The 72,089-nt window shown below is 37.4% G+C and overlaps 2 long non-coding RNA genes, 2 pseudogenes and 9 gene segments (V, D, J or C); 2 read left to right on the top strand and 11 right to left on the bottom strand.

The window, feature by feature from the left end:
- The window catches only part of LOC131536986 (uncharacterized), a 4,677-nt gene extending 2,056 nt beyond the window's left edge, over window positions 1–2,621 (top strand). The window contains exon 3 of the long non-coding RNA XR_009270150.1: window positions 1,685–2,621. This is a non-coding gene — a long non-coding RNA (uncharacterized LOC131536986). The remainder of the gene's footprint in view (window positions 1–1,684) is intronic.
- A 231-nt stretch (window positions 2,622–2,852) lies between these two features.
- Window positions 2,853–4,315, bottom strand: LOC131536969 (Ig heavy chain V region 914-like). The segment is given in 2 exon segments: window positions 2,853–3,540; window positions 3,625–4,315. Coding segments are annotated over 2 exon segments (378 nt in total).
- Window positions 4,316–4,673: 358 nt separating this feature from the next.
- Window positions 4,674–5,247, bottom strand: LOC131536974 (immunoglobulin heavy variable 1-46-like). The segment is given in 2 exon segments: window positions 4,674–5,046; window positions 5,144–5,247. Coding segments are annotated over 2 exon segments (375 nt in total).
- Window positions 5,248–20,272: 15,025 nt separating this feature from the next.
- On the bottom strand, window positions 20,273–20,819 carry LOC131536968 (Ig heavy chain V region 914-like). The segment is given in 2 exon segments: window positions 20,273–20,619; window positions 20,704–20,819. Coding segments are annotated over 2 exon segments (378 nt in total).
- An 838-nt stretch (window positions 20,820–21,657) lies between these two features.
- LOC131535258 (immunoglobulin heavy variable 1-46-like) lies at window positions 21,658–22,197 on the bottom strand. The segment is given in 2 exon segments: window positions 21,658–21,989; window positions 22,093–22,197. Coding segments are annotated over 2 exon segments (387 nt in total).
- Window positions 22,198–24,745: 2,548 nt separating this feature from the next.
- On the bottom strand, window positions 24,746–25,276 carry LOC131535248 (Ig heavy chain V region 914-like; annotated as a pseudogene).
- A 1,628-nt stretch (window positions 25,277–26,904) lies between these two features.
- LOC131536965 (Ig heavy chain V region 914-like) lies at window positions 26,905–27,780 on the bottom strand. The segment is given in 2 exon segments: window positions 26,905–27,406; window positions 27,490–27,780. Coding segments are annotated over 2 exon segments (372 nt in total).
- Window positions 27,781–29,304: 1,524 nt separating this feature from the next.
- On the bottom strand, window positions 29,305–29,948 carry LOC131536980 (immunoglobulin heavy variable 3-11-like). The segment is given in 2 exon segments: window positions 29,305–29,679; window positions 29,761–29,948. Coding segments are annotated over 2 exon segments (354 nt in total).
- Window positions 29,949–30,927: 979 nt separating this feature from the next.
- On the bottom strand, window positions 30,928–31,463 carry LOC131536971 (Ig heavy chain V region 914-like). The segment is given in 2 exon segments: window positions 30,928–31,271; window positions 31,349–31,463. Coding segments are annotated over 2 exon segments (375 nt in total).
- A 7,489-nt stretch (window positions 31,464–38,952) lies between these two features.
- Window positions 38,953–41,112, bottom strand: LOC131535241 (immunoglobulin heavy variable 3-74-like). The segment is given in 2 exon segments: window positions 38,953–39,275; window positions 41,109–41,112. Coding segments are annotated over 2 exon segments (327 nt in total).
- Window positions 41,113–41,948: 836 nt separating this feature from the next.
- LOC131536982 (immunoglobulin heavy variable 3-66-like) lies at window positions 41,949–42,444 on the bottom strand (annotated as a pseudogene).
- A 13,075-nt stretch (window positions 42,445–55,519) lies between these two features.
- Window positions 55,520–55,994, bottom strand: LOC131536981 (Ig heavy chain V region-like). The segment is given in 2 exon segments: window positions 55,520–55,864; window positions 55,952–55,994. Coding segments are annotated over 2 exon segments (354 nt in total).
- Window positions 55,701–60,576, top strand: LOC131536991 (uncharacterized). The gene is made up of 4 exons (XR_009270154.1): window positions 55,701–55,788; window positions 55,939–56,019; window positions 58,326–58,500; window positions 60,164–60,576. It is a non-coding gene; the product is annotated as an uncharacterized LOC131536991 (long non-coding RNA).
- Window positions 60,577–72,089: the final 11,513 nt, after the last annotated feature.

Genomic DNA, 72,089 nt, shown 5'->3' with positions numbered 1-72,089 from the left:
AGCAAACATGAAGATAAATCCCAGTTTAGACAAAATATCCATTGTCATGTTTTGAAAAGAGCAAGCCGATGCATCAAAGTCACAAACAAGTTTTGTGTCTGGAGATGAATAGAGTGGAGACTTTTGAGGAAGACAAACAGAAGTAGGTTTGCATAGGGTGCCCTCTAAAGGTACATTTGCATTTCTGTGTCCTTATTAACCTCTGTAACCATGTCTGCCTTTAAATGTATTGTTGTTAGGTATTTACTAGGCTATGATAGTTGATTACCAATTAATTGTATGTTTTTATCTACCTGTAATCCAAATCCAGTTTTCTCAAATCATACAAAACATACAAATTGTTCCTCAAAATATATAGTATTTACAGTATGTGTTCCACACACAAAGAAGTTATTTCATTCATAGTTGGAGTAACATGTTTTGGGTTTGAACCGTGATGAGATGGTTGAGTATTTCTACATGCTTTAATGTTGATATTGAAGAATGAGAGATGGGCAGGTTTTTTAGATTACCGTCTGAACTGTTTTTGATAATGTCTGGTAGGAACAGTGTATTTCTCCAAAGCACGTTAAGTTTATGTACTGCAGAGCAGCATCTTGTATTACTGTGTTTCTCGAGCAAAGTAATAAACGGCAGTGTCTTCAGCCTGCAGATTTGTCATGTGCAGATACACCTGCATTTTAGGGTCATTCTACAGAAACGTCCACTTTTGGTATGGCAAGATGTCTTAAAATGTATTTCTTTTTTTAACACTTAAACTTAGACCACATTATTAGATTACCTTTTGACTTTATGAATACACATAAATGACAGCTTAATTATTTTTTTTGTGCATTTATTTGAAGACCACATGTACTTTTTTTTTTCTTCTTTTTTTTGTCACTGGTGTTACCTTACTACTTTGGCAATTTTAAAGGTTTTTATGAAATATTATTTCTCAATTTTTTCAGCACATGTAGGCAGAGTTACAGAAAAATAATAATGCAACAAATAAGGAGATTACTTTATTTATTTTAACCAGGTTTGTTAAAAGTGTGATTGAATGATGTTGGTTCATTTGCACAACCATGTATTTGCTATAACAATGAAAATTTTTGAAAAAACAGTTATAAACAAGTAACGATGCAATCCTTTAAATCTTAACGCTTCAGTGTAGCAGAATTTAATGGATGCAAAAAATATTATCATGTCACATGTGACACATTTTATTTAATGTGACAGAAAAAAAAACGGTAACACCAGTGAAACAATGAATCACCAGTGACATACATTAGACCAGATATCCTTATTCTACAGCTATAATTAATAGATAAGACTAAATTGTTACATTTGACATACATTTGGCAATTAGTGAAAGCAGTTAGTAAAAGAACATAAACATAAACTGATCTTCGCTGGTGTAACCCATAAGGAAGGTAACAGTGACAGTAACACCAGTGACACATTTCATGAAAAAAATGCATTTTACAAAAGGTCTGCTGCAATATATCAAGCCACTTGTTGTCAGTCATGGTATACTCACTAAATTAAGTAGTTTACTACATTTGTTTTCTGGTTAAAATTCCCTGACAATAAAGTAGGTCATACCAGCGACTAAAAGCTTCATATGAAATCATGAGATAAATGAGAAAATTTCTGATAACTGATAAGAGACAGTGGAGTAAACATGGGCCTTTCTTCACAGATCTTCAGGAAACAGGAAGGAGGAAGTCAAGTGATGTCATCAGTGTGATTTTTATTTCAAAATAAATAATTTTTGTTAATCGGTAACACCAGTGACAACTCCAGGGGACCACCGCTTTTATTATATATTTTATAATATTTATTTTACATTTTGTATTTGTATGTCATTTACATCATATATTTGATAGTTATGAATACATTATTGTATTTTAAATGGAAGAAAAACCTGTTTTTGAACTCTAAATAAAGCACTTTCCCGCTGTACATGGCTGTGGGGACGAGCAGTTTTGTGGTGCTTGGAATTCTTTATAATTAATTTAAAACAAATATTGCCACATTGATGGTTTAAGAAGGTGTAATTGTTCAAATAACACATCGTTTTATTTTAAAATATAAAAATTTTATATTTTTTATAGTGTAATATTTCTGTGAAGGCTAGGGACAGAAAAATGGACATTTCCATAGAATGACCCGTTGTCTCTGGAGATGGTGAATCGTCCTTCAACAGTTTTAGAGTAACATTTGTCACGGCCACTTGGAGCAGAAATATTTGAGATCCACTCGAGCGCTTTCTGTCTCATCCATGAAATATCTGCAGCTCCAACATCAATCCCAGAGAAGGTACAGGTCAGTTTATGATTGTTCCCTGGTTTGATGACGACTGACTCAGACTCAGTCAGTGTTTGACCTTTGAACTCTGTTAAAATAAAAGTCAGACCGTTGTCTACAGTAGTCAATAATAAAGTAGTGTAAAAATGTATTCCTATATTATATTTACTGTCCATAACTACGATTATGCTTATTAAACATAATTCTGAGGACCATTTTTGCAGCAGTTTTTGTTAAAAAATCTCACTGACAGAATACTGAGGAGATAAATACGGAGGGTTTATAAGACAGAAGGTACAATTAATTTGCATTGTCCATCCCCCGGCTGATTTTACATCAGTACAAAGAAAGTCAGAACAAAAATATAAATAAAACCCCATGCAAGGCCTTATCTTGCTTATCTTGTACATAAACAATACTTGTCATTTTTGTCACTTTTATAAAAAAAAAATATATATATAATTATTATTATTGTCACTTTATTTTATGTACTGTATTTATTATATTTATTTTATGACCATGTTCACAGTAAAATAGAAAATTGGTCACACATTTAAGTGGTTAGTAATTAACTGGTAATTCTTTATAATTTGTCGTAGTTATGAATCTCATTCAGTAATTATTGCATATCTAATAATAAATTAACTCAGTCTAAAGCATAAATTTGTTATTGCTTAATGATTCATTACAGTATTCTTGTTTCCAGAGTAGTTAATAGTAGCTGAAGTGTTTCTGTACTACTACTCATTTGTCCTGCATTTCCTCCTACATAGTTACCTGATGGACCATTATTTTAAAAGGCTACCAAAGAACTGCTTAAGTGTGTTGAATAACATCTAAAACAAGTTATATTTTATATTTTGGGGATGTTTGCAGTAGAACTGCTTTTGTGATGTGATGCATCAATAGTTTTTGTTCAGTCCTGCAGTCTTTTGTGTAACTGTGAGTCTCTAGCACAGTAATAAACAGCTGTGTCTTCAGTCTTCAGGCTTTTCACCTCTAAATACAGCATGTTTTTGCTGGTGTCTTTGGTGATGGAGAACTGGCCCTGTAGAGACTGAGCATAATATGCACTTGAGCCACCGTCTATAAATCCAATCCACTCCAGTGCTTTCCCTGGTTTCTGACGGATCCAATGCATGTAGTAGCTGCTCATTGAGAATCCAGACACAGTGCAGGACAGAGTCACTGAGTCTCCAGGCTTTTTCACCACAGAATCTGAGGAGGTCAAAGACTGACCACTAACAGCTGAAAAACATGGAACAAATAATGTTAGATGATGTAGAAAAGTGGGATGTCCTCAACAATTCAGAAAAAGTAAGAGTTTCTCACATGAAATGATCAACAGCAGAACTAAACGCAGTAACACCTCCATCATCACACCGCAACTGTGAACTAAAGAGTAAAATATTTAGCTGCACACAAACACTGTCTGAGAGTTTTGTTTTATAGCACAAGTCTTTTAAAAGTTTAAGTAACATCGACCCTCCCTACTAAATCATGACATTTGCATATATTCTGCAAAACAAGGTAACTCTGGCAACACTGGAACTGAGAATCTTTTTTTTATTATTGAATTCTGATTGATATAATAAATAATACACATTTATTTTGTTTTTAGGGCAGTAGAGGTTTTTCAACATGTTATTGTACAGTATGTTTACAGTAACACATTTCAAATTGCATTAACTCATCAAATAAACTTACACATCTATACAGATATTACATAAAATAACCTTCTCTTTTGTTACTTCACAGCAATGCTTCACATTTTGACCCAGTTATTACTAATTCTGGCATACTATAGAAATCAGGCTGTTACTGTCATTGGTGTGGGTGCAGTAAATGTTAGATGTTTTTATGATTGGTGTTTTTGGTAGCAGTTATATGTCTGTTTACAGTGGTTTTGGAGGACTGGTGCTTGGATGTGGTATTTTAAGGCCTATACATTTCCTTAAAGATGTTGGAGTGGGACAGGGAAGACAGGGGAGTTTAAATTCACCTTTAAACATGCTTTCAGTCATCAAAGCAAAGCATATTTGCATATATTTAATTTGAATGAATCACTCAAATTTTTGACTTTAAAGAGAAATACACACATACATATACATTTAAAAATATAGTTCACCCAAAAATAAAAATTCAAGTTCTTCCATACAATGAAAGTATAATTTTATTTGGGTTAGAATCACATTTGCTATTTCAGAAACAAGGTTTTAAACAAGATTTTAGAAATAGAATAATAATTTAAAAAAAATAAAAATAAATAAGAAAACTATTCAAAAAGCAGAAGGCTAAAATGTACACAATTTTATTGCAATCAAGATTAAATCTGCAGTGATATAATGCACAAGTGGATTAAGGTATCAAGCTAATTGAAATCTTCTCACTTCAGTTACTTTCAGTTCTTGTAGAGCTGCTTCATCAGATGGAGTCAGTGTGTCTGTCGAGCACAGTAATAAACAGCAGTGTCCTCTTCTCTCAGACTCTTGGCTTCAAGATACTGTGTACTTTGAGACACATCCTCACTCAGTGTGAAGTGATTTTTCATTGTTTCTGCATAATCAACACTACCAGAGCCAGAGTTAACGCTCCCAATCCACTCCAGAGCTTTCCCTGGTTTCTGTCGTATCCAGTGCATGTAGTAGCTTGTCATTGTAAAACCAGATATTTTACAGGAGATCTTCACTGTTTCTCCAGGTCTCTTTATCTCAGCAGGTGACTGATCCAACCGGATTTCATCACCGCTGATACCTGTGGAATAGTAATAATAAATCAATTACATTGATGTAGAGCATTAATTAGTGTATCGAATGCGCTTGGTTAGAAAGGTGGAAAATGTCAACCTTACCTTGTTGAGTTAAAATCACTACAATAATGAACAGCCAAATGCTTTTTGACCCCATTGTTAAAAAGCCTTCTAACTACAGGGGTGTATTCTAAATTATAATGTTATGTTTGATGATTGTTGAGCTGAATTGTGTGTTAACATTATATACAGTTAAAGTGGAGAGTGAATTTGCATATGCCACATTTTTGGGCTGTATATAAAGTTCTGAAGTAACGTGGGTGGAAATGTGAGGAGGTGTTACTGAAATGGTGCTCTTGAAGAATTACACATGGACTACAGTTTAACCTCATTTACTTCAAGTGAATTTGATCTTAATGTTTTGGTTCTGTTTTTGATGACATTTTTTTTTGTGATATAATTTTTATCTCTATAATTTACTTATTTTATATATTTTTGTCTCTAAAATTTACATTTTCAGACAAAAAAAGTCAGGTTTTCACTGTAAGTTAGGTACTCCCTCGTGTGGAAGCAATGAATCATTGCTGTAATGTACTATTCAACATTTAGTAATGTATTATCATTATTACATTCTTTCTTTTTTCTTTTTTCATTCACAAGTGATTGTGTTGCTTTTCAGTTTCTCAAATTACAAATGTGGAATGACAGCTTGTGTGTGGAAACAATGTCTGATTTATTTACCGTATTGACCTGAATATAAGACGACCCTGATTATAAGACGACCTCCCTTTTCAAGATGTACCTTTTGGAAAAAGGCTTTTTGAAAACCAAATTATTTTCATATTGCATATTTTTCCTATTTAAATTTTTGTTTTGAAAGTATGGTAAATATTGTAAAATGTACCAACAATCACAGTTTTAAATATACACTTTTTGATAAACCATAAAATAACAGGTAGCCCATCTGAATTATATAACAATTAGGCTATCCATCTCATAGTAGCCAAATGTCATTAACAGTAGAAGTGAAATCTTATTGTAGTCTTCAAATCTGGGTACTGTCTTACGTTTAAAATCACTTACAGAGGAAGTTTGGTCCCATCAGGCTAACATGACAGTCACGACTCATGCCACTATCTTTTCTTTTTCTTTTGTTTTCACTCGCGATGTTCTAACATTACAATACACGTACAGTACATACGTATTTGATGGCACACTCGTTTTACGCGTATTTGGCGCCACCTATTGTTGTGGGTGTATGTCAAAGTCTAGACCCCGAAAGATGACCACGTTTTTTCAGATGCATTTCCAAGAAAAAAACATTGTCTTATATTAGGGTCAATACAGTATTCATTTATTTTAATTCTGCATACAGACTGTTTAAAAACCAGGTGTTGTGTGTTTTCAATCCATGAGATGCCATTAGCATCTGTCAAAGGTGAACAACATGCTCTGAGATCCCATCTGTTTCTGTGACTATATAAATATTTTTAACTATAGTCAGTTAGAAATAGATTCTCCTGAGATAAGACATGACCAAATGGGGGAAAAAAATAATTACTTAGTTCTTTATAAAACTGTAAGGCAGGATAGTCTAGAGATTCAGCATTCGTCTAAGGGCACTCAGGTTCAAACCTCGACCCTACTGTATTGTCAAATAGAAAAATTGCAGCTAAGCTTATTAATAATCACCTTGCTGTTGTACTGAACATTCTCAACAAAAGTAAATAATGAGAGCTTCACTAAAGGCATCAAAAAATTAGAACATATGACTCGTGCCTCCATGCAAAGTCTCCTGAAGACATTTGATAGCATTGTATAAGCAAAAATCTAATTATTTTAATGTTTAATTCATTTATTCAGCGTCCCTGAACAGACTGAGAGTAGTATATAGTACTACCAGAGGAGGTGTATGCCAGCCACTCCAGACCTCCTCCTGCAGTCTGTCTGATCCAAGCTAAGTCTGGGTCACTACTAAATCCAGAGACTGTACAGGTGCTGTGAGATCCTCCAGGTTTAATGACCACTGACTCAGACTCAGTCAGTGTTTGACACCAACAGACTGAAAAACAAACAGTTCAACATTAACCTTTACAACAGAATACATGAATAAGTCTGATTATCAACAGGTTTTTAGGAGTCCTTCTTACATTCTGTGAGAGCAAACATGAAGACAAAACCCCTTATGACACAATATCCATTGTCATGTTATAAAAAGAGGAAACTGATGCATCAAAATCACAAACAACAGAGTAGAGGCTTTTTAAAGAGGACTAGGAGAGGTAGCTTTGCGTAGGGTGCCATCTAAAGGTACATTTACATTTTCTGTGACCTTATTAACCTTCATAACCACGTCCGCCTTCCACCCCTCATAAAAACACTTTCTCATTAGATCTAAGCAAATCTCATAGGTGACCTATTTTGATCTCAAAAAAGTGAGTTGTCACTGAAAGGTGAGGAGTTTGCATCTATGATATTATGTTACTTACACATGTTAAAATACCATATGAAATAACTTATACTAAGGATAAGAAAAAAACAACTTCAGTTGGAATGGTCAATGTACTGGAATATCACTGGAAGGGCAAATTAATAGACAATTACTGTTTATTTATTCAGACAATTCTGATTTCAATTTGTAATGATAAAATCAGCTTATAATGTATGCATATGCATTTTAGATATTTTTCTGTTAGGTAGTTTCTCACGTTCAGATTCTCTGACATGGACAGAATAGATCGACAAAACAATGCATAATAAAGGTTTTTTTTTTGTTGTTTTTTTTGAGGCACCATTGACTTCCACAATATGAAAAAATAATATGAAGTCAATGGTACCCCACAATTGTTTGGTTACAAAAATTCCTCAAAATATATTTTGTGTTGAGCAGAATAATGAAATTCATACAGGTTTGGAGCGACTTGAGGGTGAGTAAACAGTGACATTTTTTTGTTTTTGTCAACTATTCCTTTAAGAGTCACAGTTTTAATAACTTAAGTTAGAGCTGCATGATTCTGGATACATAGAGAATCCCATTTTAGTTTCAAACAGACATCACGATTCGGAACTAAAAATGTAATTTACTAGAAGTTCTGACAAAATGTTAATGGCTGCAGTCTATTTAAAATGTTTAATCTTGAATGAATTTAAAAAATGGTCTGAATGAATGATTAAATGACCCATTAATAGATGCAGCACGGCGCGACTAAATACAATAGAACCCATTATAATCAGTGACTCTGTCTACACTGGATGCGGCTCAACACGATACATCCCCGACAGCAAACTGATCCCTCATTCTATTTATGATGTACTGACACAAAGTTTAAATGATTTTCAACGGTCGCTTGGTTGCGTCTAGTGTAGACAAACTTTAGCTGTTGTTGCGCTGCGGCGACAAGCTCTTAATCCTTATCCGAAGAATTGTTCCACCAATAATTGGCAAAGAAAGCTGATCCTGATTGGTCCTCGTGTGTGCATTCGAAATGCTGATTGGCTCACAGATAGAACCTTATAGAGCCAAATTAGAGTTGGACCTTGTAGATAGAACCTTTTTGTTTTTTAAATAAAAAGTTCCAAAATGTAAACAACTTAAAAAAAAAACATCACATAATGTAAATAAGTTGTCACAGAATAAGAATATGTGAATAACTCAATTTTGACAAAAATATCAGATAGAACCTTATAATTCCAAGGCGACGAATTGTGAACTCTTCATGAGGTGACAGCAACAGAAGATCGTCTGCATACAGGAGGCATTTGATTTCACTGCCCTCGAGGGTCAGACCAGGACAAGAGGACTTATCAAGTGCTGATGCCAGTTCGTCGGGCTGAGGCTGCAGCTTTGACGGACTCCTTTGGTCTGACTGAAATAATCAGTCCGTCTGTCGTTGATTTTGACACAGCATTTGTTCCAGTTGTATATGTCCTTTATGATGTCATATGTCCTTCCTCCTATTCCACTTTGGATAAGTTTTAGGAAAAGTCCATTGTGGCATACAGAATCAAAGGCTTTTTGGAAATCAATGAAGAAACCAAATATTTTCCCTTGTTTTGTCTGCTGAACGTATTTTTGTATGAGTGTGTGGAGTGTGTAAATGTGATCTGATGTTCTCTGTTTAGGCATAAATCCAATTTGACAGTTGTTTAGAATTTTGTGTTCTTGAATGAACTGAACTAACCTGTCATTAATAATAGAGCAGAATAGTTTTCCCAGGTTACTGCTGACTGTGATGCCTCTATAATTATTTGGGTTGTACTTCTCACCTTTTTTTAAAATTGGAGTTATTAGATGTTCTTTGCAAATCTCAGGAAAGTGTCCTGATTTTAGTAAGAGACTGAGAAATTTCAGAATAGCATCTTTCAATTTGGAGCTGCTGTGTTTCAGCATCTCATTAGATATTCCATCCAAGCCACAGGATTTTTTATTTTTTAGGGATTTCATTTTGCCTATTAGTTCATTTAACGATAGGGTCTCGTCTAAATGGTTTAGCTGCTCTTTAATAGTGAATTCTAGGTCATGTAATTCAGAGGTCAGATGTTTTTGGGTAAGGGTTGGTTCATTTTGTGAATAGAGTTTTCCGAAATGTTCAGTCCAGATGTTTGGTTCGTGGATGGGAATGTGTTTAGTTTCTTTGGATTTATCTAAATTATTCCATAACTCCCAAAAATAATTTTGATTGACTGCCTCCTCAATCTTGTTGAGCTTTATTTTCATGTGATCAGCTTTTTTCTGTATTAGCAGTGATTTGTATATTTTAAGGGTTTGTTGATATGTGGCTCGTGTTTGTTGGTTTGCAGGGTCTCTGTGTTTTTTATTTGATAATGATCGGAATTCTTTTCTTCGTTTTTGGCATTCTTTATCAAACCAACCAGCTTTAGCAATTTCTTTTTTACATCTGTAATGTTTTCTTTTTCTCAGGGCTTTTCTGACCATTGTAGAGAAAATTGCAGTTAATTGTTCTGCTGCTAAATTGATAATTTTCTTCTCTTCACCAAATGAAGTCAGTAGAAATGAGTCTATCATGTTCTCCACATAAGTGCTGTGGAGCTCGGCTTCATATTGGGCAGGACTGTCTTTACTCCATATAAATTTGGAGGGGAGGGGGTACAGTTTAACCTTCTGCTCTGAAGATGGCAGAAGATTCACTGACCTGTTGAGACTGAGAACTATGTGACTGTGGTCTGATAACGGTAGCTGTGGCATCACTGTGAAATAGTTGATTTTACTTTGGTCTAGATTCGTAATGGCGTAATCTACTGTGCTGCTGCCCAGACAGGAGCAGTAGGTGAATCGACCCAGAGAATCACCCTTTATTCTGCCATTAACTATGTATAGACCCAGGCTTTTGCAGAGCTGCAGGACTTGTTTTCCATGTCTGTTTACTGTGTTGTCATAATTCTGTCGTGCTTTAGTAAAACGTTTTTGTTGGTACGTATGTGAACTGTTAATATATTTATCTCCATCTGAACTAATGTAGTCCGCTTCTCTCCCTGTTCTAGCGTTCAGATCCACCATTAACCAAACTGGGCCTAGAGACTGAAAGTATATGATCTCTGACTGTAGGGTTGAGAAGATGTCTTCATTATAATAAGGCGACTCATGTGGGGGGATATATGTGGCACACAGGTACTTGATCTAAACACAAAATCTATTTTTTTTAAGTTTTATCCAAATATGTGTTTTTCCTTTTTTCACAGGCTGAATATACTGCCACGATTGTCTTTGAACCAAACTGATTCCTCCTGAATCTCTTCCGTTTTTAACATTAGGCTGTTTGATTGATGGTATACGCAGCTCTCTGTAGTTTGGAGGGGTGCAGTATTAGGAGTCTTAACGACTCCATGTCTCAAGTAATATAATTATATCTGAACTATATACAATATTTACAAAATCAGAGTTTGTCATTTTCTCCCCAAAAGCTGAAGAGAACATCCCTTGAATATTATAACATGTTATTTTAAACGATGACATTGAGTATTATTGTAATTACCAGAATAATGTATGAGTTCATGACACAATCATGTAAATATATAGATTAATCAATTAAAAAGGTAATATAGAGAATACAGATAAATACAGTGCGTGGATCCATTTTACAAATGTTACATTTAAAAATAAACAAGTAAATAAGCAAAATAAATAAGTTAATAAATAAACGAATAAGTCATTAAGAAATAATGATCATTCTTGACTATAGACCCATTTTGTGCTTAAGCTAATAGATTATCACATATAATTTTCAGCATTTTTTTTATCTGGATAAGGAAGAGTCTGATCTACCTCGTCGTGCCACTACAGCGGCTTAGCTGTCCGTCTGGCTACCGGGAAGCTGCCCAACTCTCTCCTCCTGGTCCGGATGTGTCTTCTGAGGGCTGTTCAGGGTTGATGCCTTGACGGTTTTTTGCAAACAGTCTCATGCCCTCTCGGTGGATGTGGATGTGGATGTGGTCGTAGAGATGCTCATGTGTGATTTGCTGATGGTTGGCTATGTGGACATTCGGTATTGGAGCACAGATGTTAGCTATCTCCACGTTGATGGCGTTGATGATCCTTTGTGGTACGTCTCTGCAGGTAGAAGGCTTGAGATGATGACTTTGGCTCTGGGGTAGATCCTGCTAGCTGTTCTCACCACGTTGGACTCTCTCTCTCTTTCTCTCTCTCTCTCACACACTTCCAGTGCGGGTGTTGAGCGTGAGTGGACAAAGTGTGAGCGTGGTGCAGAGTGGTGTGAGTGAATCTTTTTCCTTTTTTATTGTCTACGCTGTTTTTTCCTGTCCTCACTGTTGTCTTGCACCTAGGGCCGTGTGCTTGGGAAAGCATGTCGGCCCAGTGGGCACAGGGTCTATGCTCACTCACGAGACGCCACGCAATTGAGGTGGCGTCCGTAGTGAGTGTGGAGGACGTTTGTTTGGCTGTTGGGGAAGTGGTTGGACACTCAGGTGTTTTATATCCGCTTCCCCGATGAATAACGCGACAGTGGGGTTTTTTTTTTGGATAGTGTGGATAAAGCGAATGATTTGGTAGAGCAGGGAATTGTAATTAGAGGAGAATTTGTTTCAGTTCTCCCACTTTCACTTAATTTCTAGCGATTATCGCAGATTTGATTGCACAGATATTATTTAAACTAAACTGAGTTAGACAATGACATCTCTGAATTTAATAATGAAATGCCTTTAACTGAAAATTGAAAATTGAGTGTTTAATCTTATCATTATACATTAATGACACTCTAATTTGATACTGTTAAGTGCTTTGACACAATCTGTATTGTTAAAAGCGCTATATAAATAAAGGTGACTTGACTTGACTTGACTTTCTTTACCTGCCAAAAAGGTTACTCTATCTAATGTGCCACCTTTTGTGAGTGATGAGATTTTAACGCAAGCTCTGTCACGTTATGGCAAGTTGGTGTCCCTAATAAAAAAGATACCGATCAGTAGCGAATCGCCTTTATTGAAACACAGTTTCTTTTAGGCGTTTCGTCTACATGATCATTCCAGATGATGCGGACCTAGACTTAACACTTCATTTTCGGATTGATGATTTAAGCTACAATATTTTTGTTACTACTAGAAAGATTAAGTGTTTCAGATGCGGAAAAACAGGACACTTGATTCGAAATTGTTAGAATAAAAATACTGAAGTTGAAAAAGACAATGAGAATGTGCAAGGTGGCGAAGATAACGGTGTAGTGGAGGCTGCTGTAGCGGCGGCGGGTGAAGGCTCGGCTGTGACAGAGACCGTTGAAAACCCTCCAGGGGACATTGAGGCAGAGCCGGGCTCATCTCGGAGTGGGCAGACTGATTTAATTCCTAATGAATTACCCCCAGTTACTTTTTCTAGTGATTCAGTGAGGTTGGTTTCTCGATCAGATAAACAAGAAGAAAGTGCAATCGATTAACAGATTCAAGTCGCTGTTAGTGAAAGTTGTGAGGAGGCACAGCTAACAATGGAGCAAGAGCAGTTTCTTTTTAAGACTCTTCAAAAAATTTAAAATAAGTCACTAGATGCGAAAATAAGTAAAACGGACGAGTTACAAATGCAGGACACAGGGAGTGACAGTGATTCCTCTTAATGCAGTGTGAGTCTTTCACAAAGTGAACCCACTGCTCGTGGTTATGAACTTGAGGACATCAAATTGTTCCTCAGATCAACAAAAAACAAGAGAAGGAGTACACGTACAAGAATATTTCCCTGATATGAAACAATTTGTTGAGAGAGCAAAAAGTTTGATGGCTAGAGACTATTTTACCAACAAAGAAGTTTATAGATTGAAAAAAATTGTGAGAAACACCAGTAATGTTCTAAATAATGATAATGTTTGATATGAGACTCAGGAATAGTTTTCTCTTTTGGTTTTGTAGGATGCATCTTTGCTCTTTTTTTCTTTTTATAATAAGTGAGGTGCATCTTGCTTCTTTGAATGTTAATGGTGCAAAGAATTTAAAAAAAGAGGAAACATTTTTTAAGAAATGGAACAGAAAAATATAGATATAGCTTTTTTACAAGGGACACACAGTAGCTCAGATAATGTTGTTGATTGGATACAAGAATTCAGTGGAATACCTGTTTTAAGCCATAGTTCTACTCTAAGTGATGGAGTTGCCATTTTGTTTAGCAGGAATTTTAAACCAATTTCATATGATGTAAATGAAGTTATTAAAGGTAGACTGTTAAAAGTTAGAGCTACTTATGAAAGTTTTGTTTTGGTTTTCATTTGTATTTATGCTCCAACTGCACCTGTGGAAAGATTATTGTTTTTAGATACCCTCTGTTCAACTTTACAAAATTGCTGTACTGAGGAATTTTTGTTTTTAGGGTGTGATTTTAATTGTGCTGAGTTTGACAGACAGGAATCATGTTGAACCTCACATGGCTTCACGTAAACATTTAATTCATTTAATTGAAAAATATGATCTATGTGATGTTTGGAGAGCTCTAAATGGTAATGAGAGACAGTATACATGGGCTCACACACGTGATAATTGTTTATCTTTAGCCAGATTAGATAGGTTTTATGTGTTTAAGTACCATTTGAATATGTTTTACAAGTGTTATATCACACCATTACCTTTTTCTGACCATAATATGGTGAGTTGTAAATTTATGTTGAATTCAGTGAAACCCAAAAGTACATACTGACATTTTAATACAAATCTTTTAAATTATACATTTTTCTTTGAGTCATTTAAGCCTTTTGGGAGGTTTTTAAAAAGACAAAGTCATCTTTTAAATCCTTACAACAATGGTGGGATTATGGGAAGGTGCAAATAAAACAGTTTGCACAGCTGTACACTCAAAATGTCACAAAAGATTTAACTTGCTCATTAGAAGTGCTTGAAAAACAAATAATGGATTTGCAGAAACTGACTCAGACTTCAAGTGATGTTAATTGTTTGGAAACTTTTTTAAGGAAAAAAGCTGAACTTAAAGACCTGCTATAAAACACAGGGGGCACTGGTCCGGGCAAGATTCTTGAACATTGATCAGATGGATGCACCTTCTAAATATTTATTTGGCCACGAAAGGAAAAATGGACAAAAGCGCATAATTCACACTTTACGTTCCGAGGATGGTATTTTGGTATTTAATCCTAGAGAGATTCGTGAAGAAGCAGTGCGTTTTTATCAGTCCCTCTATGAAAGTGAGCTTGAGCTAGAAAATGGGGGGAAAAAAATGTTTTTCTAGAAAATCTTCCAAAAATCTCAGAGGAGTCCAACAAAGAGCTGGAAAGTGCCCTGACTTTAGGAGAGCTTTATGGAGCACTCCAGAGTATGGAGTCTGGAAAAACTCCGGGCATGGATGGGCTGCCAGTTGAGTTCCTGAAAATGTTTTGGTCTGAGATAGGAGTTGATCTGCTGGAGGTGTTCAATGACAGCTTATTGAAGGGTGGGTTGCCGTTGAGCTGCCGAAGAGCAGTGGTTACTCTTCTCCCAAAAAAAGGAGATCTCACTGAGATTAAAAATTGGAGGCCGGTCTCACTTTTATGTAGTGACTATAAATTACTTTCAAAAACATTGGCAATTAGGTTGGCTAAGGTAATGGGACCGGTGTGTACCTAGTAGGTCCATTTTTGATAATATTTCTTTTATTAGGGACATTATACAAGTTTCTAAACTATTTGATATCAAATGCTGTTTGTTGTCTCTAGATCAAGAAAAAGCTTTTGATCGAGTAGAACATTCATATTTGTGCAACACTTTGGAAGCCTTTGGTTTCCATGGAAATTTTTTAAGTATGCTAAAAATTCTTTATAGTGACATCGAGAGTGTAATTAAGATTAATGGTGGCTTATGTGCTCCATTCAAAGTTAGCAGGGGAATTAGACAAGGATGTTCTTTGTCAGGTATGTTATATTCTATTGTTATTGAACCACTACTCCAACAAATTAGGAAAAGTTTGGATGGGTTAAGAGTACCACATTGTGATTTTAAGTTTTGTTTATCAGCATATGCTGATGACGTTATAATAATAATCAATAAACAAGAGCATATACATGTTTTATCGAAATTAATAGAGGAATTTGGAAAATGGTCTTCCGCAAAAGTTTATTGGAAAAAAAGTGATGCTTCGTTATTGGGAGTTTGGAATGATGGAAAACCTATTCTACCTGAAAGTTTATGTTGGAGTAGATGGGGCATTAGATATCTGGGAGTGTTTTTAGGGGATGATAGTGTTTCACAAAAAAACTGGGATGGAATGTTACAAAAAGTTAGAGGTCGGCTAGACAAATGGAAATGGCTTTTACCTAACATGTCCTTTAGAGGAAGAACACTTATTGTTAATAACTTGGTTGCCTCACTTTTATGGCATAGACTGGCATGTTTTGATCCCCCTGAAAAATTGTTGGCTGAAATCCAAGCGGTTTTTGTTGATTTATTTTGCGATAAACTTCATTGGATCCCACAGAGCTTATTGTATTTACCTAAAGAAGAAGGTGGCCAAGGTTTAATTCATTTACAGAGCAGGATTGCAACTTTCCACTTACATTTTCTACAAAGACTTTTAGATGGACCAGTCAATGTAAGCTGGAGGGCTATCAGTTGCAGTATACTACAGACTGTTGGAAACTTTGCACTGGATAGATTCCTTTTCTTAAAGGACTCCAAATGTTTGAACCTCTCACACCTGCCTCTTTTTTATCAGAATGTTTTTAAAGTGTGGAGTTTTTTTCACATCCAAAATATGGAGAATTTTCATTCCATTTATTGGTTATTAAGGGAGCCTTTGATTTGCAAGGCAAGATTGGACATTTCTTCTACTTTTTTACCGGGATTCAGCAAGGTGCAACATAATTCAGGAGTTTTTGTTTTAGATCAGTTACTGTCTTTAACTTGACCTCATTTTAAGGAAACAGAGGCTGTAGCAAAAAGACTATCTATTCGCTCAATAAATCGGTTTTAACAAAATTGACAGAGGCCTTTACAAGTGAAGAGAAGCTGATTTTGGAGGACTTTTTTTCAGGGAATAATATTCCCGATAGTGAAGACCCTTTCCCCTGTTTGACAATCCAACCGTTCTTTGAAGAATGTTCAGGTATTTTATTAGAACAAGGAAGATCCTTTTCTGTTATTTTTTTTTTCTTGCACAGGAAAATATTTGTATAAAATGTGTGTTCTTATCCTTAATAAGAAAAAACTTGATAAAAGAATTGATACCCCATGGCGTTCAGTCTTTAAATTATGTGATGATGTGAAACCTGAATGGAGAGTGTTATATAAGCCACCATTATTAAAGAGAACAGGAGATTTGCAATGTAGAATTCTTCATGGAGCCATTGCTGTTAATTCTTTTATTTCTGTTTTGGATTCTAAGATTAACTCTGGTTGTTCTTTCTGTTTTCAAAAAGAAACAGTTTTTCATGCTTTTATGTATTGTTTTAGGCGTAAACCTTTATTTGTGTTGGTTCAAGAAATGTGTGACAAGTTTAATGAGAGTTTCCATCCTGAAACATTTATTTTTGGTTTTAAGTATGCACAGAAAAAAAACGTATTGTGTCAATTACTGAATTTTATTCTTGGGCAAGCGAAATTGGCGATTTATATGAGTAGGAAAAGTAAACTAGAGCAAGGGTGTAATGATGATGTGGTTATGGCTTTTAGGTCTTTACTCAAAGCAAGGATACTGATTGACTTTAATTATTATAATGTCATGAATGATCTTTCCACTTTTAAAATGAAATGGTGTAGTCATGATGTGTTATGTACAATAGCTGAAGATAAATTATTTTTCTGTTTCTGAGCGGTTACAAAAAAAAAAAAAAAAAAATTGTGAAAATGTAATTTGGGCTATTTGTGAATAAAGTGTTTTTTTTTCAAAAATCAATTAATAAAAAAAATCTCTCTCTCTCTCTCCGGAAGCGTGCCGGCGCCAAGTTTGGGCTGCGGATGTCGCGGTTATTTTAACAACAGAAACACCGTTTTTATTACAAAATTATAGACTACTGTAACTAAAACACAGAAAAAATGCTGCAAATATAGTTATTTTTCTTTCTATATTTATTTATCTATAACCGACTCTGAATGTTCAATGAGACAAGACATGTCTGATCTATATTGGCGCGACCGTCGAGCCCAGGGAGTTCATCTGTGAACAATTCAAACGAATCATGTAATTATAATTGGGAAAATTGTTGTTAGATGGCTAGGATAGAACTTTGAAACTGTTAGGTTAACTTTCTGCTCAAGATGATAACGTTTTGATTATTGTAGCTACATTGTTTTTAGTAGATAGGCTACTGCTTAAAATATTTAAATAGTATAGGTTTCAGGAGGAAAACTCTGAATAGAAACAGTATTGTTTCTGTTATATGGCCTCGCATGTATCTAAATGTAAAAATACAACAGGCCTGTCGCCTACATGCAAATATGTGTTTTTTTGTCCGGACCGCTGCTTGGAAGAAAATTTAAAGGCTGCACCTCTTGGAACTTTAATTGAATACCCCTGACTTTTATCATAAAGAAATACTTTATTTGTATGGTTTTGTAATATCTGTGTCACATATTTCCTTATGTGTCATGGTAGATCGGACTCTTATTATAGAATTTGATTACAGAAAAACTGTTTTAAACATGGTAAAATATTAAAACATAAGTAACAGGCTGACTGTACATTAACCATACATCTTAACACCTGTTTTTTTTTTTTTTTTTTTTACAAAGCAGATATAGATCATATATTATTAATAAATCATATCATATATTATTGATAAAAATATAATAAATATATTATAGTTTATCTATAGCCTATAAGGCAGCTTCGTAAATAGGATGATTTCAATACATGAGGATTCTGAATGGAGGTTTTTTTTAGCGAGCCATTAAATGACTTGAGACTTGACTCAGACTCCAGGTTAAAGACTTGTGAACATCTCTGCCATTGTCTACAGCAGTCAATAATAAAGTAGTATAAAAATGTATTCCTAAATTATACTTACTAACTACGATTATGCTTATTAACCCTTTCGCACGTGAGTTTAAAATATTCTAGCTGAGCCCCAGGCCTGACTTTTTTTTAGGCGACCGTTATTTTAGAACTTATAGCCTTATTGTTTCCATGGCGACGCGTCATGCTTGTCATGTGACACACCGCAGCCGTAATAGCGCTGTATGACACATGGATTGCTTTTATTTCGTTTTTCCTTTTTTTATTATTAATATTCACAAACACACTCGCTATATTATTAAATATCTGATATTCCGATTCTGAAATATGTGCAAGTAAATGTGTTTGGTTGTTTAAACACGTTTATAATAATCGTGTTAGTTCATCTATACCGGGTGATGGGCGCCGCCATGTTTGCTCGCGCTGAATCCAGCTGTGGGATTTACAACACTTAAATTCATCCTCTCCTCCCGAAACACGTTAAAATAAGTCTCCAGTAAACTGGGAGAAGAGCAGAGCAAACTTTATTGTTACCTACACTATGTGTATATGATATCAATAAAACATGTCGTCAGATTATATTTGTAAGGATCATTATTGCTGCTTCCATAGACAACAGCGCATATTTTACAAACTATAAATGTATGGCTTTACTAGTACTTATGTGTATTTAAATGTCTGAAATCTTAAATAAGCATTATATGGTTGAAAACACTGAATAAGTGATGATATTACAAGCGCTCGCGCGTCTGATCTGGCTCCGCGCCAGAAAGCAGATTTGAATTTCAGCAGTTGATGACGTGACTCACTGAAAGTTCTAATCACACCGGTGTGATCGTACGCTCCTGGGACCAGCCAAGACTGATCACACCGGTGTGATCGTACGCGTTAAAGGGTTAAACGTGTAATTCTGAGGACCATTTTTGCAGCAGTTTTTGTTCAAAAATCTGAATGACAGAATATTGAGGAGTTAAATACGGAGGGTTTATAAGACAGAAGGTACAATTAATTTGCATTGTCCATCCCCCGGCTGATTTTACATCAGTACAAAGAAAGTCAGAACAAAAATATAAATAAAACCCCAAGCATGGCCTTATCTTGCTTATCTTGTAATAGTTGCCATTTTTGTCACTTTTATTTGTAAAAAATGTTATTTTATTATTGTCACTTTATTTTATGTATTTATATATTTATTTTATGACCATGTTCATATAAAATAGAAAATTGCTTGTGTCTCACACATGTTAATAATGTGGTTAGTAATTAACTGGTAATTCTTTATAATTTGTGGTAGTTATGATTATGAATTAATTCTGAATGAGTTTAATCTCATTCAGTGATTATTGATTATCTAATAAGAAATTAACTCAGTCTAAAGCCTAAATTTGTTATTCCTTCTCTCTCTCTCTCTTTCGGCTTATTCCCTTTAATCAGGGGTCGCCACCGCGGAGTGATTCCCCCAAAACTGTTTTGGCACATGTTTTACGCCAGATGCCCTTCCTGCCACAACCCAGCACTGAGAATACACTACCTCGTGCAACCCCAGTGCTGGGACACACTCACTCACCCATTCACACACACACACACTCACACACTCATTTGGTCACACTAAATGTGTTACTACTTAATGATTAGTTATTATTGTTTCCAGAGTAGTTAATAGTAGCTGAAGTGTTTCTACTACTACTCATTTGTCCTGCATTTCTTCCTGCATAGTTACCTGTTAATGATGGACCATTATTTTAAAAGGCTACCAAAGAACTGCTTAAGTGTAACATCTAAAAACAAGTTATATTTTATATTTTGGGGATATTTGCAGTAGAACTGCTTTTGTGATGTGATGCATCAGTAGTTTTTGTTCAGTCCTGCAGTCCTTTGTGTAACTGTGAGTCTCGTGCACAGTAATAAACAGCTGTGTCTTCAGTCTTCAGGCTTTTCACCTCTAAATACAGCATGTTTTTGCTGGTGTCTTTGGTGATGGAGAACTGGCCCTGTAGAGACTGAGCATAATATGCACTTGAGCCAGTGTCTATATATCCAATCCACTCCAGTGCTTTCCCTGGTTTCTGACGGATCCAGCCCATGTAGTAGCTGCTCATTGAGAATCCAGACACAGTGCAGGACAGAGTCACTGAGTCTCCAGGCTTTTTCACCACAGAATCTGAGGAGGTCAAAGACTGACCACTAACAGCTGAAAAACATGGAACAAATAATGTTAGATGATGTAGAACAGTGGGATGTCCTCAACAATTCAGAAAAAGTAAGAGTTTCTCACATGAAATGATCAACAGCAGAGCTAAATGCAGTAACACCTCCATCATCACACCGCAACTGTGAACTGTAGAGTAAAATATTTAGCTGCACACAAACACTGACTGAGACTTTTGTTTTATAGCACAAGTCTCTTAAAAATTTAAGTAACATTGACCCTCCCTACTAAATCATGACATTTGCATATTGTGCAAAACAAGGTAACTCTGGCAACACTGGAACTGAGAAATGTTATTTTATTTTTTATTTATTTATTTATTTTAAATTCTGATTGTTATAATTCACAATTCACTTTTTATTTTCTTTTTAGGGCAGTACAGGGATTTGCCGACATGTTATTGTACAATATGTTTACAACAATACATTTCAAATGGCATTAACTCATCAAATGAATTTAAACATCTATACAGATAACTTAGATAAAACAACCTGCTCTTTTGTTATTTTGCAGCAATGCTTCAAATTTGAACCCAGTTATTACTAATTCTGGCATACTATAGAAATCAGGCAGTTACTGTCATTGGTGTGGGTGATGTAAATGTTAGATGTTTTTATGATTGGTGTTTTTGGTAGCAGTTAGTATGGTTTTGGAGGACTGGTGCTTGGATGTGGTATTGTAAGGCCTATAAATTTCCTTAAAGATGTTGGAGTGGGACAGGGAGGACAGGGGAGTTTAAATTCACCTTTAAACGTGCTTTCAGTCATCAAAGTAAAGAGTATTTGCATATTTCTAATTTGAATGAATCACTCAACTTTTTGACTTTAAAAAGAAATACACACATACACATGAAATGAAAGCTTTTTCTTTTTTTTTTTTTTATTGCAATCAAGATTAAACTCTCAGTGATATAATGATCATGTGGATTTTGGTTGCAAACTATAAGGTATCAAGCTAATAATTGAAATCTTCTGACTTCAGTCACTTTCAGTTCTTGTAGAGCTGCTTCATCAGATGGAGTCAGTGTGTCTGTCGAGCACAGTAATAAACAGCAGTGTCCTCTTCTCTCAGACTCTTGGCTTCAAGATACTGTGTACTTTGAGACACATCCTCACTCATAGTGAAGTGATTTTTCATGGAGTCTGCGTAAATAAGATAATCAGATCTAGAACTACTGCCAGAGTTAACTCTCCCAATCCACTCCAGAGCTTTCCCTGGTTTCTGTCGTATCCAGTGCATGTAGTACTCTGTCATTGTAAAACCAGATATTTTACAGGAGATCTTCACTGTTTCTCCAGGTCTCTTTATCTCAGCAGGTGACTGATCCAAATTGATTTCATCACCGCTGATACCTGTGGAATAGTAATAATAAATAAATTGCATTGACATGGGGCATCCATTATAGTTTATCTAATGCGCTTGGCTAGAAAAAAAGGCGGAAAATGTCAACCTTACCTTGTTGAGTTAAAATCACTACAATAATGAACAGCCAAATGCTTTTCGACCCCATTGTTAAAAAGCCTTCTAACTACAGGGGTGTATTCTAAATTATAATGTTATGTTTGATGATTGTTGAGCTGAATTGTGTGTTAACATTATATACAGGTGAAGTGGAGAGTGAATTTGCATATGCCACATTTGTGGGCTGTATATAAAGTTCTGAAGTAACGTGGGTGGAAATGTGAGGTGTTACTGAAATGGCACTGTTGAAGAATTACACATGAACTCCAATTTAACTCATTTACTTCAAGTGAATTGAAGTATCTTAATGTCTTGGCTCAGTTTTTGATTTTGATTTGTCTCTATAATTTACATTTTCAGACAAAAAAGTCAGGTTTTCACTGTAAGTTAGGTACTCCCTCTTGTGGAAGCAGTGTAAGTTCTTGTGGAAACAATGAATCATTGCTGAAATGTTCTATTCAGCATTTAGTATTGTATTGTATTGTATTGTAACTTTGTACAAAAAAAATCTTTTTTTTTTCATTCACAAGTAATTGTGTTGCTTTTCGGGTTCTCAAAGTACAAACAGAAACAGAGAGAGCCCTTTCTCTAAGGGGACTCAGGTTCAAACCTTGACCTACTACATACTGTATTGTCAAATAAAAAAATGCAGCTAAGCTTAATAATAATCACTCTGTATTTCTGTTGTTTGGAGCATTCATGTTGCCCTCAACAAAAGTAAGTAATGACTAGCAGAGCTTCACTAAATGCATCATAAAATTACTCCATATGACTTGTGCCTCCATGCAAAGTCTCCTACAGATATTTGATAGCATTGTGTAAGCAAAAATCTAATTAGTTTAATCAATTTATTCACTGAAGTTTTATAGATAGAGCTGTTTATATGGTTGTTTTCAGATTTTGTGCAGTGCTGTATCTGTATTCATTACTGTGTGTCTCTCTTGCACAATAATATACAGCAGTGTCTTCATTCTTCATATTATTCATCTGCAGATACATCTGTTTCTTGCTGTTGTCTCTGGAGATGGTGAAGCGGCCCTGAACAGACTGAGAGTAGTATATAGTACCACCACCAGATGAGATGTATGCCAGCCACTCCAGACCTCCTCCTGCAGACTTTCTGATCCAAGCTAAGCTCGGGTCACTACTAAATCCAGAGACTGTACAGGTGAGTCTGTGAGATCCTCCAGGTTTGATGACGACTGACTCAGACTCAGTCAGTGTTTGACCTTTGCACTCTGTTAAAATAAAAGTCAGACCATTGTCTACAGCAGTCAGTAATAATGTAGTGTAAAAATATATTCCTAAATTATACTTACTGTCCATAAATACGATTATGCTTATTAAACATGTAATTCTGAGGACCATTTTTGCAGCAGTTTTTGTTCAAAAATCTCACTGACAGAATACTGAGGAGTTAAATACGGAGGGTTTATAAGACAGAAGGTACAATTAATTTGCATTGTCCATCCCCCGGCTGATTTTACATCAGTACAAAGAAAGTCAGAACAAAAATATAAATAAAACCCCAAGCATGGCCTTATCTTGCTTATCTTGTAATAGTTGCCATTTTTGTCACTTTTATTTGTAAAAAATGTTATTTTATTATTGTCACTTTATTTTATGTATTTATATATTTATTTTATGACCATGTTCACAGTAAAACAGAAAATTGCTTGTGTCTCACACGTTAATAATGTGGTTAGTAATTAACTGGTAATTCTTTATAATTTGTTGTAGTTATGAATTAGTTCTGAATGAGTTTAATCTCATTCAGTAATTATTGATTATCTAATAATAAATCAACTTAGTCTAAAGCCTAATTTCGTTATTACTTAATGATTAGTTATTCTTGTTTCCAGAGTAGTTTATTATGCACTGCAGCTGGACACAGACACTGAGACTTTTGTTTTATAGCACAAATCTTTTAAAAGTTTAAGTAACATTAACCCTCCCTACTAAATCATGACATTTGCATATATTCTGCAAAACAAGGTAACTCTGGCAACACTGGAACTGAGAATTTAAAAATAAATAAATAATAATAATTCTGATTAATATAATACATAATTCACATTTTATTTTATTTTTAGGGCAGTAGAGGTTTTACGAAATGTTATTGTACAATATGTTTACAGTAACACATTTCAAATTGCATTAACTCATCAAATAAACTTACACATCTATACAGATATTAGATAAAATAACCTTCTCTTTTGTTACTTCACAGCAATGTTTCACATTTTGACCCAGTTATTACTAATTCTGGCATACTATAGAAATCAGGCTGTTACTGTCATTGGTGTGGGTGCAGTAAATGTTAGATGTTTTTATGATTGGTGTTTTTGTAGTATGTCTGTTTACAGTGGTTTTGGAGGACTTGTGCTTGGATGTGGTATTTTAAGGCCTATAAACATTTGCTATTCCAGAAACAAGGCTTTAAACAAGAATTTAGAAATAGAATAATAAAGAATATAAATAAAGAAAACTATTCAAATTTGAAAGCAGAAGGCTAAAATTTACACGTCTTTATTGCAATCAAGATTAAATCTGCAGTGATATAATGCACAAGTGGATTAAGGTATCAATTGAAATCTTCTGACTTCAGTCACTTTCAGTTCTTGTAGAGCTGCTTCATCAGATGGAGTCAGTGTGTCTGTCGAGCACAGTAATAAACAGCAGTGTCCTCTTCTCTCAGACTCTTGGCTTCAAGATACTGTGTACTTTGAGACACATCCTCACTCATAGTGAAGTGATTTTTCATGGAGTCTGCGTAAATAAGATAATTAGAGCTAGAACTACTGCCAGAGTCAACTCCCAATCCACTCCAGAGCTTTCCCTGGTTTCTGTCGTATCCAGTGCATCAAGTAGCTTGTCATTGTAAAACCAGATATTTTACAGGAGATCTTCACTGTTTCTCCAGGTCTCTTTATCTCAGCAGGTGACTGATCCAACCGGATTTCATCACCACTGATACCTGTGGAATAAAAAATAAATAAATTACATTGATGTGGAGTATCCATTAGTGTATCAAATGCGCTTGTCTAGAAAATAAAAGGAAAATGTCAAACTTACCTTGAGCTAAAATCACTACAATAATGAACAGCCAAATGCTTTTCGACCCCATTGTTAAAAAGCCTTCTAACTACAGGGGTGTATTCTAAATGATAATGTTATGTTTGATGATTGTTGAGCTGAATTGTGTGTTAACATTATATATAGGTGAAGTGGAGAGTGAATTTGCATATGCCACATTTGTGGGCTGTATATAAAGTTCTGAAGTAACGTGGGTGGAAATGTGAGGTGTTACTGAAATGGCACTGTTGAAGAATTACACATGAACTCCAATTTAACTCATTTACTTCAAGTGAATTTGATCTTAATTTCTTGGCTCTGTTTTTGATGACATTTTTGTGATATAATTTTTGTCTCTATAATTTACTTATTTTATATATATTTGTCTCTACAATTTACATTTTCAGACAAAAAAGTCAGGTTTTCACTGTAAGTTAGGTACTCCCTCTTGTGGAAGCAGTGAATCATTGCTGTAATGTACTATTCAACATTTAGTAATGTATTATCATTATTGCATTCTTCAAGAAAATGTTAACATTTGAGTTTTTTCATTCACATGTAATTGTGTTGCTTTTCAGGTTCTCAAATTACAAATGTGGAATGAGAGCTTGTGTGTGGAAACAATGTCTGATTTATTTATTCATTTATTTTAATTCTGCATACAGACTGTTTCAAAACCAGGTGTTGTGTGTTTTCAATCCGTGAGATGTCTTTAGCATCTGTCAAAGTGAACAACATTTCTCGCTGTTTCTGTGACTGTATAAATATTTTTAACTATAGTCAGTTAGAAATAGATTCTCCTGAGATAAGACATGACCAAACGGGAAAAAAACAACAACTACTTAGTAGTTCTTTATAAAACTGTAAGGCAGGATAGTCTAGAGATTCAGCATTTGTCTAAGGGACTCAGGTTTAAACCTCGACCCTACATGCAGTATTATGAAATAGCAAAAATTGCAGCTAAGCCTAATAATAATCACCTTTCTGTTATACGTAACATTCTCAACAAAAGTAAATAAGGAGAGCTTCACTAAAGGCATCAAAAAATTAGTACATATGACTCGTGCCTCCATGCAAAGTCTCCTGAAGACATTTGATAGCGTTGTATAAGCAAAAATCGAATTATTTTAATGTTTAATTAATTTATTCACTGAGGTTTTATATAGTGAGCTGTTTATATGGTTGTTTTCATATTTTGTGCAGTGCTGTAGCTTTATAGCTGTATTCATCACTGTGTAATATACACAATAATATACAGCAGTGTCTTTATTCTTCATATTATTCATCTGCAGATTCATCTGTTTCTTGCTGTTGTCTCTGGAGATGGTGAAGCGGCCCTGAACAGACTGAGAGTAGTATATAGTACCACCACCAGATGAGATGTATGCCAGCCACTCCAGACCTCCTCCTGCAGTCTGTCTGATCCAAGCTAAGTGTGGGTCACCACTAAATCCAGAGACTGTACAGGTGAGTCTGTGAGATCCTCCAGGTTTAATGACCACTGACTCAGACTCAGTCAGTGTTTGACACCAACAGACTGAAAAACAAACAGTTCAACATTAACATTTACAACAGAACACATGAATAAATCTGATTCTCAACAGGTTTTTAGGAGTCCTTCTTGCATTCTGTGAAAGCAAACATGAAGATAAATGTGGGATATTATAGAGCTCAAATGAATTGTAATTTGTGAATTTTTTTATTCTAGCATAAATTCAACATTTCAATTCAACAAATCCCTATACTGTTATGGAAAAAAATATATACTGTTTGGAAGTTTTCTTGATTTATTCAAGTTTACATCAATTTCTAAAACACTCAGAGAATTAACAAGAATTAACAAAAAGTGAAGTGTACTGAAACATGTTCTTGGACCCTCAGATCACATAACTAGTTTTTGTTCAGTCATGCAGACTTTTGTGTAACTGTGAGTCTCTAGCACAGTAATAAGCAGCTGTGTCTTCAGTCTTCAGGCTTTTCACCTCTAAATACAGCATGTTTTTGCTGGTGTCTTTGGTGATGGAGAACTGGCCCTGTAGAGACTGAGCAAAAATAGTGCCAGTGCCACCATCAATACTCCCAATCCACTCCAGTGCTTTCCCTGGTTTCTGACGGATCCAGTGCATCCAGTAGCTGCTCATTGAGAATCCAGACACAGTGCAGGACAGAGTCACTGAGTCTCCAGGCTTTTTCACCACAGAATCTGAGGAGGTCAAAGACTGACCACTAACAGCTGAAAAACATGGAACAAATAATGTTAGATGGTTTAGAACAATGAAATTACAAAATAATACAGAGCAAATGGGAGTTTCTCACATGAAATAATCATCAGTAGGAGTCCATACAGCATCTCCATCACCTCAGTAAAACAGTTATAGGGTACACTGCAGCTGTATTAGTCACTGAACACATGCACTGACTGAAAGTTCAGCTTTTATCAGTTTTTCAGGAGTCTGGGAGACACTTACCCTTCCCATAAAATCATTTGCATCTGAGTGTTATTATACAAAAGACAAAGGAAACCTCCACTCATATTTTAATATTACGTAATCTATATTTACATTGTTCAGGCACGTGCAGAGGGAGGTGCTTTAGTGTTCAAACCCCTGCCCTTTTTCCAAAATTAACCATCCCTCTCTCACCAATTATCATCAATAATATTGTGGTCATGTCAGCCTTGTGTTGTGTGTTTCCCGCCCTCGTGTCTCTATATTTGGTCATGTTCCTGTCCTTGTTCAGTGTGATTATTAGTTAATTCAGTTCAGCTGTGTGTGTTTATTAGCCGGTGTATTTAGTTCCTGCCGGTTCAGTTCCTTTCATCTGGTCTACTCGTTACTCCTGGTGTTCCTGTGTGTCTGCCCTGCCTTGTCTGGATTAAAGACTGTTTCATTTGAGTTTCCTCCTTGTCTCGTTTTCCTCGTTCCTCCCCGCTGTGTGCACCGTGACAGGTCAATAAAACAAAATGCATTTGAATTATAATTATGACAACACATATAAAACAGTAACAAATGGCTCAAAACTTGGAAAATACCTGTTTATTTTTACTTATATCTGTCAGTCTGAGACGTTGTTGCCATTGCGATAAATCTGTTGAAAACTACATAGCAGTTGTGTTTTTTTTTCTTTTTCGGAAATTGCCAAAATAGAAGTTACCGCATTGATTGTTCTGCTTATTGATACACCATTTAATGTTTGATAACACTGTCATTGTTGGTTAAATGAAGCCCAAGTGCCACCAACAGGCCTATTATGTGACATGATGTGAGCAGTTCAAGAACACGCAAAGGACATTATTTTTATATTCATATGCATATATAATTTTACTATAACAATTGATGCCTCTTTTTTTACATTTGAGCCCCTGCTCCGGAACTATTTACACATCCCTGTGTTTATTCTGTAATGTCTTTCATGGTTTGTTATTTAATATCAACCCAACGTGGTAAAGTGGGGCCTGAGGTTGGTTAAAAGACTAATTATTAATGGACATTGAGCAGCATTGTTCAGTCATTTTCAGCAATCGGTTTCTAGCTCAGCAGGGAAGTGTTTGTTTGGTTGTTTGTTTTTAATTATTATTACTATTATTATTATTGGTTTATTGCATTTTCTCTTTCCCTGATGAATGTCATTGACTGGTATCAGTCTCATTTTTGGGGTGAAAGGATCAACTATACGATCTGGTTGTGATCTGCCTCGTAGGCTGCTTGTGCAGCTTGTCAGAAAGTATTTGAGAGTCACCGGATTTAACTACACTTGTTGCATCATAGTATGGTCATGATTAATAGTTTAATTATTCTATAAATCATATCACTACTTTTTTTTTAAATGACCTCCATTGTGACAGTACCCATGTAGAGTTAATGAAGTTATGTAGTAGAAATGCTATTAGATAAAACACCTAGTCCATTATTACTGTAAGAGAAATTAAAAATACAGAATATTATAAAATGTACAGGTTATACTTCATACTGAAACATGGGTTACTGTAGAAAACAGACTAGTCTGTATAGATTTACTGAAAACCAAGTGTGAAATTAATAATAAAAGTTTTATAATTAAGTTTTTATTAACATATTTTTTGCATTTATTTAAAACAGCTCAGATGGGCCTTATGTTACCGTAGAGCTTACATAACTCAAACATGTCCACCCCATTTCTCATGATGAGTTTTTGAACAGCTGCCTGTATTCATGTTTCACAGTGTGTCTCTTGCACAGTAATACACTGCAGTGTCTTCAGTCTTCAGCTGATTCATATGCAGATAGAGATTAGAGCTGTCCTTAGATGCTGTGAATCTGCCCTGCACTGACTGAGCTGAGCTCTTGTAAGAATCTGAATGATAATAAATAATCCATTCCAGTCCTTTTCCAGGTGCCTGACGGATCCAATACATGCTAGTGCCACTAACAGAAAACCCACTGCAGGCACAGGTCAGTTTGTAGGAAGCACCTGGAGCCACAACTACTGACTGTTCAGACTGTGTGAGCACAACCTGACAGTCAATACCTGTGGATAAACAACATTTAGAATTATGAATATGAATATTTACACTAAAAACAGTTTGTTTTGTCCGGGGGATTTACTTACAAGACACAGCAGCCAGCAACAGCAAGAGAAATGAAGTGAACATGGTTTATATGAAGGCTGAACTGGTGGTGAGTCCTCCACTCAACAGTGTAGCTGTTTAAATATGAAACAGACATCAGTTCATTTGCATCGAAACCCTGAATTGTGGAATCACTGGAGCTTGAGACTATTGAGGTTCTTTGATATAGTATCACCTATCTTGATATGGAAATAATATTGTATTTCCGTGAATAAATGTGATTATTTTTCACAGCAGGCACGTGCGTGTAACCAGTCAGTTCCATCAAACAGATGTGACATTGTGTTTTGTTCATGAGAAAGAGGGTAAATAACATTGGTAAAGCTGCAGAGCTGAAATGAGTTGTAGTAAACACAGATCAGCACTTTTCCAATATCAGGTTGTGGTTGTTGATGCACTTTTTGTTTGCAAAACCATGCTGATCCTGGTTAATAAATACATAATTCAAATATTGAAAAATGTGACAATTTACTTGTATATCATAATTTATGTAATTTTATATTCAGCAACACAATAATATAGATGTACATGTAATAAAATTTAGTACTGTGCATGTATAAATATTTTTAAACTGATTTATACTATATATATGTTCACATGTATATGTACATATACATACAAATATTGTCCTTTGTCTTTTCTGTCTATTGTGTATTTACAATGTAAAAAAAGCCTGATAAAAGTTTATGAATGTGTTCAGCTTTAAACCCTTTCAAGCATTAACTCATGGAGGATTAATACACAAATTAATTGTTTCAATAAAGATATTACATATAAAAATGTAGTGCAGTTTTTGTCTTCATTGCGATGTAATATGTATCAATATATAGCAATATATGGTGCATACTGCAGTGTATTGAAAAATAGAAACACCAGTTTCCTATAAAGAAATGCGTTATTTAAAATACATTGCATTACATTTTCTGATATATTCCCATACATTTTTGTTTCATAATGTTATGTATGGCAACTGCACAGGTTTTGTATCTTGCCGATTGATCAGCCCTCCAGGATTTGAATCTATGATCTTTATTTGAGTATATTAAGCTGTTTATGAGAAAGTTTTTAAATGTTTCAAGTACATTTATAAACAAGTATAATTTGTTGAATTGTGGGGAAGTTGCAATTGCTTCAGTGATCTGATGCATGAATATAGTTTTTGTTCAGCCCAGCAGTCTTTCATGTAACTGTGAGTCTCTAGCACAGTAATAAACAGCTGTGTCTTCAGTCTTCAGGCTTTTCACCTCTAAATACAGCATGTTTTTGCTGGTGTCTGTGGTGATGGAGAACTGGCCCTGTAGAGACTGATCATAATATACAGTTGAGCCAGCTATACTCCCAATCCACTCCAGTCCTTTCCCTGGTTTCTGACGGATCCAGCCCATCCAGTAGCTGCTCACTGAGAAACCAGACACAGTGCAGGACAGAGTCACTGAGTCTCCAGGCTTTTTCACCACAGAATCTGAGGAGGTCAAAGACTGACCACTAACAGCTGAAAAACATGGAACAAATAATGTTAGATGGTATAGAAAACGTGACAACAGTCTGGAGAAATTAAATCATTCTCACCTGACATAATCATCAGCAGAACTCCATACTGTAACATTTCCATCATCACCGTAAAACTGTCAAAGGAAAAGAAACTGCACTGCAGCAGAACACAAACACTGACTGAGGATCCAGTTTATAACACAGTCCTTTGAGAGTTTGAGTGACACTGATCCTCCCAACTAAATCATGACATTTGCATACACTGTATCTGCCCTACAAAAACACATTTTTTGTCTTTGTGGTAAGTATGGAAACACTGGAACTGGGAAAATTAATTTAAATAATTTTGATTAAATTCTGATTGATTTGAAGAAATATTCACACCTTATTGTCTTTGAATTTGAATTTTTACATTTCTCAGCAATGTTTTTTTTTTTTTTTTTTTTTTAATTATTATTATTTTTTAAAATTATTATTATTACTAAAGATAGTGGATATTTCAGTCTGTATATTGTATTATTGATGTGTGTGGAGTAAGTGTTGTATGTTTTTATGATTGGTGTTTTCTAGTTGTGATAGCTGAGAGTCTGTGGACAGCTGTTGCTGATAGACTGATGCTTTGGTGTGGCATTTTGAGGCCCGGCTAAAGGCTAGTGAGGATAAAGGAGTGAGACATCCCTGCTAAAAAACAACAGTAGAAGCCCAATAGAAACCATCACAGAAATTCCAATGGTTCCCATTAAAATACCATTATAAACCATTAGCTTTTTCCAGTAAAACCATTGCAAAATTCCTTTTTGCAGTGTGTTTTGTGCATTTTTCCAACAGGATTTAACATCCCACCAATAGAATCCATCACATACCAGTAAAGACCATTATAGTTTCCATTAAAACTAATACAATTCCCATTATAACCACCATTACATTTTCTATTGTGTTTTCAGTAGGGATGGTGGGCAGAGAGGTTTAACTGTATGTCTGAGAACCCCTGCGCTGGGGACGTGTCCCCCCACTTTTAATATCACGCAAATTCGTCCCCCGCACATTTTCTCATCTCCTTTTTCGGGCAAGTGTGTTCGCATAGAGGTTTTCAAGAGCCATTGTGAATAAATCTGGGTCATTCTACAGAAACGTCCACTTTTCTGTCCCTAGACTTTAAAGAAATATTATAATTGAAATACATATTAGGGTTACAATTTTTTTATATTTTAAAATGAAACAATATGTTATTTGAACAATTACACCTTCCTGAGCCATCAATGTGGCATTTTTTTATTTTTTATTAATTATATAGAATTCCAAGTACCACAAAACTGCTCGTCCCCACAGCCATGTACAGCGGGAAAGTGCTTTATTTTGAGGTCAAAAACAGGATTTTATACCATATAAAATACAAAAGTCTATTCATAACTATCAAATATATGATATAAATGGAATAATAAAAAAAATGCCAAAAAAAATATTATAAAATATATAATGAAAATAGTGGTCCCCTGGAGTGTCACTGGTGTTACCGCTGAACAAAAGTCTTTTATTTTGGAATAAAAAAATCACACTGATGACATCACGCGACTTCCTCCTTCCTATTTTCTAAACATCTATGAAAAAAGGCCCATGTTTAGTCCACTGTTTCTTTTCAGTTATGATAAATTTTCTCATTTATCTCATGATTTCATATGAAGCTTTTAGTTGATGTCACTGGTGTGACCTATTTATTGTTAGGGAAATGTAAAAAAAACTATATATGGGTCATTCTACAGAAACGTCCACTTTTGGTATGGCAAAATGTCTTAAAATTTTTATTTCTTTTTTACATTTAAACTTAGACCACATTATTAGATTACCTTTTGACTTTATGAATACATATAAATGACAGCTTAATTATATATTTTTTAGCTTTTTTTGTGCAATTATTTCAAGACCATATGTATCATTTTTTGTCACTGGTGTTACCTTCTTTAGCAATATTAAAGTTTTTATGAAATATTATTTCTAAAAAAAAAATTCAGCACATGTAGTCAGAGTTACAGAAAAATAATGAAAATGCAAGAAATAAGGAGATTATGTTTTATTTATTTAATGTGACAGACAAAAACTGTACAATAACACAGTAACACAGCACAGTAACACCAGTGACATACATTAGGCCTGATATACTGATCGTCACTGGTGTTACCCATAAGGAAGATAACACCAGTGACGTAGTTCACCTACCAGCTACGCAATTCGCGCTCAGAATCGCAGATGAATCGCCTGCAATATTGAACGTGATATTGCGTAGCTTGTCAGTGATCTACGGCTCTGTGTATTAAATGGCGCTCCATTTGAAAACAGGTGATGGAGATTTAACGCTAATCACGGAAGCGGCTTTACTGACGAGATGCGCATGACAATCGCATGCAATATATCGTGCAGCCCTACTTCCCGGGTTGCATACGTAATAAACCCATCAACCCCTCCCTCCGGAACATGCAAAAAAGGGGGCAAGGCCATGTTCTGCGGCTTTGTCGAAGAGGAAGAGTTATAGTGGAGAGTTGTAGCCATGCCGTCGAAACAGTGTTATTTTCACACAGCTGTCAGGTCTTCTGTATTCGGGCTTCCTACGGACGCTGTAGTTCGTCAACAATGGTTAAAATTTATGTTTGATTATGTTCCTGACAATTACAATCCTAATTTAGCTCTCTGTGCTGCGCATTTTACGGAAGACAGCTTCCAGAATCTACACGAGTTCAATGCCGGATTCACACAGAAACTATTACTAAAACATGGAGCAGTTCCAACTTTAAAACCAGAGGCAGCAGTTGTTGGGCCACCAATTTCATAATTTTAAATGTATTTGCATGTATAATTTCAGACGTAATGTTTTAGTTTTATCAAGGACGTAAACAAATGCCAACGCTGGCTTTAGTAGCCAGTTAATTAAATGCTATTTCGTGTGTCTATGACAAACGCGTACAAACATTTTGGACCCGAATTTGTAATTATGTACTAATTTTGTAAACGTATTTTCCATGTATACTTTATGACGTAATTTTTCGATTTGATCAAGAACGTAAACACAAGCCAACGCTGTTTGGTTATAGTAGCCAGTTAGTTCGATGCTATTTTGTGTGTTTATAAGACAAACGTGTACGAACTTCAAAAAATGATATGTAATCACAACAGCAAACTTATCATTCAGAAACGTTTTGTAAGAGCCGTACTTGCGGAAGTTCTGCTTGGCTCTCTTCATTAGCGCTTTCTGGGTCTGATTCTGGCTCAAACTGATACAGCAATATTGACACCATTATTTACATTTGACCGCAGCACATGTAGCTGTCACCCCGTAAAGGTAATGGGCGTGAAGCAGTGTTAATTTTGGCAGGCATTTTTGATTTAGTCTTAGTCTTAGTCTTGAGACGAAAATGCTTAATAGTCTTAGTCACATTTTAGTCATTTGAGTATTTCATAGTTTTAGTCTAGTTTTAGTCGACGAAAAGTCATTGTATTTTTGTCAACTTTTAGTCTTTACTTTTAGTCAAAGTGCAGTTAACAACATTTATTTTGGTAGTTATTTTATATGTAGTATTCAAACAAAAATAGGCATCAATTCTTCTCTCTTTAGACCAAATCAATTAAGCTTATGAAAAATTTGAATCAAGGATTGAATTTGGAAAAACTGGAATACATTTTCATTTTTTGGTAGAGATACATTTTTCAGATACAGTAGCTTTACTTAATTATACATTTATTTAACATCTTTTGTTGGTTAACATTTATGACACGGATAATTAGGAATGCTGTCCCTTTAAGACGGAAGGCATGCATGTAATGCTGACACACATTCAGTTTTCATCCACCTGTTTATGCTCACTTAAGCCATAACTGACTGTATTTATGTGAGATACTCTGACTCTACACGATAGACACGGGACTGCTGTGTGTGTATTTGAGCGCTGAGAACTGATCGCGCGCTGTACTGAAGAAGTGGAGCTTGCGCGCGCGCGCGCGAGAGAGAGAGCACTTCTATCAGCGCGACTCCGATTATCACTAACTTTAAATTAATCGAGGAATTGTGACTCCCGGGAAAAACGGGACGTCTGGTCACCCTATCCCTAACCCTCCGGGTGCTGAGGCTATTGTTTCAGATCGTTAGTTTGCGTTTTGATAGCCTATCCGTCCACTGCGGCTGCCATACTGAGACTAGATGCGCCCCTCATCTGATTGTAATCCAATGACAGAGACGCACATTTTGAAAGACAAGACAGTTAATTTAGCATATAGGATGTATTTTGAATGTCCGGTAGTCCTCAAATAACATTTTAGTCCCGTCTCGTCTTGTTAATGAAGACGCGGCATAAATTTCGTCATAGTTTTTATCATCAGACATTAATTTTAGCTCGTCAAAGTCTCGTCTTAGTCACAGAAAAAAGGTTCGTTGACGAATATTTTTCGTCTTCGTCGACGAAATTAACACTGCCTTTAGGGATGTTCAATACTGACAAAAATTAGTAATTGAGTCGTTTATTCAGTTGACTTTATTGAAGTTCTTTGTGTAGGAAAGATTTAATCAATGTTTGGAGTGGCTTTCTGAATTTACAATGTGTTGTTTATAATTTCTTATTTTTTTATTGTTATTGGTGATTCCAGATTGCTGTCATTCAAGAACTTATTTCCTCCCCCATTGTGGCTGAGCTACACATTCTCTTCATTTTATTTTAAACATAAAACATCCAGAGGAGATGGCACCTACGTTGGAATTCATACAAATGTAAGGAACATATGTAATGAAACTGTGTATAAAGCATTTTGTTGTGTTGCTTTTTAGTTGAAAATAATCAAAGGGGTTAGTTCACTCAAAAATGAAAATTCTGTCATTAATTACTCGCCCTCATGTCGTTCCAAACCCATAAGACCTTCGTTCATTTTTGCAACACAAATTACGATATTTTTGATGAAGTCTGAGAGCTTTCTGACTCTCCATAGACAGCAAGGGTCCTTACACGGTCAAGGCACAGAAACGTAGTATAAGGACATCGTTAAAACAGTCCATCTGCCATCAGTGGTTCAATCTGAACTTTATGAAGTGATGAGAATACTTTTTGTATGCAAAGAAAATAAAAATAACTTTATTCAAGTCGTTATTTAACATAAACGGCGTATCCGTGTGGTGCGGCTGACACAGAACAGCGTACGCAGTTTGCGTTCAGCGGATATTCTCCAAAATGGTGCTACTGTGACGCAGATGCAACGAATTGTTGAATAAAGTCGTTATTTTTATTTTCTTTGTGTACAAAAAGTATTCTCATCACTTCATAAAGTTCAGATTGAACCACTGATGGCAGATGCACTATTTTGACGATGCTTTTCATACTTTTCTGGGCCAAAATATCTTAAATTGTGTTCTGAAGATGAACAAAGCTTTTACGGGTTTGGAACGACATGGGGAAAAGTGATTAATGACAGAATTTTCATTTTGGGGTGGAGTAACCCTTTAAGTATATCATAAAACATTGTTGACAATATCACATGACGGATACAATTGGAGACCACTGGAAATGCAAGTTTAGCATTTTATAAACAATGTTTGAACTGGAACTTGATAATTCAATCTCAACCTGTTCTGCACGTTACTCTATACTTCACTTTCATTCATTTAATTTCTTGTCATTTCCAGTCTTCCTGTGAAGAAATCCTGAACGAGGGTCGACGGTTCAGATGAAGGGAACCTACGCTTCCAAGACTCATGTATGAACAACTTCGAGAATCCATGTACAATTTGAGCTTTTTTTCAAATCTCAACATGGAACTTGGACCGAACATGCAGCAAAAGGAAAAAAAAAAAGTAGTAGTTTCCCCAAGCTGGCACATGGCAAGCGATACTAAAAGCACACAAACACTTGGAGCCCTGCTCTTAATTTAGATTGTATAGTTCTCTTAGTTTCACATTGAAATGTTAGGCATGAGTGCATGAATCTTTGTTCTTTATTTTCAAATGATGTACAAGAGTTTTTTTTTTTGCAGTACCATGTCAGTTGTAGATGACAGAATTCACATTTTTGATGTGAACTGTCCTTTTAAATAACATTTCACTTGACTATTGACTAGAAGTCTGTAACAATTGTTATTAATGACAGCCCTGTCTTTGTATTAATTTTTTCCCATGTACCTGAAAATGTTTTGAATCTTGACTGTTTCACAATGAAGTTTATCTTTGTGACCACTATTTGGTGTAACACCAATATTGTACAAGTAGCTGCTCATGTTTTCTTCTGCCTGGTGCCGTTTAAAACTAAAACACGTTGTTAAATTAATTGATGTAATAATATTTTTGTCTTCACCTGTTAAAGGCAAATAAAAGCTACTGAACGCACTTTTAAGAATGTTTACATGAGGTAAAAATAAACTATGTTCAATTTGTATATATTGTGCTGGATTTATTTGCTACTAAAGATAGGCCTATGCTATAATTTTTTTGAAATTTCTGCAAAACGGATTGTCCGTTTATGGTACAGAAGAAAATGTAAATCTACAGAATTTGATTTAATCATGTCAAAGGAAAAGAAACTGCACTGCAGCAGAACACAACACTGACTGAGGATCCAGTTTATAACACAGTCCTTTGAGAGTTTGAGTGACACTGATCCTCCCGACTAAATCATGACATTTGCATACACTGTATCTGCCCTACAAAGACAAAAATGTTGTCTTTGTGGTAAGTATGGAAACACTGGAACTGGGAAAATTAATTAAAATATTTTTGATTAAATTCTGATTGTTTTGAAGCAATATTCAGACCTTATTGTCTTTGAATCTTAAGTTTTACATTTATCAGCAACGTTTTATTATTATTATTATTATTTATTTATTTTTATTATTACTAAAGATAGTGGATATTTCAGTCTGTATATTGTATTATTGATGTGTGTGGAGTAAGTGTTGTATGTTTTTATGATTGGTGTTTTCTAGTTGTGATAGCTGAGAGTCTGTGGACAGCTGTTGCTGATAGACTGATGCTTTGATGTGGCATTATGAGGCCCGGCTAAAGGCTAGTGAGGATAAAGGAGTGAGACATGGTGGGCAGAGAGGTTTAACTGTATTTCTGAGAAAACCAAGCTGATTCCAGACAGTTGTTGTTGTTACGGTTTGTTTTTCTACTGTAGTGCATCGAAATCAGGATTAATGTAGGCTATGCAACGGATACATCAACTGTTACTTCAAAGACTTTTTAACCCGCTAAAGAGCGCTTAACATTTTCTGTGGGTGCCCTCTAAAGATACATTTACATTTTCTGTGACTTATTAAGTTGTGTAACCATGTCTGCCTTTCAAAATGTTTGTATAGCTTTTCCTAAAGCTTATCATTGAATCTGCACTGTTTAGACTTGAAAGTCTGTTTAAAAGATCATCATTCAAAGATATTCAGTGATGTGCTTAACATTTAACATTTTGGATTTTCCAGGTGTATTCAGTTCACATTAATTGCTAAAACACATTTAACAAGACTTATAAATCACTTTTTGTCTGCATTAGATCAATATTGCAGTACGCTTTTTTGTTTTTCTTTTTTAAGAAGAGCTCCATGAAGAAGTATGTTATGTTTAAAACAATATTTTAAAAGGACCTTGTTGAAGTTTAGGGAAGTGTATTGAAAAATGCTCTTGGGCCCACAGAGATCACATGAATTGTTTTTGCGCATCCCTGCTATCTTTTGTCTAACTGTGTATCTCTCACACAGTAATAAACAGCTGTGTCGTCAGTCTTCAGGCTTTTCACCTCTAAATACAGCATGTTTTTGCTGGTGTCTTTAGTGATGGAGAACTGGCCCTGTAGAGACTGAGCAAAAACAGTGCTAGTGCCACCATCAATACGCCCAATCCACTCCAGTCCTTTCCCTGGTCTCTGACGAATCCAGTGCAACCAGTAATAAGTCATTGAGATTCCAGACACGGAGCAGGACAGAGTCACTGAGTCTCCAGGCTTTTTCACCACAGAATCTGAGGAGGTCAAAGACTGACCACTAACAGCTGAAAAACATGGAAAATTAGAGCAAGATAATTAGAACAGTAAAATTACAGTAATAATCTACAACAAATGGGAGTTTCTCACATTAAATAATCATCAGTAGGAGTATCATCTCTATTAACACACTAAAACAGTTTTAGGTTCAACTGCAGCTGTTTTAGTCACTGGACACATACTAAATGAACATTCAGTTCATAAGACTTTCATGAGTCTGGGAGACGTTGACCCTTCCCACAAAATAATTTGCATCTTTGCAGGTTTGCAGCCCTGTAGTTTAACGCATTTTTATATGCATAAAAACATGTTTTCATAAGAATGTTTTTGTATGCATAAAAATATTTGTATAACATTGATATTTGTTTGTTAGTTTTGGATGTAAGGAGCTTCAAGAACTGGTTGTCATTGGATTTGCCTGTCATTGTAGGCTTGTTTTATATTTTGGAGCTGAGTTATATTTGCACTTAGTGCATCGTGGTGAATGTTTTTTTTTTTTTTTTTTTTGAACTGTGTTTTTATTAAACTTGTTATAGATATAACAATATACACATACCATTTACTTGAAACATTAATATATATTTAAAAAAAAGAAATAAGTAAATAAATAAACAAGTAATGGTTAAGTAACCTTACAGAATGTAACAGGCAATGGGAAAATAAATGTTTAAGGCCCCCGACAACATTTCAAAGACCAAGCAAATATGTTTCGATTAGTGCCCAAGTCTGTTGGAAAATGTCCGATTTCAGCTGTAAGTCCGCTGTCATTTTCTCAAATATATATATCTGATTCAGTCTCTGTGTCCATTCTGTCAAAGTAGGTTGGCACACCTTCATCCAGTTCACAGTTATTATCTTCCTCGCTGCCATTAATAATATATGTAGAACAAATAGGTGAGACTTACTAAACTGATCAGGGGGGAAACCATCAAGCAGAAAAAATACTGGGTGCATTGGTATATCATATCCTAAAACTTTGCCAATCTCCCTTTTAACCTTTAAAATTTAGCGACCACTAATGGAACTCTGAAGAACCTCATTTTGATCTTCCAGTCAAACTCCTTCCGTATTTGACTGTTTATACCCTTGTGACAGCTGGCACATATATTTGTCCACATCTCGTCCTCTATTATAGTATTTAACTCTAGTTCCCAATTTCTTTTGGTATGGAATGAGTCATCAGATTTATCTTGCATTAGTTTTCTGTATGAATGGGCTCATGATTTTTAGTAGGCAAACCATGTTCAATAATATCAGTAAAATATTTTTCTACATTTGTTGGAGATCTTTTAATTATATCCCATTGTTTATGGCTTGTGATATAGTGTCATAGTTGTAAATATCTAAAGAAATCATTAGATTTCAGTATAAACCTATTAGATAATTGAGAAAAAGATCTTATGGTCTCCCCATCAAAAAGTTGATTAATTATTTTTAAACTTAAATTTATCTTTATTGTTGTGATGTATTGTTCTTTGTCGTACATGTATTTGTATAACTGGGCTGCCTATCTTGGCCAGGACACTCCTGGAAAAGAGATTTTTAATCTCAGTGAGGTTCTCTACTGGTTAAATAAAGGCAAAAAAACAAACAAAAAAACATTCTTTTCCAATCTGCTAAAGACACTATCTGATACAGAAGGAAGAAAATATGGGTTATCTTTAATGGGTATTGCACGTGATAAGGCTATCGCTCCTCTGAATGTTTTTTGTACTGTGGACCAGATTTTTAGTGTGTTTTATCTATATATTTGTTTTCTTCACTCCCTTTTGTGCTTGCAAATCCATGAATGGCAGAACTTTCAGAGACACTCCAGGAAGTGAATTATCTTCGATACTAACCCATTCTGCCTCCTTATCAACACCAAGCCAAGCAGTGATAGCCCTAAGCTGAGCAGCCCAATAATAGTATCTAAGATTAGGAAGGTTCAACCCCCCACCCTGTCTTTATCTGACATAAGCATTTTTTTCTTATTCTTGGTCTTTTATTTTGCCAAACAAACTTTGAAATCAATTTTTCTAATTTATTAAATGCTGAGACCGGAACCCAAACTGGAAGGGATTGAAATAGGAAGAGAACTCTCGGCAATATGTTAATTTTCACGGTTTCTATCCTACCAAACATAGAGAGAGGTAGTACTTCCCATCTAGCCAAGTCTTTTTTTATCATTTCAAAAAGCTGTGTGTAGTTAGCCGTGTATAAACGTGATGCCTCGTGGTGAATGTTAAGTTGAATATTTGAATTATTTAAAAACTTTTTTTTTTTTTTAAATGTTTAACCGTGACAATATCTATACAAAAGTTTACATTTATGCATTAGGTTGATGCATTTATCCAAAGCAACATACACTATATTGCATTCAAGGTATACACATTTTAACAGTTAACACAAAACAAACTACCTTGGCATTGCTAGCGCCATGTGCTACTGTTTAAGCTACAGCAAGAGTTGATGAAGTTATGTGGTACAAAAGTTATTAGAAAAAAAGATTCCAGTCCATTATTAAAAATAATTCAACCTATTATTAATATAAGAGAATGTATGGTACATTTGCAAGTATTTTAGATTTGTAAGTATGATTTGAAATAAAGAATCATTTTAATAGCGACATTTTTTTTTTTTACTTTAGACCTTATATCACTTCAGAGGATCTTCTCCTTGTTCAGCTTGCGTAACTTGGATGTCCACCCCATTTCTCATGATGAGTTTTTGAACAGCTGCTTGTATTAGTGCTTTCACGGTGTTTCTGTTGCACAGTAATACACTGCAGTGTCTTCAGTCTTCAGCTGATTCATATGCAGATAGAGATTAGAGCTGTCCTTAGATGCTGTGAATCTGCCCTGCACTGACTGAGCTGAGCTCTTAGACGAATCTGAATAATAATAAATAATCCATTCCAGTCCTTTTCCAGGTGCCTGACGGATCCAGTACATGTAAGTGCCACTAACAGAAAACCCACTGCAGGCACAGGTCAGTTTGTAGGAAGCACCTGGAGACAACTACTGACTGTTCAGACTGTGTGAGCACAACCTGACAGTCAATACCTGCAGATAAACAACATTTAAAATAGAATTATGAATATGTATTTATTTACACTTAGAACACAGTTTGTTTTGTTCGGGGAATTTACTTACAAGACACAGCAGCCAGCAACAGCAAGAGAAATGAAGTGAACATGGTTTATATGAAGGCTGAACTGGTGGTGAGTCCTCCACTCAACAGTGTAGCTGCTTAAATATGAAACAGACATCAGTTCATTTGCATTGAAACCATGACTTAGTGAAATCAGTGAAATCATTGGAGTTTTAGTACACTGAGGTTCATTTCATGGACAATAGTACCACCTATTGATACGAAAATAATATTGTACAAAAATATACTCTGAAAAAAATGATACTAAGTTTTTTTAAGGTAAGTAGCAGTCAATTTATTTTAGCATCACTTAAAAAATGAAAACATGTTGAAAGTTAGTCAGATAAATTTGTTTATTTAAATGTAGCTAAAATAATTGATTGCAACAACTTACCTTTAAAAATTTAGTAAATTCAATGAATCATTACATACACTGGGAAAAAAATTACTCTAATAAATTTTTTAAGGTAAGTGGTTGCAATCAATTTTTTTTTGCACAGCGCTAGTCATTTCAGTCACTGTGGCTCTCTTGCACAATAATACACAGCAGTGTCTTCATTCTTCACATTATTCATCTGCAGATACACCTGCTTCCTACTGTTGTCTCTGGAGATGGTGAACCATCCTTGGACAGAATGAGAGTAATATATAGACTGGGGTTTATATCTGAGCAATGCCAGCCATTCCAGCTCTTTTCCAGTCTTCTGTCTGATCCAAGCCATCCAGTTAGCCATACAAGAGGCAGTACATGTCAGTTTATGGCATGGATAGCGGAACGTACCAAAAGAAGGGGGGGCCGAGGGGGGGGGGGCATTCGCACACTAGCACAATGAATTAGAAGCAGCATTATAATGCATTTTAAATGTACCAAATCCTTGTTATTGTACTAAATAAAGTGTGTGAGATTGTACATTTTACAACCTAGTCTACATTTTAATATTAGAAACAGTTAGTAATCGAAGCCAGATATTAGCCTATTTATTAAGACTCTGGATAATTGATTTTTAGAATAGAGATCACAGTTCTCCCAAGATTCTGAAGCAAAACATTAGACAAATACAAAATAATATGTAGGCTAATTCACTTAAGTTTCTTACAAAATGTTTTATTTAAATTAGTGTAAAATGTTATAAATGAGTCAATTAAAATAAAAATATGTAAAAATTATTTGAAATAGATGAACTTGTTTCGTTTTTGAACGAATCTCTTGATTGAATGATAGACATCAGATACATTTTAACAGTCACTGTTAGCTTCCTTCTGGCATAATGTAACATTCAACCTGGTCTCATAAAAATACGTACCTCTGCGCACTTTTTGTGCGACACCATTTTACGTACCTTGCTGCACGTTTCGCCGCAGTTTCAAATAGAAATGTCCACTGAGTGGCGCTAAAACACAGGTTCAATATGTGAACACTGGCATGTTTTTATTACGTAGATATTGGTCCTTATTGCTGTTTTATTATTACGTTGCTGCAGATATTTATTGCGGCGTTTCAGAATTCAAATATCCGGGGACTGTCGCTAAAGGTTATGCTCTATCGTGTTGGAAATATGCCCTACACCAAATCCAACCCTAAACCTACCTGATAGTGTTAACAAATGCAAAACTGATATAAAAACGTATTAGCTGATACAACTGTGCCATTTGAACTTCCTTTTACGCAGATTTTAACTGCTTTGTCGAACCGTATACAAATGTCAAAATGACCTTGCAGTGATAGAATCACCATAAAGATGAAATACCAAAAGCTTTGCGACTCCATTGTCAACATGTTTGCTAGATATAAATGCCGAACATTAGATATTATTTGACCGGACAGTGAACAGTTCAGCTGAATTTGTGTGTTATATAGAGCTCAATTAGCACATTTGCATAGGCTGCTTTCTCTGTCCTTGTATAATATGATCTCTTAGAGTAATGTGGCTGATCATGTGACGAGGAGGAGTTACTCAGATGATTCTGCTAAAGGCAAAGATAACAATGAAGATGATGTCTGGAATAGCTCATTGTGGACGCAAATTTTGCCCTGATTTCTTTTCTTCCGGTAATTATAATGATCTCGGTACACTGGTTTTTGATTATTTGTCAGAACTTATAAGTCAGTGAAGTAATTGTCTGATAATTGTGTTAAATCTTCAGAAACAGGACGTTTGATATTTAAGTAAGTGACTCCCTCTTGTGGTGTGCTGCTGCTAAAATACTCTATATTATCTGTATAATATAAAATATTAGCATAGTGATGCATTTCTACAGTTTGATACAGTTTAAATGTCAATATAATAGTTCTATTTATTGCTAAAAAAACTTAGGCGCAAATTGTACAGTAAACTGTGTACAGTTAGAACACTTTTTACATTACCACACAAAAACTAACTCTTGTATTTTTTGTCATGTTGTATTTATTTTATTAGTTCACTAAAGGAATAATGATCATTAATACCCATAAATAGTTTATTTTTCCACAATTTGTAAAGTCTAGAAGTGTTTTACTATTTCACTATTCACTCAGTCAGGAAGACACTCATTCATTCACATACTCAATAATCAACTTACTTATATTCAATTGCTAATTATGCTGTCAGATGCAGTTATGGCCTCCATCAGTTTATCTCCAATAAGCTTTGACAGCATCTCACATAACAGGTTCATTGTTGATACAGTGTGTTTTATCTGTACCCCACTGACCACTATGTACATTTCTTTAAATTACAACAAAGGTCAACATGTTATGAAATATGGCAAGATCACAAATGTCAAAGTTCCATTTTATGGTCAGAAAATAAGCTATTCAGCACTATAGGGAGATGGTGAAGTTCTTGTCCCTAAAATAGACTTTGTTCAATATCCTCAGATTAGAGAACTGTACATCATTTAAATTTTCCACAATTGAAGAGGACATTACTATGCATAAATTAAAAATCATGGGTCAGGTGTGATGCACACAAGCTATTTAACATTTTTAAATTGTCATCCGTAACAGAGAATAATAATGTAAAATATCATAACATTACGGCCACTTTACTATTGTGTATTAATATGTCTGAATGTGATCTTGAACATGAAGCAGGTCATTCATTGTGTGTTCATAACTGTGTTGATGAGCTGCAGATCTGTTTTTGTCAGTTTTCACACTGAACTGATCCACTGTGTCTGTCTTTGCACAGTAATACACAGCTGTGTCTTCAGTCTGCAGGCTGCTGATGTCTAAGTACAGCTCATTTCGGCCCGTGTCTCTGGAAATAGTGAAGCGACTCTTGAAGGAATTCCCAGAGTCTATTGATCCACTGCCCCATATGATCCCGATCCACTCCATGGCTTTTCCAGGAGGCTGCCTGATCCAAGCTGTGCCATAGTCTGTGAGGGCATATCCAGAGATCTGACAGGACAACCTCACCGACTGACCAGGAGCTTTAGTCTGTGCAGGAGACGAGCTCAGTGAGATGCCAGAAACATCTGTAAAAGAGAATAGGATTCAGGATTCAGGATTCAAGATGGCGGCTTGTTGGTAGACATGTGCACTGGTCTGTCTTTAATTGTTTTAATTGTTTGATCTGAAGTGCTTTTATCCAAGTATTTTCATTGCATATATTAAGTGTTTTTACGTAATTTTTATTGCTGCATTTGGTCAGAAAGCGTTTTCAAAGAGAAGAAAAATAATGCCTATTCTCATTTATTTAATTTTTTTGTGCTGCTATACGATCCTTCGGATCCCTGGGACTGGCGTGTCTTTTGGTGGCGTGGATGATATTGCCAATAACAACGAGAGCAATCATGAGATATCTGTGCTTTGTCATCAGCCACAGCGACCAGATCTGTATGCTGGAACTGCATCGGGATTGCTTGGGAATCAAGGCCCGACGCTCCGGCTATTCTGGAGAGATATGTCTCGTGGATTGCTGTTCTCTCCTGGAGAGGCTTCGCGTGGACTGCGCTGCCTGTGGACTCGTGGGAAGGGGAGATTGTCGGCCTGTGCGATGCCTGCTTGTGGCGCGGATTCGGCTGAGGGCTCAAAGAGGAGATCATGGTTGGTTTTCATTTTGCTTTTTTATCGGGTAATGTTCACCCTCACCCGGGCCCAGCGTTAACCCAACTTCAAACCCCGATGAACTTAAATCTTCAAATGGATTACGGTTCCTCCATTTAAATGTGCGTAGCCTGATAAATAAAATGGATTCTTTAAGAATTTGGGCAGATACGACTGATGCAGACATAATAGTCTTCACTGAGACATGGTTAAAAGCATCTGTCACAAATGATATGATTAACATTAATGCCTATAATGTCTTTAGATCTGATCGTGCAACAAAAGGAGGGGGAGTCGCAATGTGAAGTCTAATTTAAATTGTTCCTGCATACAGTCATTCAGTAAAGTAAATTGCTTGGAATTGCTGGTACATTTGGTTTCTGGCTCTGACATTATTGTGGCTGGATGTTATCGCCCGCCTTCATCATCTTCAAGTGAAGCATACACTTTACTTGCAGAATCTTTTCATGATTTGATCAAATATGAATTGATTTTACTTGGCGATTTGAATTGGGATTGGTTATCGTCGCTCTCCGACTCTTTTAAGGAAGTTTGTGACTCTCTCCGCTTGGTACAGCTGATCAACTCAACTCGGATCAATCAAAAGGATTTGGACAAATCAACTTTATTGGATTTAATTTTAACTAACGTTCCTCACAGGTATTCTGCATCTGGAGTTTTTTGTAATGATATTAGTGATCACTGTGCAGTTGTCTGCGTGAGAAACTGTAAAACTCCTAGATTTTTAACGCGATTTATTTATAAGAGAAACTTCAAGCATTTTAATGAACAAGCTTTTTTACGTGATATTTATTTCAGTGATTTTGGTGTTGTTTCATGTATACCAGATGCTAATTTGGCCTGGGACTATTTTAGATCAACATTCTTATCCATATGTGATAAACATACTCCAGTTAAACGATTTAGGATAAGTGGTAAAGATAATCCATGGTTTAATGATACCGTTTCTACTTTTATTAAACAGAGGAATGTTGCATGGGCTAAGGAAATCAAATAATTCTTCTGATTGGATTTCTTATAGAGCATTACGAAATAAGTGCACAAAGTTAATTAAAAGTGCAAAGTGCGATTATTATTTGTCTATGATAAATGAAAATCAAAATAATCCTGTAAATTTTTGGAAATTGGTTAAAGCCCTATTCGGACGGGACTAGTTTTACAGGGGGTCGTTAGAGAAATGTGTGTTTCACAGACGTACTTGGTGATTTCAATCCCGTCCGAATCTGCCACGTCTGTGTTTTTCTCACACAACCTCTGTAATAATTCCAGAGCAAATTACCTACTGTTTTTCAGCAAACTCAGTGATCCTCTGAGAAAACTAATCCCGTCCGAATGCGATGTCTGTGATTGCCGGTGAGATTTTTCTTCACAAAGCGTTTCCTTGTGTGTTTTGGCCAACGTGAATTACCGTAGACGCTCTTACCGCGCTCATGTTTGATATATTTGCCTCCCGGCAAGGAAAAAATAAGTAAATAAATTATAAACAATAATAAAATCAAGAGTCAGAACCATTCAGACTGGCTATTGTAATATCTGCGTCAGGTAAAATTACTCGCGTTCATTTCTGCACTCAATTACATAATGTTTTAATTACATGCACCTTTATGAAAATTAAACACAGGTTTATTACAAATAAATAACTAAAGTAAAACTAAAGCAACCACACATGGTTCTGCTATACTAGCCATATAGCTTCACCATGGTATTTGTAGTAAAACTGTTATACTAATGGTAATCAATCCGAATGACTATAACGTTATTGGACAGAATGCATCTGGAACCAAAATAGGAGCACAACTTGACTACTGTCAAGCAACAAACATAACTACACTAACGTACCTTCAACTAACGTTAAAACGAGACCTCAAATGTAAAAATCATAAACATTAGGCCTAACGGTCCCAGGGCTCGCAAAATCGCTAGCCCGATGTCCCGGGGCTATTGTGTTTTCCAGTCGGGCTACCAAAATGTATCACTGCCTGCACGACGGGCTGCTTAAATACAGATCTCCCGCGGGTCTTTAAAAACTCTTAAAGTGAGTTGTATGAAAATTAAGGCCATAACAAGTTTTAAATACGTTAAATGGTATAAGAAATGTCTTAATTATAATTTCAAGAGGTCTTACAGTTGGGGACGGAAAGACAAGAGTCGCGCGATACAGCAGGATTAAACTTCAAAAGGCAATGATGTCATTGAATAAATAATGAAGTCAAAACGCGGCGCGGATGTCTTTATGTGAATGTATCTGAAGGGAACCGATCGTCCTCAGAAAGAGTCTTTGGCATTTTAATTTAATTGTACCTATAATTCCTGATAAAGTAGCTTTTATGAGCGCGGAGCTGCTTTGTGTACAGCGTTTCCGGGGAAACCGCAGTATTTCAGCGCTCCTAAAGCGCCACCTCGTGGCAGAGAATGAATCTGCATTTCCAATAAGCCTTTCTTGCTGTTTATGCTCAGATCAATGCAAATATCAACTCATGTTTTTACGCAGCAAACACAGAGTTGTAAATGAGAAATAAGTTGATGTGCCTTCTAAAAATCTAAACAATTAAGACAATAATATTTATACGTTTTAAATTAACATAATTTATATGCTCGATTGATCCCTTTTCATAAAAACGGTCTATAGCCTGAAACGCTGTTGTATAAGATTTTAGTTTTTGTGAAAACCTGTATCTGAACTGTAAATCATGTAATTTTATGGCTCAAAACTGTATGTTACCATAGACATTGTCTAACCCCGCTCATTCTGTGTTCATTTTACTTGTGCAGCTCTTAAAATGGGTCATAAATTGCCTTAAATGTATTTAAAAATTCTGCAGATACCCTGTAAATAGTGAAATAAAATTCCTTCCTTCATATTTGTTGATATTTGTGTATTGAAAATATTTTTGATTGACATTTAAACTCCTATCTGATTTTCTATATTTTAAAAATAAATTAATAAATAATAATAATAAAATAGTAATTTTTTTATTCGGGCTAGTTAAATTAATTTTCGGGCTACCAAAATCTGAAGAGTACCTGCCCAAAGAGCTACCAGGGATTTTGAAATTTTGCGAGCCCTGGGTCCGAGTCCAAGTTTAAAAACACACACAATCAAATTAGGCTTAATAACAACACTAACAACGACGGTCAAAACAAAGTTACAAATGCCAGAAACCAATATCGTTCAGAAAATATGCATTTTACCTGTTTATTTTTGATCCACATCCATGAACGATTGCTGAGTGTCGAGTGATTCCCGCCGCGCCGCTGCTCCACTGTGCCGTCTAGAGGAGAGGTGTCCTTCCGCCGCGCGGGATTTCCTCTAGTTCCAATATTTAAAATATTCATAGTTATCATAAATGTCCGTTTATTTTAACAAAGAATGTATAATTATATGATAAAATAAGTAATTCTTAAGGAAGGATGTGACTCATTTGGGACCAGATATCACCGTTGACCGTTTTTTTTATTCCTGTAAAAATACTATTTAAAAATTATAAAATTACTATATATATATATATATATATATATATATATATATATATATTTTTTTTTTTTTTTTTTACAGTGTACAGTTTCTAGCTCAGCAGGGAAGTTTTTCTTGATTTATGCTTGCATGATTTATGCTTTTTCCCAGATGAATGTCATTGCACTCATTAAAATAAAGGTACTTCCCTTTCGAGGGAACTTCGAACTGCGTCCTCTAGGGGTCGCTATGGGGAACGCCGTCAGCGTGACCCGTGTCTGAAGCATATATACAAAAACACCACATGTTGGCGGCGACAGCCTATGACGTCACTACCGCACGACCACAGTATAAAGGCGCCGGAAAATACGTCATTCTCTTCTTTCTTCAGTGACTGTTTTGTTTGAAGCGTGTATTCTACAGGTAAGAAACGATTTTCTACTATGGCGAGCACTAGCAAGGCGTTTAAGAGATGTGTGCATCCGTGTCCTCGTTATTTGACACCTGATGACACACACGTTCTTTGCGGACGTTCTTTTGTTTGGGCGAGGAGCACGCACGCGATGTCATTGAGGGGGCAATCTGCGTGCACTGTGAGCTTTTTTCTATGAGAAAGCTCCGCTCTCGTCTGTCTCTCTTTTCGAGGAAGGAGGGACAGCCGTCTGCTTCCCGCGGCTCAAGACCCACTGCTGCTGAGGCACGGAGGAGGATGGGCTCGTGGGGCTCGCAGGCGGAGCTGGCTCGTGAGTTAGAGAGGGGGCTTTCCTTCTCGCGCTCGTCGGCCGCGAACGAGAGTGAGTCGCTGGATGACGATGATGCGATCTCTCTGACATCATCTGATCCAGCGGCTAGTGCTCTGCTGGGTTATGCCCAGGAAGAGCAGGAGATGTCTGAGGGCGAAGAAGTTGAGACTGAGCCCTCTCAATCCTCCTGCCCTGCGTATGACGAACTGTTGGAGGTTATGGAACGTGCCACGGCGAGGCTTGACTTGCCGTGGAAGCGGGCCAAGATGGTGGGGCCGCGGGGTCGTCTCGATGAGCGTTATCTTTCTGGCCATAGCCCCCCAGCTCGAGTGAGCCTTCCATTTCTTCCTGATCTCCATGCGGAGGTTGAGAGGGAATGGAAAAAGCCGTTTTCCTTTCGCATTCATAGGTTTCAGCATACCAGTTATGCTAACATTGAGGGGATGCGTGAAAATGGCTATGAGGGGATGCCCCCTGTGGAAGAGACGCTGGCCAGCTATCTCTCTGTGGGCGAGACATCCTCTCTCAAGGCTCCCTCCTTGCCATCTAAGCCCCTTCAGGAAACATCTCGCTTAAATGGCAGGGCATACGCAGCAGCAGGTCAGGCTGTCGCTTCGTTGCACACGATGGCGGTGCTTCAGGCTTACCAGGCTGATCTGCTGAAGGACCTGGATAAGGGTCAGGGCTTGTCACCTGATGAAGTAGCTGAGCTGCGCCGCACCACGGATTTGGCTCTCTGTGCCACTAAGCAGGCCGCCACTGCTATGGGCAGGTCTATGGCGGCCATGGTGGTAACGGAGAGACATCTGTGGGTGAATCTGGCAGATGTTGGGAAGAAAGAGAAGGGCTTTCTTCTCGATGCTCCAGTCTCGCCTTCTGAGCTTTTCGGTACCTCCGTCGAGGCGGTGGTCGAGAAGTTTAGGAGGCGAGGCGCTCAGCGGCCTTCAAAACCTTCATTCCAAGAAGGTCCAGGTCTGAGCCCGAACAACGCAGGGGTCCTGGCCCATCTCCATCTGGGGATCAGAGATGGGCACAGAAGGCTAGTGTCGCGACTCGTGCCCCTCCCCCGCCTGCGGGTAGGGCTAGAGGGAGGCACGGGTCAAAGAGAGGTAGGCAAGACCTGAGGGAGGTGATCCAGACGAAGCGTTCTCAATGCTCTCGTCCGGACCAGAGTAAAAATTGAAACATCTACTCCCTTTCCTCGGGGGGCCTGTCATCTGCCCTTATCTTCCCCTCTCTAATTCCCCTGCAACCACCGTTTTTATTCCACCTGACCGAGGTTGGGTGGGGACCAAGATATAAACCTGCGCTTTAAAATCATTGCAGTCTCTATGCTGGACTTATGATGTTTTGGTGAAGTTCTATGTTTCATAGAAACTACCTTACTGATGGTCCGGACCCGACTCTTCGGATTTCGCCTGCGGGACTGATCCTCATGCGCAGGAACCATGGATGGGTGAGTACGATCCACTTCTACTGTTTACTGGTATTCATGTGTTCCACACTGGCAACACTGCGGTTCCAGGACCTGCGGGTCTTTTTACTTCAGTTTCTTTGGTTTGAGAAGGTGCATGGCTATCTGAGGATATCTATGTACTAGCTTAGGGACTGCTCCCCTTCTGAGGGTTTTTAAGTAGCAATCTCCCTGAGCCCTTGCCTAAAGTGTGCGTCTCCCCTGCTAGGGTTTAAGTACGAGCTGGCATTGCTCCCCTCACCATTGAGGGTCACCTATGAGCATGCTGCTCCCATCTGAGCGTCTGAGATTCCTCTCATGCTGAGAGTTGAGTTCTCCACTCTCCAGAGCTATGTTGTTGGTCGAGCTAGCATCGCTCCCCTCACCATTGAGGGTCACCTATGAGCATGCCGCTCCCATCTGAGCGTCTGAGATTCCTCTCATGCTGAGAGTTGGGTTCTCCGCTCTCCAGAGCTCTGTCATCTGCAGCCCCAGATTGTTAGGTCTCTCTATGCCTCCCTGTTGCTCTCCTTGTTGGTAGAGTTGGCATTGCTCCCCTCATCTTAGAGGGTCACCTATGAGCATGCCGCTCCCTTCTGAGCGTCTGAGTTCCCTCTCATGCTGAGAGTTGGGTTCTCCGCTCCCCTAGAGCTCTGTGTCCCATATGCTCTCCTTGTGGGTCGAGCTGGCGTTGCTCCCCTCACCATGAGGGTCACCTATGAGCATGCCGCTCCCTTCTGAGCGTCTGAGTTCCCTCTCATGCTGAGTTGGGTTCTCCGCTCTCCAGAGCTATGTTGTTGGTCGAGCTAGCATTGCTCCCCTCACCTTAGAGGGTCACCTATGAGCATGCTGCTCCCTTCTGAGCGTCTGAGTTCCCTCTCATGCTGAGTTGGGTTCTCCGCTCTCCAGAGCTATGTTTTTGGTCGAGCTAGCATTGCTCCCCTCACTTTAGAGGGTCACCTATGAGCATGCCGCTCCCTTCTGAGCGTCTGAGTTCCCTCTCATGCTGAGTTGGGTTCTCCGCTCTCCAGAGCTATGTTGTTGGTCGAGCTAGCATTGCTCCCCTCACCTTAGAGGGTCACCTATGAGCATGCAGCTCCCTTCTGAGCGTCTGAGTTCCCTCTCATGCTGAGTTGGGTTCTCCGCTCTCCAGAGCTATGTTGTTGGTCGAGCTAGCATTGCTCCCCTCACCTTAGAGGGTCACCTATGAGCATGCCGCTCCCTTCTGAGCGTCTGAGTTCCCTCTCATGCTGAGTTGGGTTCTCCGCCTCCAGAGCTATGTTGTTGGTCGAGCTAGCATTGCTCCCCTCACCTTAGAGGGTCACCTATGAGCATGCAGCTCCCTTCTGAGCGTTTGAGTTCCCTCTCATGCCGAGTTGGGTTCTCCGCTCTCCAGAGCTATGTTGTTGGTCGAGCTAGCATTGCTCCCCTCACCTTAGAGGGTCACCTATGAGCATGCAGCTCCCTTCTGAGCTTCTGAGTTCCCTCTCATGATGAGTTTGGTTCTCCGCTCTCCATAGCTATGTTGTTGGTCGAGCTAGCATTGCTCCCCTCACCTTAGAGGGTCACCTATGAGCATGCCGCTCCCTTCTGAGCGTCTGAGTTCCCTCTCATGCTGAGTTGGGTTCTCCGCTCTCCAGAGCTATGTTGTTGGTCGAGCTAGCATTGCTCCCCTCACCTTAGAGGGTCACCTGAGCATGCTGCTCCCTTCTGAGCTTCTGAGTTCCCTCTCATGATGAGAGTTGGGTTCTCTGCTCCCCTAGAGCTCTGTGTCCCATATGCTCTCCTTGTGGGTCGAGCTGGCATTGCTCCCCTCACCAAGAGGGTCACCTATGAGCATGCCACTCCCTTCTGAGCGTCTGAGTTCCCTCTCATGCTAAGAGTTGGGTTCTCCGCTCTCCAGAGCTATGTTGTTGGTCGAGCTAGCATTGCTCCCCTCACCTTAGAGGGTCACCTATGAGCATGCTGCTCCCTTCTGAGCGTCCGAGTTCCCTCTCATGAGGAGAGTTGGGTTCTCCGCTCCGCTAGAGCTCTGTGTCCCATATGCTCTCCTTGTGGGTCGAGCTAGCATTGCTCCCCTCACCTTAGAGGGTCACCTATGAGCATGCCGCTCCCTTCTGAGCGTCTGAGTTCCCTCTCATGATGAGAGTTGGGTTCTCCGCTCTCCAGAACGGTGTTTCAAATCCATGTTATGGTAAGTGCGCATGCTAGTCTCTGTGCACTTTCTGAAAGCCACGTTGTGGTAAGATCGCACACCAAGTGTTTTGCGATCTTTCTAAAATCCTGTATGGTATGGGTTACGCGCTGCGGCTTCGTGCCCTTTCTTTGAGTCGGTCAGGTCCCGGTTTTCACCTTGGGCCCCACTCTACCTATGTATCCCCAGTGATACTGACTTGAACAGGGTGTTGCTATCAAGGATCTGTTGAGACAATTCCTTCGGCAAGCTCATGCAGAGCAAGCAGTAGCCTACTATCCTAGGCACTTGGTCGTATCCCCTTAAAGGAATCTTTATTTTCTGATTCCAAGCCTTTGAGCTCTACCCTGGGTCCAGGAGGTCTGGCCCCTAACAGGTAAGTTCTGGGGTATGCAGCTCAGGTTTTTGGCCGAAGGGGATAATGTCACTGACAGCCGTCGAACCGTCCCAGGGGCAACTCCCTTAGCCGGGTAGAGTTGATACTTAGTGCTCGCATTTTTGTGCTGGCTTGCATTCCCCTCAGCATGGTGGCGTGAGTATTCCGTTCCCCATAGCGACCCCTAGAGGACGCAGTTCGAAGTTCCCTCGAAGGGAACGTCTCAGGTTACATATGTAACCATGGTTCCCTGAGTGAGGAACGAGACACCGCGTCCTCTAGGCTCGGTGCCATGCTTCGGACGCAAGCTTCAGACGAAGAAGTGAATGACGTATTTTCCCGGCGCCCCTTTATACTGTGGTCGTGCCGGTAGTGACATCATAGGCTGTCGCCGGCCAACATGTGTTTTTGTATATATGCTTCAGACACGGGTCACGCTGACGGCGTTCCCCATAGCGACCCCTAGAGGACGCAGTGTCTCGTTCCCTACTCAGGGAACCATGGTTACATATGTAACCTGAGACGTTCACAATGCCATAGAAGAACCATTTTTTTTTCTAAAAATAAAGAACCTTTAACATCCGAAGAACCTTTCTGTTTAACAAAATGTTGTTTGTGGTGAAAGAAGGTTCTTCAGATTATAAAAAGGTTGGAAAGAGATGGTTCTATAAAGAACCTTTGACTGAATTGTTCTTTGTGGAACCAAAAATGGTTCTTCTATTGCTGTGAAGAACCTTTTAAGCACCTTATTTTTAAGAGTGTAGTATCAGTGTTATGCTTATTTTGTGGGGTAAGGATTACAAGATGTTCAGCTTGCGTAACTCAAATATGTCCACCCCATTTCCCATGATGAGTTTCTGAACAGCTGCCTGTATTTGTGTTTTCACAGTGTGTCTCTTGCACAGTAATACACCGCAGTGTCTTCAGTCTTCAGCTGATTCATATGCAGATAGAGATTAGAGCTGTCCTTAGATGCTGTGAATCTGCCCTGCACTGACTGAGCTGAGCTCTTATAAGAATCTGAATGATAATAAATAATCCATTCAAGTCCTTTTCCAGGTGCCTGACGGGTCCAGTACATGTTAGTGCCACTAACAGAAAACCCACTGCAGGCACAGGTCAGTTTGTAGGAAGCACCTGGAGCCACAACTTCTGACTGTTCAGACTGTGTGAGCACAACCTGACAGTCAATACCTGTGGATAAACACAACATTTTAAACAGAATCATGAATATGTATTTATTTACACTTTTACTTTTTTTTGTTGAGGGAATTTACTTACAAGACACAGCGGCCAGCAACAGCAAGAGACGTGAAGTGAACATGGTTTATATGAAGGCTGAACTGGTGGTGAGTCCTCCACTCCACGGTGTAGCTGTTTAAATATGAAACGGACATCAGTTCATTTGCATTGAAACTTTCAATTAGCAAAATCAGTGGAGTCAGTGGAGCTTGAGACTATTGAGGTTCATTTCATGGTCAATAGTACCACCTATTGATATGGAAATAATATTGTACTTGAATGAATAAATGTGATTATTTTTCACAGCAGGCATGTGTGTATACCCCTCAGTTCCATCAAACAGATAGTGTTTTGTTTGTGGGAAAGTGGGTAAAGGACTTTGTAGAGCTTTAATGGGTTGTAGAATAGTAAACAGATCAGCACTTTTCCAATATCAGGTTGTTGTTGTCGATGCACTTCTTGCGAAACCAAGCTGATTCCAGACAGTTGTTGCTGTTATGTTTTGTTTTTCTAGTAGTGCCACAAAATCAGGATTACTATATGCAACGGATATGTCGACTGTTACTTCAGTGACTTTTTATTTTAGCTTTTCTTTATTAAACTTACAAATTCACTTTTTGCATACCATAAAAGTGATTTCACTATAATTACATCGATCAGCAGTAAGCATGTGAGGTCAACATCATGTCAACATCACACTCTACTTGTAAGGGCTACGCTACGTCTATTTTTTCCATGCTAGCAATAAGCATGTTGAAAATAATGCACTATAAGCATGTTTGCCAACACAATCTCAAAGTAGCCTTTTATAAAGAAAATCAAGGACTGAATTACTCGCCCACTGCTTTAAAACATTCATCTTTTGTTGGGTATGATTCAAGTTCAACGCATAATGGAAGACACACAGACACTTTATATTTAGTAAGTCTTTTTTTAAAAAACAAGAGTGGTCTAGAGTGGTCTAGAGTGGTCCAGGGGGTGGTTAGGTCCAGATTTCTTTTCAGTTGCTGATGGTGTATGCTGTAAAAAAGAAAAAGAAAAAAAATATCCATCTATGTCACACCCATATACTATTATCAGCAAAAATGTAGATTAGTCACGGAACAACTGACACAAATGAGATCGGTGGAGACATTAGTAAACTGATTTGATTTATTAATTTATTTACAATTTTTTTTTTTTTTTTTTTTATGTATTAAAATAAATAGGGATGTCCTGATCAGGTTTTTTGTGTCCCCAATTGTTTGGTGCACAATTCAAGTACATTAAAGTTATTAAAATCAATCCAATGTATACAGAGTTGTGCAGAGAGTGCAAGTAGGCTAATAGATGCATGTATATATAATATAATATAATAATAATAATAATAATAGTAATTTCTTACATTTATATAGCACTTTTCTAGGCACTCAAAGCGCTTTACATTGGGAGGGAGGGAGTGGTCTCCTCATCCACCACCAGTGTACAGCATCCACCTGGATGATGCGACGGCAGCCATAGTGCGCCAGAACACCCACCACACACCAGCTTACTGGTGGAGAGGAGACAGAGTGAAGAAACCAATCAGCAGATATGGGGATTGTTAGGAGGCCATGATGGTCAGAGGCCAATGGGTGAATTCGGCCAGGATGCCGAGGTCACACCTCTACTCTTTTCGAAAGACATACTGGGATTTTTAATGACCAAAGAGAGTCAGGACCTCGGTTTAACATCACATCCGAAGGACAGCGCTTTTTACAGTATAGTGTCCCCATCACCATACTGGGGGGCTAGGACACACACAGACCACAGGGTGAGCACCCCCTGCTGGCCTCACTAGCACCTCTTCCAGCAGCAACCTAGTTTTCCCAGGAGGTCTCCCATCCAGGTACTGACCAGACTCAGCCCTGCTTAGCTTCAGTGAGTAACCAGTCTTGGGCTACAGGGTGACATGGCTGCCGATGTAATATAGTACAATCTCTCTCTATGCACACAATATATAAATAATTATATGCATATTTATTTTTGAGCTGAAAAAAGTTAATTAGTCTAATATATTAAAATCTTTATTAGTAAAATTAATAAAATATTTCAGTCATTTTTCTTTACATATTTATTGACATAATATTATATTAGTAATATATTGATTTTTTATTAACTTCAAAATGATAATTTGTCGATTCGTCACTACAGGCATTCCACTAGCACTGTTACCTGCTACCTGTGCCGGGAATGTTAATTGTACTGATCAGTTTTCAAGTGGAAATGCAGCTGGAACTGTTTAATCAGATGTCAGGAAAGCATATGCAGTTTAACTTGCTGCTTGTTATTTTCAGATTTTGTACAGTACTGTAGTTGTATTTGTCACTGTGGTTTTCTTACACAATAAATAATATACAGCAGTGTCTTCATTCTTCAAATTATTCATCTGCAGATACATCTGTTTCTTGCTGTTGTCTCTGGAGATGGTGAAGCGACCCTGAACAGACTGAGAGTAGTATATACCACCACCACCACCAAAGATGTATGCCACCCACTCCAGACCTCCTCCTGCAGTCTGTCTGATCCAAGCTAAGTGTGGGTCACTACTAAATCCAGAGACTGTACAGGTGAGTCTGTGAGATCCTCCAGGTTTAATGACCACTGACTCAGACTCAGTCAGTGTTTGACACCAACAGACTGAAAAACAAACAGTTCAACATTAACATTTACAACAGAACACATGAATAAGTCTGATTATCAACAGGTTTTTAGGAGTCCTTCTTGCATTCTGTGAGAGCAAACATGAAGATAAAACCCAGTTTAGTATATCCATTGTTATGTTATGAAAAGTGGAAGCTGATGCATCAAAGTCACAAAAAAGTTTTGTGTCTGGAGATGAATAGAGTGGGGGCTTTTTGAAGAAGACAAATAAAAGTAGGTTTGCATAGGGTGCCCTCTAAAGGTACATTTAAATTTGCTGTGACTTACTAAACTCTGTAACCATGTCTGCCTTTCAAAATGTGTGTATAGCTTTTCCTAAAGCTTATCATTGAATCTGCACTGTTTAGACTTGAAAGTATGTTTAAAAGATCATCATTCAAAGATATTCAGTGATGTGCTTCTTACATTAAATAATCATCAGTAGGAGTATCATCTCTATTAACACACTAAAACAGTTTTAGGTTCAACTGCAGCTGTTTTAGTCACTGGACACATACTAAATGAACATTCAGTTTATAAGACTTTCATGAGTCTGGGAGACGTTGACCCTTCCCACAAAATAATTTGCATCTTTGCAGGTTTGCAGACCTGTAGTTTAACGCAGTAATCTGAATATTTTATATGCATAAAAACATTTTTTTATAAGAATGTTACACTGCATTGGTATTTGTGTATTGGTTTTGGATGTAAGGAGCTTCAAGAACTGTTTGTCATTGGATTTGTCTGTCATTGTAGGCTTGTGTTATATTTGGAGCTGAGTTATATTGGCACTTGGTGCATCATGGTGAATGTTAAGTTGAAGATTTGAATTATTTAAAAATCTATTTATTTATTTTAATAGCCTTACCTTGACAATATTTACACAAAATTTTACATTTATGCAATTGGTTGATGCATTTATCCAAAGCGACATACGCTATATTGCATTCAAGGCACGCATTTGATCAGTTCTTGCTTTGCATGGGAAGCAAACTACCTTGGCATTGCTAGCGCCATGTGCTACTGTTTAAGCTACAGGAAGAGTTGATGTTATGTGGTGAAGGAGTGTATGCCGAGCTGCCATATCCTTCATATTGATATTAATTATATTATTACATTATTTCTTGTTTGACTATTAATCAAGTTATGGCAAGAGTGAAATGTGTAACCTTATGTGCGCTTATGAGATATTAAAGAATCCTGCTTTATGCTGTACTTCTACTCTCTAAGATGAAGACTTCATAGTGTGTGTGTAACGAAGGCAAGGCGGCCTTGAAGTTCTGATAAGTGCTCTGTGTGTATGTGTGTGTGCTGGTAGCTCTCTCTCTGTGTGTTAGAAGACTGTCTCTGTCAGCTGCCGCCATCCTGACCAAAAATAGGTGTCCGGAAGACACCTGTCTTGTATGATCCCTGATCGCTGACGTCTGCCCAATCTGATGGAGATATCTTTGAAGCGTTTATGTCCATATGTGGAGATTGTCTAAGTTTATCTAGGTTTTAGAACCTATCAGAATTTTGATGACTTATGCATTGACGCAATTAGCAACCTCTGTTAGGGTATAATTGCTGGTGTTTTTGAATTGTACGCAGAGCGGCCTACGAACTCGATTGCGAGTCTTAAAGCTGACTTCTGCTGATGAAACTGCAAACTATCTTCCTCAGTAAGTGTTCTTCATTTTTATCGAATCTTTGACTTCTGGTCTTCATTCAACACACCTGGTCCGAGGGTCTTTACTGTAAATTCCCCTACAGTACAAAAGTTATTATAAAAAAAGAATGCAGTCCATTATTAATATAAGAGAATGTAGGCTATAAACCGAACAGATTCACTTCATACTGAGAAATACTGTGGAAAATAGATCAGTCAGTATAGATTTACAAGTACGATACATTTGCAAGTATTTTAAATTTGTTAATTTTGTAATTTTAATAGCAACATTTTTTACTTTAAACAGGACTTTAGACCTTATATCACTTCTCCTTGCTCAGCTTGCGTAACTGGGATGTCCGCCCCATTTCTCATGATGTGTTTTTGAACAGCTGCTTGTATTAGTGCTTTCACGGTGTTTCTGTTGCACAGTAATACACTGCAGTGTCTTCAGTCTTCATCTGATTCATATTCAGATAAAAATTTGAGCTGTCCTTAGATGCTGTGAATCTGCCCTGCACTGACTGAGCTGAGCTCTTATCAGAATCTGAATAATAATAAATAATCCATTCAAGTCCTTTTCCAGGTGCCTGACGGATCCAGTACATGTTAGTGCTACTAACAGTAAACCCACTGCAGGCACAGGTCAGTTTGTAGGAAGCACCTGGAGCCACAACTACTGACTGTTCAGACTGTGTGAGCACAACCTGACAGTCAATACCTGCAGATAAACAACATTTAAAATAGAATTATGAATACGTATTTATTTACACTAAGAAAACAGTTTGTTTTGTTCGGAATTTACTTACAAGACACAGCAGCCAGCAACAGCAAGAGAAATGAAGTGAACATGGTTTATATGAAGGCTGAACTGGTGGTGAGTCCTCCACTCAACAGTGTAGCTGTTTAAATATGAAACGGACATCAGTTAATTTGCATTGAAACCTTGAATTAGCAAAATCAGTCACTGGAGTTTTAGTCCAGTGAGGTTTATTTCATGCACAATAGTACCACCTACTGAGATGGAAATAATATTGAACATTCAGAACATTTAGAAGTGTTTTTTTGTTTGTTTGTTTTTTACACCGCTGGCACAAGAATGCAGCTATATCTGAGTTTGTCCACATGTTATGGTGAAATTGGGTACAGCACTGTATTTTAGTCATGGGAAGAGTCCTATTGCAGCTGTGTCTTTAGTCTCTGCAATGTTATTTTGTTAAGACAGACCCTAGAGACCTATTGGCTTGTTTTGTTTTTTTTATGTTACAAACATTACCAAACAACAGAATTATTATTGTTGTATAATTATAATAATATAATTATTGTTGAATTAGTATTCAAATATTATAATCTCTAGAAATGCTCTTATATGTAGCTACTGTCTTGGCAGGTTTTGTACACAGTGCTATTCATTTCAGTCACTGTGTCTCTCTTGCACAATAATATACAGCAGTGTCTTCATTCTTCAGGCTGTTCATCTGCAGATACACCTGCTTCCTACTGTTGTCTCTGGAGATGGTGAACCTTCCTTGGACAGACTGAGAGTAATATGTAGACTTGCTATCATGTGTGATCGATGCTAGCCATTCCAGCTCTTTTCCAGTCTTCTGTCTGATCCAAGCCATCCAGTAGTTAGCCATATCCAAACCAGAGGCAGTACATGTCAGTTTATGGGATTCTCCAGTTTTCAGGACTACAGCCTCAGACTCAGTCAGTGTTTGACACCAACAATCTGCAAAATAAAACATGATCACTGTGTGTTAATTCAGATAAAAGCAGACTGGAAACTAAAAACTGGAATCATTCATTGAGAAGCCAGCAACAGTATTTTGAATCCCAAGATTCTGTTCTCCATAATTGTGTACTGAAATATTGAGATGTACAGTGATACAGAACTGATTATGAAGGGTTCAAGAGGATGATGAATTTGCATAATCTAATATTTAAATAGTTGAATATTCAGTTGGGGATGTCTTGTATTTAAATAGGGGCATCATATTACTCATATGCATTTTATGGATCCATACAAGGCATAGAGAGTAATGAGCTCAAAGCTTTCTATATTAAGTGCTGATTTGAATTTATTCATTCCATGTGTGTCTTGTATTTTTCTGGTATATTTAATTGACGGTTAATTAAACAAATAATAATCTATGTATACATATGGTGTCATATTCAGTTTTTTTTTTATAATTTTTTTTTTTCATATTCAATTGAATTTACTCATAATTTTGGCCTTTTTTTTTTTTTTTCAATTGTAAATATAAAGTCTATGATGATTAAGGTCTTATCATGGCATTCAGTGACCAAACTACTAATATTAGACCAAAGTATTTGTGCACTAATTTAAACTGGCATGCTTGTATACCAAACACAGCCGTGTCCTCAATTTGCAGATTTTGTCTTTTAAGATATACTGTGCTTGTAGTATCTCTGGAGATGGTGAACTTATTTTTTAAGTAAATCCTTGTAATTCTAACACCAGTACGGATCATGCGTCTAGGAAGGTGCCCTAGAGCCATCGCTGAGAACATAATCAAATCTCTAAATTCTGGCTGCTTTTTTCCATATAAGAAAATGAAGGTGATCTGATTCTGTCATACTCCAAAAGTACGAAATAAATAGCATTAAATGTAATATTAATGACTTGTGCACTTCTTTTGTGTTCTAAGGAAGACAATCTGGAAAGTTTCTGAACACATAATGACACAGTGATTTGCTTTTTGGTTATTTCTGGGTGAATTATGTCTTTAATATGAAATAATCTGCTCTTAATGTATCTCATGAGCATTATTAGCATTCATCTGAGATCCATCATTAAGAAGAATTCCAGACAACTGCTGATATGTTGTTGTTTTTAACCTGACTTTATAACTTGAAATTGTTTAAGAATAAGAAAGAGTGCAAATAAATAAATAGTATCAGTGTAATTTAATCATTTGAAAATAAAAATGTAAATAAATCACTTTAAAATACTATTATTAAAAAATAATAATAATTAATTAACCTTCTGATGCATAGTGGTCACTACAGTGGACAGATATTTGGAAGCCATTTTGAACCATTTAAGATATTGCATCATGTCCCAACCACCAACTGGCGAACCCCCAAATTTAATTGTCTTTTTATCTTTTTTTTTTTTGTTTTGAGATATTGCATAATATATTAAAAATGGCGGAGGGAAAAGGGGATGCACCATGTACCTGTTAAATATTTTTATTCTCAGAAAACCAGACAGGTACAAAAAATATTTTTCAGTTAAATACACTGTAAAAACTAAAGGTTCCTGGAGGCACCTTTTGGGGTTCTTCACTTTGCCACACCAGCGGAACCCTCTGTAGAGCCTCTAGGCACCGTTTTAAAAGGGGTGGTTCTCTGAGGAACTTTAACGGTTCCTGGAGGAACCCTTTTATTAAGAATGGTCAGGAACCACCTTGGGTGCTTCGAGGCACCATTAAATATTTAAGCACCCCCCCCCCCCCACTCCTCCCACTAGTTTATTGTTCTTGCTATTGACATTTTTAATAATTTTAATAAACAAACTGAAAAACTAAAACAAGTGCATATCAAACATTGTTTATTGATAAACAACAACAATATCCATAGTTTCAAATAATCACCTTAAATAGTCAATACTGCACATCACAATCCCATTCATGGAAAGACAATAGTTTTAATATTGTTATAAACAAAACATAAAACATTTACACCTTGACAAAACTATAAAGAAATAAATGTGACTCAAATATCTTACAACTTTAAAACACATTTCATGTACCTCAAAAATAGTACAATTTAAATTAATAAGTTAAATTACAAATTTATTTAAAATGTTATGTACAGTGCAATCAATAGTAACATTTTCTTTCCTGTTCTAAATGGAAGTCACTGAGTGGGAACATTCACACAGGACATTTTAAAAACTTGATAAGCCTCAAGATAGCTGTATGTAGCTTAATAAACCTTCACATTTCCGAGTTTCTCAGCAGCGGAAGTCATCATAGTTGGGTAAACTTCGAGAGCAGTGAATGGGAGAGTACCACAAATATATTTTTTGCATTCCCATTTACTCAGATAGCAAAAGAAAAACTCTGCGATAGCATTTTCACGACTTTCAATCAAAGGAAAAAAATTGACAGACTGATAACAGCAGTCAGAAGAGAGAACGATGTGAAATTTACCGTCCCTCCCATAGACGCTGCATTAGAAACACCATTGCATTAGCGTTAAGTATTTTTTTTTTTTTTTGTAATTTCATACAAATGTGATATAATACAAAGTATAGTGTTATAAATTGTTTTGCGGTGCTAAATTCTATACACCTTCTACCTTATTTTATTTATTCTCAGGTAAGGTAAAGAAAGTCGAATCTGTCCTATCCTATAAGCATTTAAATTTCATACTCACAAAATAGGTCTCAGAAGACTTCTCCATGGTCTGTTCTTGCTCAAGTCTATAAATCAGACTCTTCAGGCAGGCGAGCTTCTTAGTTATAATTAAATATAATTTTATTGTATATAGGTTAAATACATTACAAATAAAATATAAAAACAGAAACAAAAACTAAGGTTTGCGAGCTCGTTTTTCTTGAGGCATCTCTGGCAAGGCCGCTGGCACCGGAGAGCTGTCACGCAGAACCAGCATCTGATTCTCTTCGTCGTACTTCAGTCCTTTATAGACAGCAGGTGGATTCCAATGTCTTGACTCATGAGGTCTTTGCAATTTCCCTGAATTTCCCTCAGAAGACTCCTATATAAAGTCCTCCATTTTCTCATTTTTCTTCTTCGGGACCTTCTTCTAAGATGTCTCCTTCGCTGCGTCTGCAACACGGCAACATTCCTTTCCTTAAAGCTCTGGCTAATACATATTTCTTTCCTGACTATCTTCCTATTGATATATGCTATAACACTTTCTCAATAAATGCTTAATACAATACCATGTGTTGTGTCTTTCTTTATAAACTACTTTCAATAAAACAAATACAATAACATGTCGTGGTGTCTTTCTTAATAAACCACTTTCAATAAAATGAATACAATAACATGTTTTGTGTATTTCTTAATAAACTACTTTCAATAAAATGATTACAATAACATGTGTGGTGTCTTTCTTAATAAACCACTTTCAATAAAATGAATACAATAACATGTGGTGTCTTTCTTAATAAACAAACACATAATAACTTGTAGTTACAATAAAAAGGTATTAAAGAAATAAAAGGCAAACTTGCAATAGGACAATTGCTCATTTTCCTTAACAAAATGTACATAATTTTTTAATAAAACAATATATACAGTATATATATATATATATATATATATATATATATATATATAAAAATAAATAAATTAGGATTTACGATGCTGATGACCGCTGAAATGCATCATCACAGTCTTGTGAAAAGGGTCCATGATCTCCTGCTGAATGCCCAACAGACACAGCAGAAAAATAGTGCACTTTAGTGCTTTTCTTTATAATGTTGAATAGAACATATGCACTCATAGTAAGGTGAACTCATGTCGGCAGCAGAGCCATAGAGAGACAGAGAACAACGGAAGTTCGGAACGCTCGATCGTCACGTGATTCAGGTAGACCTCAAATAGTTCCGGGAAGTTCATAGCGGGCAATTGGAATACATTGAGTTAGTGAGACAGAACTGCGATTTTGGGTAATTAGTAAACTATAAAGTAATTTATTTAAATTATTTATATAAATAATATATAAATGTATGCGTAGTATACACATGTAGTCGTATCACTGTTGTTTTTAAAATATAAAATCCGCTAATATTTGAGTATTAATGTGGTCAGCTATCCTTACCTGCCATGTTAACATATTTTAGGCTGACGTTACCATGGTAAAAGTCCATGTTTGCTATATAAACGACATCGTGGTCTTTTACCAAGATAACTTCAGCCTCTCTGTATAAATATAATTGTGTGTGTGTGTGTGTGTGTTCTAACAACTTGTATGTTAGTCAAGTGCAATCACATCTTAATGTTCATTGTCGTTTTACTAATCTCATGGTAAATGTTAAGTTTGTTGTCTTTGAAAATTCATTCCAAATAAGTGAAGATATAATTAATCTCGTTTAATGTTTTTGATTCTTGTGCACACCTCAATTATTAATATATAAAAATATATTTGTAGTATATTCAAATTTAAAATAACTTAAAACATCTTTACACATTTAATCATATTTCCCTTTCGAGGGAACTTCAAACTGTGTCCTCTAGGGGTTGCTATGGGGAATGCCGTCAGCGTGACCCGTGTCTGAAGCATACATACAAAAACACCACATGTTGGCCGGCGACAGCCTATGACGTCACTACCGGTGTGACCACAGTATAAAGTGGCGCCGGGAAAATACGTCATTCTCTTCTTCGTCTTCAGTGACTGTTTTGTTTGAAGCATGCATTTTACCGGTAAGAACGATTTTCTACTGTTACCATGGCGAGCACTAGCAAGGCGTTTAAGAAATGTGTGCATCTGTGTCCTCGTTATTTGACACCCGATGACACACACGATCTTTGCGTCGAGAAGTTTAGGAAGGCGAAGGCACGCTCAGTGGCCTTCAAATCCTTCATTCCAAGAAGGTCCAGGTCTGAGCCCGAACAACGCAGGGGTCCTGGCCCATCTCCATCTGGGGATCAGAGATGGGCACAGAAGGCTAGTGTCGCGTCTCGTGCCCCTCCTCTGCCTGCGGGTAGGGCTAGAGGGAGGTGCGGGTCAAAGAGAGGTAGGTGTAACATCTGCTTATGATCCTTGATGGTCGTTGGGACTTTAGGTCTTAAGAGACCCTTTTAGCCTTTTGACATTTGCATATAATTCACAGCCTGGCCCCACATTCTACCGTCATATGGGTGCTAAATTGCCAAGGGTTGTCCCCCACTGTCAAAAAGATGCTAAACAGATCGACTGTCTTTTCTCTCCATCGGACTTCAAACACATTCCAAGAGAACTAAATGACCGCTGGTACCAGGCCTGGCTGACCAGTGGACTACCCCCACGATTACACGAAGATACATAACACACACATAGAGACATTTCCTTTATTTAGACCATAATTAATCAGTTACAAATGTATCTTGTATATGCATGTGTTGTTTGTATGTTTCCTTATTATATTAGCCTAGTTACCACTCATTATTCGTATTAGTAAGCTCTAAACACTCATATTCAGGTGTATGAATGTATCTCTGGTTTAATACCTTTTTGATGTCTCTTTCTTGATATCAAAATTATCTGCTCTTTATTCCTCAAACAATGATGTACACTATGTGATCGTGAAATGCATCATACTATTTTTACTGTACTGTGGAAAAAATTACGCCAAGTCTCCAGATCAGTCATAAAACATGCAAATGAGGAGGTGTCAAGTGGGACAAAGGAACACTTTCCCGCTGAAACTATGTGCCTTGTTATTGGTCAAACTAACCAAAATGGGTGTTACAGGGAAACCAGACAAAACTTCTCCCACACCCAAAAGGTAGGTTTTATTTTTACTTTCGGTGCCCTGGAAACACACATATCACCTTGGAAACCTCACGACTCCCCTTCTAGGGGGAGTCCGAGCTTCTGGCAGTTTTAAGTTCAGTAACTCACTCACAGATTCACTTCGGACTAATCAACCCATGGCTGGAATGACGAAGCTTTCACTCCTAAAGGAATTCATCAGGAATCTACGCATTGTACATGCACCAGGATGCTTTACTCAGCACCCACAAAACCCATGCAAGTAACCGCTTGTTAACCATTTAGATGTGCTTCTAGGCTTCGACCCCTTTTAATTAAGGTGATGTGATTATCTGATGGTTCTTATCAGGTTGTAGTTAGCTGATGTGCAAATTCTGCCATTACACTCTACTCTCTTGCGCGCGAGCACTCCCTCTCTCTCTCTCTCTCTCTCTTTCCATGCCTTCCTTGCGTTGGCATCTATGTTTGATGTGTGTATGTCTGTGTCTAGTTCGATGTTGCATGTTCCCCTGTAGTGTAGTTTAATAAACATCCATAAGTATTCACACTTGGTTGTCTGTGTCTGCTGCTCTCAGAACGAGGTCACTTTAACGTCCGGTCTTGTTACATGCTCAGGGAGCAATGTTTCAGTAAGGAAACTATTTGTCGTGGACTCGTGGCCAGATAAATAATTTTCCTTAGAGTCAATAGACGGTCCGTACTGTGGACGAACTAATCATTTTATTGTACTATTAATGCTATAGTTAATTCCTGAAGATGGACATATAATTGATAACAACCCATTATGATTAATTATGTTCATCTCACTTAGAGTAAAATATGCTACATAGGCAAGACCTGAGGGAGGTGATCCAGACGAGGCGTTCTCAACGCTCTCGTCCGGATCAGAGTAAGACTTGAACATCTACTCCCTTCCCTCGGGGAGCCTGTCATCTGCCCTCATCTTCCCCCCTCTAATTCCCCTGCAACCACCGTTAATTCCACCTGACCGAGGTTGGGTGGGAACCTAGAAACCTGCGTTTTAAAAACATTGCAGTCTCTATGCTGGACTTATGATGTTTTGGTTAAGTTCTATGTTTCATAGAAACTACCTTACTGATGGTCCGGACCCGACTCTTCGGATTTCGTCTCCGGGACTGATCTCATGCGCAGGAACCATGGATGGGTGAGTACGATCCAGTTCTACCGGTTCACTGGTATTTGTGTGGCCTTGCAACACTGCAGTTCCAGGACCTATGGGTCTTTTTACTTCAGTTTCTTGGCAGGGGACACCTCTTATTGAGAAGGTGCATGGCTATCTGAGGATATCTATGTGCTGGCTTAGGGACTGCTCCCCTTTCTGGGGTTTTTAAGTAGCAATCTCCCTGAGCCCTTACCTAGAGTGTGCTATCTCCCCTGCTAGGGTGTAAGTAAATAGCCCACTATTGTGGCAGCTTCTCTGGAGGGCTTACCGGATTTTTAGGACCAGTGGTCGAGCTAGCTTTGCTCTCCTCACCTTAGAGGGTCACCTATGAGCATGCCGCTCCCTTCTGAGCGTATGAGTTCACTCTCATGCCGAGAGTTAAGTTCTAACCGCTCTCCAGAACCCTAAAATGGTGTTTACAATCCATGTTATGGTAAGTGCGCACGCTAGTCTCTGTGCACTTTCTGAAAGCCACGTTGTGGCAAGATCGCACACCAAGTGTTTTGCGGTCTTTCTAAAATCCTGTACGATATGGGTTACGCGCTGCGGCTTCATGCCCTTTCTTTGAGTCGGTCAGGCCCCGGTTTCACCTTGGGCCCCACTCTACCTGTGTATCCCCAGTGATACTACTTGAACAGGGTGTTGCTACCAAGGATCTGTTAAGATAATTCCTTCAGTGAGCTCACGCAGAGCAAGCAGTAGCCCCTGGGTGACAGGCCAAGGCCTAGTTACTATCCTAGGCGCTTGGCCGTATCCCCTTAAAGGAATCTCTGCTTCTGATTCCAAGCCTTTGAGCTCTACCCTGGGTCCAGGAGGCCCGGCCCCTAACAGGTAAGTTCTGGGGTATGCAGCTCAGGTTTTTGGCCAAAGGGTATAATGTCACTGACAGCCGTCGAATCATCCCAGGGGCAACTCCCTTAGCCAGGTAGAGTTGGTACTTAGTGCTCGCCTTTTGTGCTTGGCTTGCACTCCCCTCAGCATGGTGGCGTGGGTATTCCGTTCCCCATAGCGACTCCTAGAGGACGCAGTTCGAAGTTCCCTCGAAAGGGAACGTCTCAGGTTACACATTTAACCATGTTTCCCTGAGTAGGGAACGAGACACTGCGTCCTCTAGGCTCGGTGCCATGCTTCGGACGCAAGCTTCAGACGAAGAAGGGAATGACGTATTTTCCCAGCGCCCCTTTATACTGTGCTCACGCCGGTAGTGACGTCATAGGCTGTCGCCGGCCAACATGTGGTGTTTTCGTATGTATGCTTCAGACAAGGGTCACGCTGACGGCATTCCCCATAGCGACCCCTAGAGGACGCAGTGTCTCGTTCCCTACTCAGGGAAACATGGTTACATATGTAACCTGAGACGATTTTTTGTATGTTGACTTTTGTCATGTACTTATTTACATACTATAAAGCATGTTGTCCTTGAACAGTCTCCACTATAGTTTGCTGTGCTGCATGGGAGTGCTCCAGTCACTCACAGAAAGGAGTATGAATGTATGGTTTCCCTACTGACATGCAGAGGAGAAAAAATTATGCATCAAGTTTTGTTCAATTCATTTATTTGTATAGCACTTTTTATTATACACATTGTTTCAAAGCAGCTTTACAGAAAATGAATGTTTCTACATTACAAACAAATAAGAGCTCTGTTAACAGGTGTAACTGTGTCAAAGTAATGTTCATATGGCAGAAATGTTCTAAAATCAGGCTATACAAATCATGCAGTTAAATAATGTCATGTATTCAGAAACAATGAACAAATAAAAGCAATGGTTACATGATTTGATCATGTTGATTACAATGCAAGGAAAATTTAGCAGGTTTGTATGTTTATTCAGAGTCAGAGTCAGCTTCATCTGAAGTCCTCTCATGGGTTGGCGTCATCTCATCACAGGTGCTGGGTCATCTGAAGTCATAAGAGGATGGATATATTCAGCAGGAGCAATCTATAGATTACACCAACAAAATGTGATGTAATCATACTTGGGAACTGGCACTTTTTCACAAAGAACAGGGAAAGACTTGCCAAATGAACAAATTTGGATTTGGATGAACAAATGAACGCCAAAGTATTTTTTTAGTTCCTTCATCCGAGCCTATGGCTAGCATTAGCTACAGGATAATAACTGTAACAGCATACATAAACAAAGCAACTAAAGTACCGTATCCAGACACAATATTTTAAACTAACCATTCAGAGACGTCCTGCTGTAGCTGCTGAGTTGCAACTTCTTCATCCGGTGCTTCTCCATCCGGATCAGATTCTGGGTCAAACTGAAAAGCTTGAACGACTGTGTGTCTACGAGCCATTGCGATACATCCACTGTCAACATTAGCGCAACCCACCCTCCACCTTGCCCCGCCTCTCTCCTCCTCCTTAGCATTTAAAGATACAGACACAGAAATGGCACGTCCTAAGGAAAGCTCATTGTGGGACTGGCTCATAGTGGCTGAAATTCTGCACCAAGGTTGAATTTCGTGAAAGGGACTTCAGATACAGTACTAGGGAACACTTAGGCCTATATAAAAGCATCCAAAATGCAGCATGTCATGGGACCTTTAAACTTTTTTTATTTTCACTTAGGTCCATCAGCATCTTTTGCAATAAATCTAAATCTGTTAAATAACTTCCCAGTAGCAGAAATCACTTTTAAAAGCCTTAATTACACAACAATGAATGAAACTGCCTGAAGAGAATAAATAACATCCCATAAATCTATAATTAAGTGAGGAATAATCTAGGTAATTTGATTAGCTGTGCTGATAATATACAATTTTGTTCAACCCTTTGAGATTTTAAGATAACTTGTGTATACTGGATGTTCTGAGGAGATAAAATGATAAAACCAGTTTTATGTAAAAATGACTCGAAAAAAGGCTAAAGGTTAATATCTTATTAGATAGCCTAACATTACATGTAACATGGATGTGTAACTATTTAACAAACGTAAACCACGACAAATAGTTCAGAGAAGGAAAGAAGAGTTACAATGACTAAAAGTAAACATGAGTAAAGCTGACTAAAAATTGTGATTTAATAGTCTCCATTTCAACCCACAAAGTTAGATTCGTTAGCTATTAAAACGTTACTCCCCTTGCGCAGCTGTTATTTCTTTGAGGAAAGGAGCCGTTACTATGGTGTTTAAACCATAGACATACAAATAACTAGACGCCTCATTGGCCGCTTTGAGCCATTGCTTCTGTAACGGGGC

The sequence above is a fragment of the Onychostoma macrolepis genome, chromosome 03, assembly GCF_012432095.1.
Source record: "Onychostoma macrolepis isolate SWU-2019 chromosome 03, ASM1243209v1, whole genome shotgun sequence".
Classification (NCBI taxonomy): domain Eukaryota; kingdom Metazoa; phylum Chordata; class Actinopteri; order Cypriniformes; family Cyprinidae; genus Onychostoma; species Onychostoma macrolepis.
This window is presented reverse-complemented; position numbering and strand designations above follow the sequence as displayed.